Source organism: Mus musculus, chromosome 10 (genome assembly GCF_000001635.26).
Source record: "Mus musculus strain C57BL/6J chromosome 10, GRCm38.p6 C57BL/6J".
Lineage (NCBI taxonomy): Eukaryota > Metazoa > Chordata > Mammalia > Rodentia > Muridae > Mus > Mus musculus.
In genome coordinates this window covers 50,469,547-50,541,462 of record NC_000076.6, presented here as the reverse complement: position 1 = coordinate 50,541,462, position 71,916 = coordinate 50,469,547, and the positions used below count along the sequence as shown (strand labels likewise).

Sequence of the window (71,916 nt, the reverse complement as noted above, 5' to 3'; positions counted from 1 at the left end):
TTTTTTGTTGTTCCAGATGAATTTGCAGATTGCTCTTTCTAATTCTTTGAAGAATTGAGTTGGAATTTGGATGGGGATTGCATTGAATCTGTAGACTGCTTTTGGCAAGATAGCCATTTTTACAATGTTGATCCTGTCAATCCATGAGCATGGGAAATCTTTCCATCTTCTGAGATCTTCTTTAATTTCTTTCTTCAGAGACTTGAAGTTTTTATCATACAGATCTTTCACTTCCTTAGAGTCACGCCAAGGTATTTTATATTATTTGTGACTATTGAGGAGGGTGTTGTTTCCCTAATTTCTTTCTCGGCCTGTTTATTCTTTGTGTAGAGAAAGGCCATTGACTTGTTTGAGTTAATTTTATATCCAGCTACTTCACCGAAGCTGTTTATCAGGTTTAGGAGTTCTCTGGTGGAATTTTTAGGGTCACTTATATATACTATCATATCATCTGCAAAAAGTGATATTTTGACTTCATCATTTCCAATTTGTATTCCCTTGATCTCCTTTTGTTGTCTAATTGCTCTGGCTAGGACTTCAAGTACAATGTTGAATAGGTAGGGCAAGAGTGGACAGTCTTGTCTAGTCCCTGATTTTAGTGGGATTGCTTCCAGCTTCTCACCATTTACTTTGTTGGCTACTGGTTTGCTGTAGATTGCTTTTATCATGTTTAGGTATGGGCCTTGAATTCCTGATCTTTCCAAGACTTTTATCATGAATGGGTGTTGGATTTTGTCAAATGCTTTCGCTGCATCTAACGAAATGATCATGTGGTTTTTGTCTTTGAGTTTGTTTATATACTGGATTACGTTGATGGATTTCCGTATATTGAACCATCCCTGCATCCTGGGATGAAACCTACTTGGTCAGGATGGATGATTGTTTTGATGTGTTCTTGGATTGGGTTAGTGAGAACTTTATTGAGGATTTTTGCATCGATATTCATAAGGGAAATTGGTCTGAAGTTCTCTAACTTTCTTGGGCCTTTTTGTGGTTTAGGTATCAGAGTAATTGTGGCTTCATAGAATGAGTTGGGTAGAGTACCTTCTGTTTCGATTTTGTGGAATAGTTTGTGAAGAACCGGGATTAGATCTTCTTTGAAGGTCTGATAGAACTCTGCACTAAACCCATCTGGTCCTGGGGTTTTTTTGGTTGGGAGACTATTAATGACTGCTTCTATTACTTTAGGGGATATAGGACTGTTTAGATCATTAACCTGATCTTGATTTAACTTTGGTACCTGGTATCTGTCTAGAAACTTGTCCATTTCATCCAGGTTCTCCAGTTTTGTTGAGTATAGCCTTTTGTAGAAGGAACTGATGGTGTTTTGGATTTCTTCAGGATCTGTTGTTATGTCTCCCTTTTCATTTTTGGTTTTGTTAATTAGAATGCTTTCCCTGTGCCCTTTAGTGAGTCTGGCTAAGGGTTTATCTATCTTGTTGATTTTCTCAAAGAACCAGCTCCTCGTTTGGTTGTTTCTTTGAATAGTTCTTGTTTCCATTTGGTTGATTTTACCCCTGAGTTTGATTATTTCCTGTCGTCTACTCCTCTTGGGTGAATTGCTTCCTTTTGTTCTAGAGCTTTTAGGTGTGTTGTCAAGCTGCTAATTTGTGCTCTCTCTAGTTTCTTTTTGGAGGCACTCAGAGCTATGAGTTTTCCTCTTAGGAATGCTTTCATTGTGTCCCATAGGTTTGGGTATGTTGTGGCTTCATTTTCACTAAACTACAAAAAGTCCTTAATTTCTTTTATTCCTTCCTTGACCAAGGTATCATTGAGAAGAGTGTTGATCAGTTTCCACGTGAATGTTGGCTTTCTATTATTTATTTTGTTGTTGAAGATGAGCCTTAGTCCATGGTGATCTGATAGGATGCATGGGACAATTTCAATATTTTTGTATATGTTGAGGCTTGTTTTGTGTCCAATTATGTGGTCAATTTTGGAGAAGGTACCATGAGGTGCTGAGAAGAAGGTATATCCTTTTGTTTTAAGATAAAATGTTCTGTAGATATCTGTCAGATCCATTTGTTTCATAACTTCTGTTAGTTTCTCTGTTTCTCCCTATTTAGTTTCTGTTTCCATGATCTGTCCATTGGTGAAAGTGGTGTGTTGAAATCTCCCACTATTATTGTGTGAGGTGCAATGTGTGCTTTGAGCTTTACTAAAGTTTCTTTAATGAATGTGGCTGCCCTTGTATTTGGAGCATAGATATTCATAATTGATAGTTCATCTAGGAGGATTTTAACTTTGATGAGTATGAAGTGCCCCTCCTTGTCTTTTTTGATGACTTTGGGTTGGAAGTCGATTTTATTAGATATTAGAATGGCTACTCCACCTTGTTTCTTCATACCATTATCTTGGAAAATTGTTTTCCAGCCTTTCATTCTGAGGTAATGTCTATCTTTTTCTCTGAGATTAGTTTCCTGTAAGCAGCAAAATGTTGGGTCCTGTTTGTGTAGCCAGTCTGTTAGTCTATGTCTTTTTATTGGGGTGTTGAGACCATTGATATTCAGAGATATTAAGGAAAAGTAATTGTTGCTTCCTGTTATTTTTGTTGTTAAAGTTGGCATTTTGTTCTTGTGGCTGTCTTCTTTTAGGTTTGTTCAGGGATTACCTTCTTGCTTTTTCTAGGATGTGGTTTCCGTTCTTGTATTGGTTTTTTTCTCTTATTATCCTTTGAGGGGCTGGATTCGTGGAAAGATAATGTGTGAATTTGGTTTTGTCGTGGAATACTTTGGTTTCTCCATCTATGGTAATTGAGAGTTTGGCTGGGTATAGTAGCCTGGGCTGGAATTTGTGTTCTCTTAGTTTCTGTATAACATCTGTCCAGGCTCTTCTGGCTTTCATAGTCTCTGGTGAAAAATCTGGTGTAATTCTGATAGGCTTGCCTTTATATGTTACTTGACCTCTTTCCCTTAATGCTTTTAGTATTCTATCTTTATTTAGTGCATTTGATGTTCTGATTATTATGTGTCGGGAGGAATTTCTTTTCTGGTCCAGTCTATTTGGAGTTCTGTAGGCTTCTTGTATGTTCAAATGCCTATTTCTTTCTTTAGGTTTGGCAAGTTTTCTTCTATAATTTTGCTGAAGATATTTGCTGGTCCTTTGAGTTGAAAATCTTCATTCTCATCTACTCCTATTATCCGTACGTTTGGTCTTCTCATTGTGTCCTGGATTTCCTGGATGTTTTGAGTTAGGACCTTTTTGCATTTTCCATTTTCTTTGATTGTTGTGTTGATGTTCTCTATGGAATCTTCTGTACCTAAGATTCTCTCTTCCATCTCTTGTATTCTGTTGCTGATGCTCACATGTATGGTTCCAGATTTCTTTCCTAAGGTTTCTATCTCCAGCATTGCCTCACTTTGTGTTTTCTTTATTGTTTCTACTTCCTTTTTTAGGTCTTGGATGATTTTATTCAATTCCATCACATGTTTGGTTGTGTTTTCCTTCAATTCTTTAAGGGATTTTTGAGCTTCCTCTTTAATGTCTTCTACTTGTTTAGCAGTGTTCTCCTGTATTTCTTTAAGTGAGTTAGTAAGGTTCTTTTTGATGTCCTCTACCATCATTATGAGATATGTTTTTAAATCCTGGTCTAGCTTTTCGGTTGTGTTGGGGTGCCCTGGACTGGGTGAAGTGGGAGTGCTGGGTTCTGATGATGGTGAGTGGTCTTGGTTTCTGTTAGTAAGATTCTTACGTTTACTTTTCCCCATCTGGTAATTTCTGGAGTTAGGTGTTATAGTTGTCTCTGTTTAGAGATTGTTCCTCTGGTGATTCTGTTACCCTCTATCAGCAGACCTGGGAGACTAGCTCTCTCCTCTAAGTTTCAGTGGTCAGTGCACTCTCTGTAGGCAAGCTCTCCTCTTACAGGGAAGGTGCACAGGTATCTCCCGTTCGGACCTCCCTTCTGGCCGAAGATGAAGGCCCGAAACAGGACCTTTCCCAGAAGCTCTGTGGCTCTGCCTGTCCCAGAAGCTGTAAGCTTCTGTGTGCACACTCTCACCTGTGCAGACTACTTTTCGGCCCATAAATAACTCTCTTAAAGAAAAACAAGAACACAAGTAAACAAGTAGAAGCCCTTAAAGAGGAAATGCATAAATCCCTTAAAGAAATACAGGATAATTCAATAAAAAGGTGAATTAATTGAAAAGAACAGTCCAGGATCTAAAAATGGAAGTAGAATCATTAAAGAAAAATCAAAGGGAGACAGCCCTAGAGACAGAAATCCTAGGAAAGAGAACAGGAGTCACAGATGCAAGCATCACCAACAGAATACATGAAAGAGAAGAGAGTGTCAGGAGCAGAAGATATAATACAAGATATAGACACAACAGTCAAGGAAAATACAAAAAGCAAAAAGCTACTATCTCAACACATTCAAGAAATCTAGGACACAATGAAAAGTCCCAACCTGAGAATAATAGGTATTGAAGAGAACCTAAAGAGCAAAATGTCCATAAACATACAAGAAGCATACAGAACACCAAACAGATAGGAACAGAAAAGAAATTTCTCTTATATAACAATTAAAACACCAAATGCACAGAACAAAGAAAATATTGAAAGCAGTAAGGGAAAAAGGTCAAGTCTGAGCCAGGAGCTGATCCTGTGCCACAGTGCTCCATACCCAAATACTATCAAGAGGGTGCTGGTCTCCCAGGAGTGCTGACAAACTCGTGAGCACAGGTAAGACCACCACTTCTGCTCAAATTCCATGCCCAAGAGCCATCAGGACACAGGAACCAAGGAACAGCTAGGGACAAGATCCTTCTAGTTTCCATCTACACCCTGGAGCTGACCCTGTGCCACAGCACTCCATAGCCAAATTTCTCCTGGAGAGAACTAGTCTCCCAACAGTACTGATACACAGGCTTCTGTTGCATAAGCAACAGAAACCAAGGCTACTTGGAATCATCAGAAACCAGTTCTCCCACCACAATGAGCCCTGGATACTCCAACACAACAGAAAAACAAGACTGATTTAAAATCACATCTCATGATGATGATAGAGGACTTTAAGAAGGACATAAAAAAAAAAAACAACTCCTTTAAAGAAATACAGGTAAACAGCTAGAAGCCCTTAGAGAGGTAACTCAAAAATCCCTTAAAGAATTTCAAGAAAACACAACCAAACAGGTGAAGGAATTGACCAAAACCTTCCAGAATCTAAAAATGGAAATAGAAACAATAAAGAAATCAAAAACGGAGACAACCCTGAAGATAGAAAACCTAGAAAAGAGGTCAGGAATCATAGATGCAAACATGACCAGGAGAATCCAAGAGATAGAGAATCTCTGATGCAGAAGATACCATAGAAAACATTGACACAATAGTCAAAGAAAATGCAAAAAGCTCCAAACTCAAAATATCCAGGAAATTCAGGAAACAATGAGAAGTCCAAACCTAAGGATAATAGGTACAGAAGAGAGTGAATATTCCTAACTTAAAGGACCAGTAAATATCTTCAACAAAATTATAGAAGAAAACTTGCCTAACCTAAAGAAAGAGATGCCCATGAACATACAAGAAGCCTACAGAACTCCAAATAGACTCTACCAGAAAAGAAATTCCTCCTGTCACATAATAGTCAAAACCCCAAATGCACAAAACAAAGTATTAAAAGTAGTAAGGGAAAAAAGTCAAGTAACATATAAAGGCAGATGTAACAGAATTACACCAGACGTCTCACCAGAAACTATGAAAGCTAGAAGATCCTGGGCAGACATCATACAGACGATAATAGAACATGAATGCCAGTGTAGGCTGCTATCAGCAAAACTCTATCAATTACCATAGATAGATAAACCATGGTATTCCGTCACAAAAATAAATTTACACAATATCTTCCCACAAATCCAGCACTACAAGGGATAATCGATGGAAAATGCCAACACAAGAAGAGAAACTACACCCTAGAAAAAGCAAAAAAGTAACCTCAACAAACACAAAAGAAGGTAGCCACACAATCATACAAATAACAGGAAGCAACAAACACTATTCCTTAAAATCTCTCAATATCAATGGACTCAATTCCCCAATAAAAGGACATAGACTAACAGACTAGTTACATAAATAGGACCCAGCATTTTTGCTGCATACAGGAAATGCACCTTAATGTCAAAGGAAAACACTACCTAAGAGTAAAGGGCTGGAAATCAATTTTCCAAGCAAATGATCCTAAGAAACAAGTGGGAGTAGCCATTCTAATATCAAATAAAATCAACTTTCAACAAAAAATTATCAAAAAAGGATAAGGAAGGATACTTCATAGTCATCAAAAAAATCTACCAAGAACTCTCAATTCCAAACATCTATGCTCCAAATGCAAGGGCAACTTCATTCATAAAAGAAACTTTACTAAAGCTCAAAGCATACATTGAACCTCATACAAAAAAAGTGGGAGAATTCAATACCCCACTATCATTAATGGAAAGATCACAGAAGTACAAACTAAACAGAGACACATTGAAATTAACAGAAGTTATGGACAAATTCGATTTAACATATCTTTAGAACATTTCATCCTAAAACAAAAGAATATACCTTCTTCTCAGCACCTCATGGTAACTTCTCCAAAACTGACCACATAGTCACAAAACAGGCCTCAACAGATACAAGAATATTGAAATAATTCCATGCATCATAACAGATTACCATAGACTAAGGCTAGTCTTCAATAACAAAAACAACAGAAAGCCCACATACAAATGCAAGCCAAACAATGCCTTACTCAATGATAACTTGGTCAAGGAAGAAAGAAAGAAATTAAATACCTTTTAGAATTTAATGAAAATGAAGGCACAGCGTACCCAAAGTTATGGGACATAATGAAAGCAGTGCTATGAGGAAAACTCAGCTCTGAGTGCCTCCAAAATGAACCGGAAGAGAGCATACACTACCAGCTTAACATATCTGAAAGCTCTAGAACAAAAAGAAGCAAATAGACCCAAGAGGAGTAGAAGGCAGGAAATAATCAAACTCAGGGCTGAAATCAACCAAATAGAAACAAAAAGAACTACACAAAGAATAAACAATATGAGGAGCTGGTTCTTTGAGAAAATCAACAAGTTAGACAAATCCTTAGCCAGACTAGCCAGAGGGCACAGAGATGGTATTCAAATTAAGAAAATCAGGATGAAAATGGAGACATAACAACAGAAACTGAGGAAATTCAAAAAAAATAATCAGATCCTACTACAAAAGTCTATACTCAACACAACTAGAAAACCTGGATGAAATGGATGCTTTTCTTAGACAGATACCAAGTACAAAAGTTAAATCAGGATCAGATAAAACATCTAAACAGCCCCATAATCCCCAAGGAAATAGATGCATTGAAAGTCTCCCAAGACATCCCCAGGGCCAGGTGCGTTTAGTGTAGCATTTTTGTAAGACCTTCAAAGGAGACCTAATACCAATACTCCTCAAACTATTCCATAAAACAGAAACAGAAGAAACACTACCCAATTATTTCTATGAAGCTACAGTTACATTGATACCTAGACCACAAAAAGACCCAACAAAGAAAGAGAACTTCAGAACAATTTCCCTTATGAATATCAATACAAAAATACACAGTAAAATTCTCGTGCAGAGAACCTAAGAACACGTCAAAACTATTATCCAACATGATCAAGTAGACTTCATCCCAGGGATACAGGGATGGTTCAATATATGGAAATTCATCAGTGTGTACACAACTACATAAACTCAAAGAAAAAAAAATACATGATCATCTCATTAGATGCAGAAAAAGCCTTTGACAAATTCAACACCCATTCATGTTAAAGCTATTGGAGCTATCAGAAATTCAAGGTGCATACCTAAATATAATAAAAACAATATACAGTAAACCAATTGTCAAGATCAAAGTAAATGGGGAGAAACTCAAAGCTATCCTATTAAAATTAGGGACTAGAAAAGTCTGCCCATTTTTTCCCTACCTAGTCAATATATATTTTTGAAATTCTAGCCAAAGCAATTAGACATCAAAAGAGATCAAAGAGATACAAATTGGGAAAGAGGAAGTCATCACTATTTGAAGATGATATGATAGTATAATAAGTAACCTAAAAATTCTACTAGAAAGCTACAGCTCAAACAATTCAGAAAATTGGCTGGATATAAAATTAACTCAAACAAATCAGTAGCCTTCCTATACGCAAAGGACAAAAGTGTTGGGAAAGAAATTAGGGAAACAACACCCTTCTCAATAGTCACTAATAATATAAAATATTTTAGTGTGACACTAACCAAGCAAGTGAAAGGTATGTATGACAAGAACTTCAAATCTCTGAAGAAAGAAATCAAAGAAGACTTCAGAAGATGGAAAGAACTCCCATGCTCATGAATTGGCAGGATTAAAATAGTAAAAATGCCCATCACACTAAAATCAATCTACAGATTCCATGCAATCCCCATCATAATTCCAACTTAATTCATTGTAAACTTAAAAAGAGCAATTCTCAAATTCATTTACGATAACAAAAACCCCAGGATAGAGAAAACTATTCTCAACAATCAAAGAACTTCTGGGGGAATCACCATCCTTGACCTCAAGCTACACTATAGAGCAGTAGTGATAAAAACTGCATGGTATTGCTACAGATATAGGCAAGTAGACCAATGGAATAGAATTGAAGACTCTGAAATGTACCCACACAACTATAGTCACTTGATCTTTGACAAAGGAGGTAAAACCATCCAGTGGAAAAAAGACAGCATTTTCGACAAATGGTGCTGGCTCAACTGGCAGTCTGCATGTAGAAGAATGCAGATTGATCCATTGTGGGTCCTAGAAGGTCAGTCTGTGTTCTGGTTGAGTGAGGCTTACCCCAGAGACCCAGTAGAAATCTCTAAAAGGGATGGAACAGTGAGCCACATTCCCAGACACAGGCAATTGACACCACAAGTCCTCAACTCCATAATCCTGTGACTATCAATCACATAGACAATGGCTCAAGCTCCTGTCATCCTGGCTAGACTTCACCCACACAGTTAACCTGGCAATAGCCAGGTATGCTCCTCCCTACAGTTACCTGGCAATAGCAAGGTAGTCCAGCCCACTATAAAGGGTTTCTTCCCCCCCCCCCATCTCTTGTTCTCCTACTCTCATCTTTTGCTCTTCTTCTCCCCCTGCCTTCTCCCTCTTTCTCCACGTGGCCATGGCCAGGTTCTACTTCTCTACCCTTCTCCCTCTGCCTTTCTACAGTAAAGCTCTAAATCCATGGACCATCTCTGCTCATCAAGACCCACCATGTTAGAACAATGGAATAGGCCTTCCCCTAAAGAGCCATGTCTAATCTCCCCCAGGAAGGCCTCCCAGTGTTTCAATCCACCAGACCAGACCAAAGACTCTCACCCAAGTGGAAATTGCTCAGGGTCCTTTTTCCCCCTGCCCCCTTCTCCCTTTGGCCCTGGAGCTGATGGAGCTGCCCCCAGGACCCTCACTTTGTTCTCAGCTCTTCTTCAACATACAGCAGCATCTGGGATGTCCAATACTGAGATTCTGTCATTTCTGGGCTCCTTAAGGCCCAGAGATCCTGGACTGATCCCTCTTTACCCCCAGAGGACAGGGGTTCTGTGGCCAGATACCCACCCAGGCAGTGTGGAGAGTGTGTGGCAGTCCCCCACATCTGCCTGCTCAGAAGCCCAGAGTTCTGGCGGTATGAGGGTCATCTCTCCTACCTCTTTATTTCCCTACACTCAGTACTCCACAATCCATTCCTATGTCCTAGAACAAAGCTCAAATCTCAGTGGATCATGGACCTTCACATAAAACCAGATACACTGAATCTAACAGAAGAGAAGGTGGGGAAGAGCCTCGAATGCTTGGGCACAGGAGTAAGCTTCCTGAACAGAACAGCAATGGCTTATACTTTAAAGCAACAATCGACAAATGGGACATCATAAAATTGAAAAACTTCTGAAAGCAAGGGACACTATCAATAGGACAAAACGGCAACCCACAGATTGGGAAAAGATCTTTACCAATCCTACATCTGATAGAGGACTAATATCCAAAATATACAAAGAACTCAAGAAGGCAGTCTCCAGAGAACCAAATAATCCTATTAAAAAGTGGAGTACGGAGCTAAATAGAGAATTCTCAACCAAAGAATCTTGAATGGCTGAGAAACACTTAAAGAAATGTTCAACATCCTTAGTCATCAGAGAAATGCAAATCAAAACTATCCTGAGATTTCACCTCATACCAGTCAAAATGGCTAAGATCAAAAATACATGTGACAGCCGATGTTGGTGTGGATGTGGAGAAAGAGGAACACTCCTCCATTTTTCGTGGGACTTCAAGCTAGTAAAACCATTTTGGAAATCGGCCTGGCAGTTCCTGAGAAAGTTGGAAATAGTTCTACCTGAAGACCCAGCTATACTGTTCCTGGGCATATACTCCAAAGATGCTCCATCATATAACAAGGTGACATGCTCCACTATGTTCACAGCAGCCATATTTATAATAGCCAGAAGCTGGAAACAATCCAGATGTCCCTCAAGAAGAGTATTGGATACAGAAAATGTGCTGTATATATAATCAATGGAGTACTATGCAGTGATTAAAATGACTCCATGAAATTCACAGGTAAATGGATGGAACTAGAAAATATCATCCTGAGTATGGTAACCCAGACACATAAGAACACACATGGTACTCACTAATAAGTGGATACTAAACTAAAAGCTCACAGTACCTATGGTACAACCTACAGACTATATGGAGCATAGAAGGAAGGAAGACCAGGGATTGGATGCTTCAGTACTTCATTGAGAGGGGAGCAGGATGATTATGGGAGATGGAAGGAGAGGGGTACAAGGGAGGAAGAAAGGAGGAGGAGGTGGAAATAAGTGTGGCAGTATCAGAATATAGAGGAGATGGAAGAGAGGTATAGAGGGTCAGGAAATTGAATAAAGAGAGATAGCACGGGGGATAAGGAACTGGGGATAGCCACTGGTGGGTCTCAGACCCAAAGAAATGTGAGGCTCCCAGGACCCAGTGGGATTGTCTTTAGCTATATTGCTCAGAGAAGGGTGAGCTAGATCCTGTGGAGACCACCTTCAGTAGATAGGCATGGCCAGTGGTTGAGAGATAGGGCCACCCACCCATCTCAAAGTATTTTTAACCCAGAAATGTTTATGTACAAAGGAAGAACAGGGATTAAAAAAAAATGGAACAGAGACTGAAGGAAGGGCAAACCAGGGAACAGCCCTACCTGGGAATACATCATGTCTGCAGAAATCAAACCCAGCACAGTTGCCGTGATCAAGAGGCACTTGGGGACAAGAACCAAGTGTGGTAGTTCCTGGGGAGGTCCGTCCAGCAACTGACCAATGCAGATGTGAATGTTTGGAGTCAACCATCAGGATGAACTCAGGGAACCTGGTGGGGGAGCTGGCAGAAAGACTGGATGAGCAGAGAGGAATTGCAGCCCCATTGGAAAAACAACATAGACTGGCCTGACCACCTAGTTCTCCCAGAGATTAGATCACCAACCAAGCAATATACATGGAGGGATCTATGGCTCCAGATACATATGTAGCAGAAGATGGCCTTGTCCAACAGCAATGGGAAGGGAGGTCCTTGGTCCTGAGACGGGGGAGGGGTTGATGCCTCAGAGTAGGGGGATGGTGGAACAGTGGGGCAGAAGAGTGAGGGTGGGTGGGGGAGCATTCTCATATAGGCAAAAAGGAGAGGAAGGACAGATGTGGGATGAAGAGTGGTAGAGAGGTTAACTGGGAAGTGGGATATCATGGGATGGGGGGTTGGTGGAAGGGCTGGCTGGGAAGCAAAATATCATTTGAGATATAAATGAGTGGAATGATTAATAATAATAAAAGAAAAATTACAATATCAGTAAAAATACATTTTAAAAAGGAATCAGAAGTAGACATAAGTACATAAAAATGGAAAGAATCCATCTCTCTGCCCATTTGAAAGCCAGTTAGTGGATATTAAGTATGTTGTTCGCTTTGTAAACATTTTGTATTATTTAAATTAGCACACAGGATTTAGATATAATTGTAGCACTTTTGAACAAAGTGTGTTGTTATTGATCCTCCTTCCACCCCTTGCTACCTTTGATTTTCCCTCCTCCAGCCTTCGCTTTCTGTCTCTTTTCTTCATTTTCCATACCCTACATGTCCTTCACCCACCCTTCATCCTTCTTCATGACCTATTTTTCCTCCCTCATTTGATTTCCTATCTAGTTGTTTAGGTTTTACACTTCAGAGATTGGGATCCATATGTGAGAAAAGACATGGAGTTTTTGTCTTTCTGAGAATGGATTATTTCATTTAATATAATTTTCATGTCCATCCATTCCTTATAAATTTTATGACTTTATTTTTTCTTTGCTACTGAGTAAAACCCAATTTTGTGCATGAAGCACATTTTAATTAGCCATTCATCTGCTGGTGGATATTTAGGTCAGTTTCATGTCCTTATCAGCACCAGTTGGGTAACAATAAATGGAATGTACAAGTATCTCCCTGGTGGGGTGTACAGTTCTTAGGGAACATACCCAGGTGTGGTACCACTGGGTCCTATGTCAGGTCTACTTTTTATGTGGATACCTGTTTTGACTGCATGGATGTCTGAGAAGTATATGTGTACTGAAGCCTGAAAAAGGCATCAGATCCTGTCATGACAAATCTTATGTCAACTTATGTCCAGTTGCAGCAGAAGACTCCAACATTTTGGAGATGCCACTGCTATGAGATGACCACCAAGAACAACAGCAGCCATAGAGTAAAGTCAGCTGGAACCTAGAAGACAAGCTGTGTGTGTTTGTGCTGCAGAGGACAGAGCTGAAAGAGTGACTCAAGCTCCTTGGTGGAGCCCAGAATACCGTGAATGAATCCCAGATAATTAGACATTGAGTTATTTAGAATGCTGAAGTTTGGTTTTGCTTGGTTCAGATTATGGCTGTACCCTGTTTCTTTCCTCTTAAGGTAGGTATTTAATTTCATTTTGAGTTTTACAGATGCCCAGAGCTAAATGACTTTGAAGTTTTAAAAGAGTTTTAGGATTTTTTTTTTGTTTTGTTTTGTTTTGTTTTGTTTTGTTTTGTTTTTGAGAGATTAGATACTTTAAAGAACCTGGGAATTTACTGTGTTTAAATTTGTAAAAGACTGTGGGACTTTAAAGTTATTTATGTTTTTAATATGAGATCTTGGGAATTGATAAGAAAAGAAAGATTGTGGTTTAATAACAATGTGTTTGTGTGTCAAATTAACAAGGGGTCAGTGGTGCTGGCTAGTCTCATGTCAACTTGACACACAAAGTAGAGTTATTTCTTAACTGAGAAAAATGTCTCCATAAGATCCAGTTGGAGACAACCGGCCACCTTCCTCGTGAGAGCATAGGGGTCCGCCCTGCCCGAGAGGTTTCTGCCTCAGGCCCTGGCGGCAGGAGCCTCCTTGGCTCCGGGACTCCACGGAGGGCAGGCTGCATGGGTGAGGGTGTGGAATACAGAGGCCAGCCATTTCAGGGACAGGCGAGAGCCAGAGAGCTTCTGAGGCGGTGCCATCTTCGGCTCCAGACAACCGACCACCTTCCTGGCCAAAGCAACACAGCTCCTGGGAAAGATCCTGTTTTGGGCCTTCATCTTCAGCCAGGAGGAGGTCCAAACACCAGATAACTGTGCACCTTCCCTGAAAGAGGAGAGCTTGCCTGCAGAGACTTCTCTGACCACTGAAACTCAGAGGAGAGAGCTTGTCTCCCAAGTCTGCTGATAGAGGGTAACAAAATCAACAAAGGAACAATCTCTAAACAAAGACAACTATAACAACTAACTCCAGAGATTGCCAGATGGCAAAAGGTAAACGTAAGAATCCTACTAACAGAAACCAGGACCATCATCAGAACCCAGAACGCCCACTTCGCCCAGTCCAGGGCATCCTAACACACCTGAAAAGGTAGACCTGGATTTAAAAGCATATCTCATGATGATGGTAGAGGACATAAAGAAGGAATTTAATAACTCACTTAAAGAAATACAGGAGAACACTGCTAAAGAGTTACAAGTCCTTAAAGAAAAACAGGAAAACACAACCAAACAGGTAGAAGTCCTTATAGAAAAACAGGAAAACACATCCAAACAGATAATGGAAATGAACAAAACCATACTAGACACAGTGAAGAAAACCCAAAGTGAGGCAACGCTGGAGATAGAAACCCTAGGAAAGAAATCTGGAACGATAGATGCCAGCATCAGCAACAGAATACAAGAGATGGAAGAGAGAATCTCAGGTGCAGAAGATTCCATAGAGAACATCGGCACAACAATCAATGAAAATGGAAAATGCAAAAAGATCCTAACTCAAAACATCCAGGAAATCCAGGACACAATGAGAAGACCAAACCTACACATAATAGGAGTGGATGAGAATGAAGATTTTCAACTCAAAGGACCAGCAAACATCTTCAACAAAATTATTGAAGAAAACTTCCCAAAGCTAAAGAAAGAGATGCTCATGTACATACAAGAAGCCTACAGAACTCCAAATAGACTGGACCATAAAAGAAATTCCTCCCGACACATAATAATCAGAACATCAAATGCACTAAATAAAGATAGAATACTAAAAGCAGTAAGGGAAAAAGGTCAAGTAACATATAAAGGCAAGCCTATCAGAATTACACCAGATTTTTCACCAGAGACTATGAAAGCCAGAAGAGGCTGGGCAGATGTTATACAGAAACTAAGAGAACACAAATGCCAGCCCAGGCTACTGTACCCGACCAATTTCCCTTATGAATATCGATGCAAAAATCCTCAATAAAGTTCTTGCTAACCGAATCCAAGAACACATCAAAACAATCATTCATCCTGACCAAGTAGGTTTCATCCCAGGGATGCAGGGATGGTTCAATATACGGAAATCCATCAATGTAATCCAGTATATAAACAAACTCCAAGACAAAAACCACATGATCGTCTCGTTAAATGCAGAGAAAGCATTTGACAAAATCCAACATCCACTCATGATAAAAGTCTTGGAAAGATCAGGAATTCAAGGCCCATACCTAAACATGATAAAAGCAATCTACAGCAAACCAATAGCCAACATCAAAGTAAATGGTGAGAAGCTGGAAGCAATCCCACTAAAATCAGGGACTAGACAAGACTGTCCACTCTCGCCCTACCTATTCAACATTGTACTTGAAGTCCTAGCCAGAGCAATTAGACAACAAAAGGAGATCAAGGGAATAAAAATTGGAAAGGAAGAAGTCAAAATATCACTTTTTGCAGATGATATGATAGTATATATAAGTGACCCTAAAAATTCCACCAGAGAACTCCTAAGCCTGATAAACAGCTTCAATCAAGTAGCTGGATATAAAATTAACTCACACAAGTCAATGGCCTTTCTGTATACAAAGGATAAACAGGCTGAGAAAAAAATTAGGGAAACAACACCCTTCTCAATAGTCACAAATAATATAAAATACCTTGGCCTGACTCTAACTAAGGAAGTGAAAGATTTGTATGATACGAACTTCAAGTCTCTGAAGAAAGAAATTAAAGATCTCAGAAGATGGAAAGATCTCCCATGCTCATGGATTGGCAGGATCAACATTGTAAAAATGGCCATCTTGCCAAAAGCAATCTACAGATTCAATGCAATCCCCATCAAAATTCCAACTCAATTCTTCAATGAATTAGAAAAGGCAATCGGCAGATTCATCTGGAATAACAAAAAACCGAGGATAGCAAAAACTCTTCTCAAGGATAAAAGAACCTCTGGTGGAATCACCATGCCGGACATAAAACTGTACTACAGAGCAATTGTGATCAAAACTGCACGGTACTGGTATAGTGACAGACAAGTAGACCAATGGAACAGAATTGAAGACCCAGAGATGAACCCACACACCTATGGTCACTTGATCTTTGACAAGGGAGCTAAAACCATCCAGTGGAAAAAAGACAGCATTTTCAACAAATGGTGCTGGCACAACTGGCGGTTATCATGTAGAAGAATGTGAATTGATCCATTTCTATCTCCTTGTACTAAGGTCCAATCTAAGTGGATTAAGGAACTCCACATAAAACCAGAGACACTGAAACTTATAGAGGAGAAAGTAGGGAAAAGCCTTGAAGATATGGGTACAGGGGAAAAATTCCTGAATAGAACAGCAATGGCTTGTGCTGTAAGATCAAGAATTGATAAATGGGACCTCATAAAATTGCAAAGCTTCTGCAAAGCAAAAGACACCGTCAATAAGACAAAAAGGCCACCAACAGATTGGGAAAGGATCTTTACCTATCCCAAATCGGATAGTGGACTAATATCCAATATATATAAAGAACTCAAGAAGGTGGACTCCAGAAAACCAAATAACCCCATTAAAAAATGGGGCTCAGAGCTGAACAAAGAATTCTCACCTGAGGAATACCGAATGGCAGAGAAGCACCTGAAAAAATGTTCAACATCCTTAATCATCAGGGAAATGCAAATCAAAACAACACTGAGATTCCACTTCACTCCAGTCAGAATGGCTAAGATCAAAAACTCAGGTGACAGCAGATGCTGGCAAGGATGTGGAGAAAGGGGAACACTCCTCCATTGTTGGTGGGATTGCAAGCTTGTACAACCACTCTGGAAATCAGTCTGGCGGTTCCTCAGAAAATTGGACATAGTACTACCGGAGGATCCCGCAATACCTCTCCTGGGCATATATCCAGAAGATGTCCCAACCGGTAAGAAGAACACATTCTCCACTATGTTCATAGCAGCCTTGTTTATAATAGCCAGAAGCTGGAAAGAACTCAGATGCCCCTCAACAGAGGAATGGATACAGAAAATGTGGTACATTTACACAATGGAATACTACTCAGCTATTAAAAAATGAATTTATGAAATTCCTAGGTAAATGGATGGACCTGGAGGATATCATCCTGAGTGAAGTAACCCAATCACAAAGGAACTCGCACAATATGTACTCACTGATAAGTGGATATTAGCCCAGAACCTTAGGATACCCAAGATATATGATACAACTTGCCAAACGCATGAAATTCAAGAAGAACGAAGACCAAAGTGTGGACACTCTACCCTTTCTTAGAAATGGGAACAAAACACCCATAGAAGGAATTACAGAGACAAAATTTGGAGCTGTGACGAAAGGATGGACCATCTAGTGATTGCCTTATGCAGGGATCCATCCCATAATCAGCTTCCAAATGCTGACACCATTGCATACACTAGCAAGATTTTGCTGAAAGGACCCAGATATAGCTCTCTCTTGTGAGACTATGCCGGGGCCTAGCAAACACAGAAGTGGATGCTCACAGTCAGCTATTGGATGGGTCACATGGCCCCTTATGGAGGAGCTATAGAAATTACCCAAGGAGCTAAAGGGAACTGAACCCTATAGGTGGAACAACAATATGAACTAACCAGTACCTGGAAGCTCTTGTCTTTAACTGCATATGTATCAAAAGATGGCCTAGTCGGTCATCACTGCAAAGAGAGGCCCATTGGACTTGCAAACTTTATATGCCCCAGTACAGGGGAACACCAGTGCCAAAAAGGGGAATTGGGTGGTTAGGGGATTGGGGGGGTGGGTATGGGGGACCTTTGGGATAGCATTGAAAATGTAAACGAGGAAAATACCTAATAAAAATATATATTTTCAAGATATATGCAAAAAATCCAGTTGTACTGCATTTTCTTAATTAATCATTGATGGGGGAGGGCCCATACAAATTGTGGGTGGTGTCATCTTGGGCTGGTGGTTCCTGCCCTGTTTGAGTTTGTATTCTGACTTTGATGATGAACTTCCTCTAATATGGAAGTATAAGCCAAATAAAGCACCTTCTCCTCCAAAAAGAAAAGGAAGAAAAGAAAAGAAAAGAAAAGGGAAGGGAAGAGAAGAGAAAAAAGAAAAGAAAAGAAAAGAAAAGGAAAGGAAAAAGAGCAGAGCCATTGTGAGCAACGACTGACACTGTGCATATGATGTACTGTTTTGGGTTGCTTTTTTGTCCATCTAGTGCAGAGGGCTGTTTGATGGTTGTTGTGACTTGGATGTCTGTTTGACTTGGATGTTGATGAAAATTTTGGAGTTGGATACTAATAAAATTTTGGACTCAGATGCTGATGAAGTTTGGACTCAAATATGGTGAACCTGCTTGGATTTTGACAGATTTGTGTTGACATTGACTATTCCTATCAACAAAGATGAAGAGATGGCAAGTGTGGCAGGACCTAACGTCCATCTCCTTTCATGGAGAGGCTTTAACAGAACATTATACAATCTTAATGATCCTTGGCCAAGGAGCATTAAGGAAAGTAAAATTGGCTAGCCATCTCCTCACCTAGACAACAGTAACAGTAAAAATTATTCTATCAGGCAGAAAGAACACCCTCATCAAATCAGAAATTGAAATTATAAAAACTCTAGAACATCCTCATAGTAAACTTTTTCACATTATCAACACCACAAACAACATTTATATAATTCTGGAACATGTGGTGGGAGGAGACCCGTTCAGCAGAATTGTGGAGTTTGGCTACCTACCAGAGGAGGAGTCTCATAGGCTATTTAAACAGATGGTATATGACTTCCAGTATTGTCACCATGAAGGGATTGCCCACAAGGATTTAAAGCCTGAACATATTTTAGTGGATGGCAAAGACAATATAAAACTTAGTGATTTCAGATTGGGCACCAAGATGAGCCAGAAGCCAGCAACTTTCTGTGAGACCTTACTTTATTGCACACCAGAACTCTCAAAAGTTAAAGGGTAGGATGGATGTGCAATTGATGTTTGAAGCTTGGGGGGTTGTGCTTTACTTCATGTTGATAGAGTGCCCCCTTTCCAGGGAAATTACTATGAAGAACTAAAGCAGAAAATCTTGGCAGGAAAATACTCCATTAAATTCAAACTCTCACCAGAACTTTGGGATATGGTTGCTAAGTTGCTACCTGTAAAGCCTGGACAAAGGCCAATGGTACATGATATTGTGAGCATCTAATGGCTAAAGCATGACAATGAAGGCTCTCCCAGATCCTTTAGGAAGAACACAGACAGCCACCCAGACCCCACTGTAATGGTCATCATGGGTGTCATAGGACTTAAGGAACAAGAGACAAAACAAAGTTTATGGGAGTAAAAATTTGACCAGGTGATGTCTACATATTTTATGCTTAGACAACAGTAACCCTGAGGAGACAACTTAATAAAAAAAACTTAAGCCCAGGCAGTAGGATCAAACCTTGGACTATACAGGGCCAAGCATGATACAATAAATAGTTATTAGGAGGGGATCTAGGGTCTCTACCTTTCCTATATTCATTTTGCTCACTCTACATGAAAGTCCTAAGAACAGAAAAAAGACTATAATGATGTACAATTTTCCACCCACACAGAACTGCTTGAACAAGATGACAACTCTCATTCGTAGAGTCTGCTCCCAGCTTGTCCACAAGGCTCACTTCATGAACAGCACCTGGGGGGAGACAGAATGCAGTGACACCTCTGATGAAAGCTGTACCAGTGTCTTCAGAGGACTCATGACTGGAAATCTACTCCCTCCAGTCATGCATGGATGTGTCCAAAGCTGGCTTTAACAATTCAAACAGCAAGGTGTCCTGGCAGGATGTTTTATCTCATCATGCCTCTGTGGAGGAAGCCCAATGGAAGGGCACCAACATAACCAGTGAAAAGATAAAATTATCTCTTCCACAAACCTCACTCACCTCAGGAGAACCTCATGAAACAGCTCTGTGACCTGACTAGTGCTGGTTCAAAGGACAACATGACCCCAGGATAGTTCACCTCCATTTTCCAGCAAGGAGGGCCATCATGAGAGTCCTGCTATACAAGAAAGAGAATTCAGCCCATTCTCTTCAGGTATGTTCCAGGGACACCTTAGTGCCTGGTGTTAGCCTCCACCCAGGGGGAAGTAAAGGTATCTAACCTGAATGTTTCTTCTTCAGCAGACCTGATGCCAAGATTTTCTGCTTTAGTTCTTCATAGTCATTTCCCTGGAAAGGGGTGGGGGGGCACCCTATCTACATAAAGTAGAGTACAACTCCCAAGCTCCAGAGATCAATTGCATGTCTCTTTACCTTTAGAGAGTTTCCTTTAAAATGTGAATCTGGAAGACCCTGAAGAATGGTGTCATAAAAGGTCTGGGAACTTTATGTTGCTGTCTGCTAATCCAAAAGAGACCGTGCCTAGCGAGCAACAAAATTCTGGTTGTGAGTTAAAAAGGCTGTGGAGGCAGCTGTGGTGTGGGGAATTGCAGGCTGGTCTCCAGTCAAACTGAGGTCTGAACCCCGATGATCATAATCCACCTTTATGACACGGTAGGTGTTCCCTCATGCTCCTGGAACTCTGGCCCCTACCTAAGTTACCGCTCCCCACAGCCCCCACAAGGGAAGCATGGTCAGTAGTCACATAGACAATGGCCCAAGCTTCTGACCTTCAGGCTAAACTCCTCCCCAGTTACCTAGCAACAGTAAAGATCATAAAAAGGGCTGTTCAGACCCCACCTCACTCTCTTACTTCTCACCCTCTTATCTCTCTCTTACTCCTTTGTTCCCTTCCCTTATCTCTCACTTCTCTCACTCCTCTCTCCTCTTTCTTTTCTCTTTGTCTTCTTCTCTCCTCTTCTCCTCTTTTCTCTCTCTCTCTCTTCTACTTTCTTTCTCCCTGCATTTCTATAATAAAGCTCTTAAACTATAGAGAGTCTCTGCTCCATCAAGATCCACTGTGCACTGTGGTAAGTGTTGGGAACCTCTTCCCTAATCCCTCTCTCCCATACCCCTCGGGGCTACAGGGTGTGGCCCTGGGGCCCCCAGGTTGGGGGCTGCCCCTTCTCCACCCACCACCGAGTGGGCCAGAGGCTTCGATGCCCACCCAGGGCTGAGTGGAAAGCCTATGGCAGCTCTCCCACGTCCACCTGCTCAGAGCACAGGAACTCTGGCCTGACATGGGCTATTTCTCCCCCCTTCTTCCCCAGGGCTCCCTGGGTCCCCCTTTTTTGTTCCCAAGACTGTGGTAATATATGCACTTGTAGGAACTGTGATCCCTGGATGGTAATACCAGAGAGTGGAGAGAAGCTTGCTGAGGATGCAGACAGGAGTAGGAGAGAGTCAGGTAGGTTCATAATGGCTGATCGTGCCACAATTATACCAGCTAAGTGTAACTCATGGAAATCAGAAATCCTGTAAATAGGGTACCAAGGTTTAAGGGTCATCGTCAGGAAAACAGGCCTCAGAAGACTTTCTATGGATGGGATGCTGCTATTATTACAGCTTTGTATCCCCAAGCAGCAGGGCTGAGAAAGTCTGGTGCCTTAGCTGCCTGTATGACTCTGTGTTATGGTTACCAAAGGACTCTGTGTTATGGAACCACAATAACTGACAAAGCCTGAGGCCAGCTTCATTTTCATGGTGCATAGGGCAGGAGATGCCCCTCAAGCCCTAACACACTAGATGGAAGAGGTACACATAGGTCTCATTGATGGAAAAGGCTCCTGCTGATTGACAAAGAAGTAGTAGCACCAGAGCTAGAAGTAGCACCATCACCCAGATGGACTGGGAACAACAAGAGAAGAAGAATGCGTTCTGATCCCAGGAGCATCCTGCAACCCACCCTGACCCTAAGTTGTGGGAGAACACCATGTGAGGCATCTTGGAGAACTTCCTCACTGGGGGAAGTTCCTCTTGCTTCTGGCAAGAGTCAAGTGATCAGGGTAAGGTACTTCTCAAGACTTCTCCATCCACCACCTCTACTACTTGGTGCATGGAGCAGGGATAGTCAGTGGTGCTATTGCCTTTGTAGTCACCTAGGTATGGACACCATTTCTCCAGTAAGAAGTCTCAAAAAAGAATGCTATCTGTAAGAGCCAGACATATAATATCTATAGAACACTGGCAGTCCTGTGTGTGGGGTGCTTTTTATACCTGGTCTCCTCTAAAGCAGCGATATCAGTCAGTACCTACAGAAGTGAACCATGAAGATGGCCCATTGGAAAAAAAAGTCTGAGATATTGAAAGCTGAGTGATTTCTGATTTTAGGCATTGTGTGTCCAAGTGAAGATCAGCCATCAGAGAGCTAGGCTTCAGATTTGCCAAGCAGAAGACACCAAGAGTGTCACATGCAGAAACCTAGACAAAAATATATAGCATAAATAACTTTAAATATAGAGATTATTTTCTTATTACAGTAAACTTTTTTGTGTTTGAAAGTAAATGGTAGACAGGAATGCACCTATTAAAATATATGCACTGTAAACAACTCATAAGAGAAAATTTAACCCACAACACCCAGAGGAAACTCCACTCCTAGGTTCTCTAACATCAGGTTCACAGGTTCACAGGTTCACAGGTTCACAGGTTCACAGGTTAACAGGTTCACAGGTTCACAGGTTCACAGGATCACAGGATCACAGGATACCAAGAGCTTGGTCACACATGGATCTCAGTGTGCCAGAGTCAGCTTGACTCCCAGGAGCTCTGACACACGTAGGATTTCAGGATCACAGGATCCCAGAATCACAGGATCCTAGAGAAAGCTGAACTCTGAGAAGTTCTGACACAGCCAGGATCACAAGAAGGACAGGTTCCAGTCAGATATAGGATATCAAGGGCAGGTAGCACTAGAGATAATCAGATGGCAGGAGGCAAGCTTAATAACATAATCAACAGAAACCAAGGTTACTTGGCACCATCAGAATCCAATTCTTCCACCTTAGCAAGTCCTGGATACACTATCACTACCCAACAAAACTCTATCAATTACCATAGATGGAGAAACAAAGATATTCCATGACAAAAACAAATTTACACAGTATCTTTCCATAAATCCAACCCTACAAAGGATAATGGATGGAAAACACCAGCATAATGAGGGAAACTACACCCTAGAAAAAGCAAAAAAATAATCTTTGAACAAACCAAAAAGAAGATAGCCACATAAATAGAATTCTACCTCTAACAACAAAATTAACTGGAAGTAACAATCATATTTCCTTAATATCTCTTAATATGAATGGATTCAACTCCACAAAATAGACATAGACTAACAGACTGGATACATAAACAGGACCCAGCATTTTGCTGCAAACAGGAAAAGCAATTCAGTGACAAAGGCAGACACTACCTCAGAGTAAAAGGTTGGAAAACAATTTTCCAAGCAAATGGTCCTAATAACCAAGCTGGAGTAGCCATTCTAATATTGAATAAAATCAACTCTCAACCAAAAGTTATCAAAAAATAAAAAGATAAAGAAAGACACTTTATACTGGTCAAAAGAAAAAATCTACCAAGATGAACTCATGACATGTATGCTCCAAATACAAGGGCACCCACATTCATAAAAGAAACTTTACAAAAGTTCAAAGCATACATCACACCCCTTACAATAATCATGGGAGACCTCAACATCATACTTTCGGCAATGGACAGATCATGGAATCAGAAACTAAACAGAGACACAGTGAAATTTACAAAAGTTCTGAACCATCTGGATCTAACAGACGTTTATAGAATATTTCATCCTAACCCAAAGGAATATACCTTCTTCTCAGCACTTCACAGTACATTCTCCAAAACTGACCATATAATTTGTCACAAAACAGGCCTCAAAAGACACAAGAAGATTGAAATAATTCCATGCACCCTATCAGATCACCAGACTAAGGCTAGTCTTAAATACCAACAAAAATGTCTAAAAGCCAGCATAAAAACACAAATGAGTCAACACACCATCAGAGCAAGTTATCTTACTACAGCAAGCCCGGAATGTTGCAATACAACTGAAGCACAAGAAAAATGACCTTTATAATCCAACCTTATAAAGATGATAGATGCCTTTGAAGAGGAAATTAAATCCTAAAAGAAATACAGGAAAATTCAAACAAGTAGAGGCCTGTAAATAGGAAACTAATAAATCTCTTTAAGAAATACAGGGAGATCTTTCCAGTCCCGCCAGCACCTGGGTAGCTTGGGCGTAGAGTCTGCTGACACCTACAAGCTACCCACAAGACCTGCCATGGGATCTTAAGACCTCTGGTGAGTGGAACACAGCTGCTGCTCCAATCCAATCGCACAGGACCTGAGACTGCATTAATTAGGGAAGCAGAAAACCCCGCCTGATCAGGGGCACAAGTCCCTTCCAGTAACGACAGCACCGGGGTAGCTAGGGCGCAGAGTCGGCTGACACCCATAAGATATACACAGGACCCTCCACGGGATCTTAAGACCTCTGTGAGTGGATCACAACTTCTGCCAGGAGGCAGGTTCGAACATCAGATATCTGGGTACCTACCCTGCAAGAGGAGAGCCTACCTGCAGAGAGTACTCTGAACACTGAGACTCAGGAGAGATCTAGTCTCCTAGGTCTGCTGATAGAGGCTAACATACACACCCGAGGAACAAGATCTAACCAGAGACAACTACAACAACTAACTCCAGAGATTACCAGATGGCGAAAGGCAAATGTAAGAATCTTACTAACAGAAACCAAGACCACTCACCATCATCAGAACGCAGCACTCCCACCCCACCCAGTCCTGGGCACCACAACACACCCGAAAAACTAGACCCGGATTTAAAAGCATATCTCATAATGGTAGAGGACATCAAGAAGGACTTTAATAACTCACTTAAAGAAATACAGGAGAACACTGCTAAACAGGTAGAAGACCTTAAAGAGGAAGCACAAAAATCCCTTAAAATATTGCAAGAAAACTCGACCAAACAGGTGATGGAATTGAATAAAACCATCCAAGACCTAAAAAGGGAAGTAGACACAATAAAGAAAACACAAAGTGAGGCAACGCTGGAGATAGAAACCATATGAAAGAAATCTGGAACCATAGATGCAAGCATCAGCAACAGAATACAAGAGATGGAAGAGAGAATCTCAGGTGCAGAAGATTCCATAGAGAACATCGGCACAACAATCAAAGAAAATGGAAAATGCAAAAAGATCCTAACTCAAAACATCCAGGAAATCCAGGACACAATGAGAAGACCAAACCTACGGATAATAGGAGTAGATAAGAATGAAGATTTTCAACGTAAAGGGCCAGCAAATATCTTCAACAAAATTATAGAAGAAAACTTCCCCAACCTAAAGAATGACATGCCCCTGAACATACAAGAAGCCTACAGAACTCCAAATAGACTGGACCAGAAAAGAAATTCCTCCCAACACATGATAATCAGAACAACAAATACACTAAATAAAGATAGAATATTAAAAGCAGTAAGGGAAAAAGGTCAAGTAACATATAAAGGCAGGCCTATCAGAATTACACCAGACTTTTCACCAGAGACTATGAAAGCCAGAAGATCCTGGACAGATGTTATACAGACCCTAAAAAAACACAAATGCCAGCACAGGCTACTATACCCAGCCAAACTCTCAATTACCATAGATGGAGAAACCAAAGTATTCCATGACAAAACCAAATTCACACATTACCTTTCCACGAATCCAGCCCTTCAAAGGATAATAACAGAAAAAAACCAATACAAGGATGGAAACCACGTCCTAGAAAAAGCAAGAAAGTAATCCCTCAACAATCCAAAAAGAAGACAGCCGCAAAAACAGAATGTCAACTCTAAAAACAAAAATAACAGGAAGCAACAATTACTTTGCCTTAATATCTCTTAATATCAATGGACCCAATTCCCCAATAAAAAGACATAGACTAACAGACTGGCTACACAAACAGTACCCAACATTCTGCTGCTTACAGGAAACCCATGTCAGGGAAAAAGACAGACACTACCTCAGAGTGAAAGGCTGGAAAACAAATTTCCAAGCAAATGGTCTGAAGAAACAAGCTGGAGTAGCCATTCTAATATCGAACAAAATTGAATTCCAACCCAACGTTATCAAAAAAGACAAGGAGGGACACTTCATACTCATCAAAGATAAAATCCTCCAAGAGGAACTCTCAATTCTGAATATCTATGCTCCAAATCCAAGGACAGCCACATTCTTTAAAGAAACTTTAGTAAAGCTGAAAGCACATATTGCACCTCACACAGTAATAGTGGGAGACTTCAACACACCACTTTCATCAAGGGACAGATCGTGGAAACAGAAACTAAACAGGGACACAGTGAAACTAACAGAAGTGATGAAACAAATGGACTTAACAGATATCTACAGAACATTTTATCTTAAAACAAAAAGATATACCTTCTTCTCAACACCTCATGGTACCTTCTCCAAAATTGGTCATATAATTGGTCACAAAACAGGCCTCAACAGATACAAAAATATTGAAATTGTCCCATGCATCCTATCAGAGCACCATGAACTAAGGCTAATCTTCAATAACAACATAAGTAATGGAAAGCCAACATTCACATGGAAAATTGACAACACTCTCCTCAATGATACCTTGGTCAAGGAAGGAATAAAGAAAGAAATTAAAGACTTTTTAGAGTTTAATGAAAATGAAGCCACAACATACCCAATCTTATGGGACACTATGAAAACATTTCTAAGAAGGAAACTGATAGCTCTGAGTGCCTCCAAAAAGAAACTAGAGAGAGCACACATTAGCAGCTTGACAACACACCTAAAAGCTCTAGCACAAAAGGAAGCAAATTCACCCAAGAGGAGTAGACGGCAGGAAAAAATCAAACTCAGGGGCGAAATCAACCAAGTGGAACAAGAAGAACTATCCAAAGAACCAACCAAATGAGGACCTGGTTCTTTGAGAAAATCAACAAGATAGATAAACCCTTAGCCAGACTCACTAGAGGGCACAGGGACAAAATCCTAATTAACAAAATCAGAAATGAAAAGGGAGACATAACAACAGATCCTGAAGAAATCCAAAACACCATCAGATCCTTTTACAAAAGGCTATACTCAACAAAACGGGAAAACCTGGATGAAATGGACAAATTTTTAGACAGATACCATGTACCAAAGTTAAACCAGGATCAAGTTAACAATCTAAACAGTCCCATATGCCCTAAAGAAATAGAGGTAGTCATTAATGGTCTCCCACCCCAAAAAAGCCCAGGAACAGACAGGTTTAGTGCAGAGTTCTATCAGACCTTCAAAGAAGATCTAATTTCAGTTCTGCACAAACTATTCCACAAAATCGAAACAGAAGGTACCCTACCCAACTCATTCTATGAAGCCACAATTACTCTGATACCTAAACCACAAAAAGATCCAACACAGAGAACTTCAGATGAATTTCCCTTAGGAATATCGATGCAAAAATACTCAATAAAATTCTTGCTATCCGAATCAAAAAACACATTAAAACAATCATCCATCCTGACCAAGTAGGTTTCATCCCAGGGATGCAGGGATGGTTTAATATACGGAAATCCATCAATGTAATCCATTATATAAAGAAACTCAAAGACAAAAAACACATGATCATCTCGTTAGATGCAAAGAAAGCATTTGACAAAATCCAACACCCATTCATGATAAAAGTCTTGGAAAGATCAGGAATTCAAGGCCCATACCTAAACATGATAAAAGCTATCTACAGCAAACCAATAGCCAACATCAAAGTAAATGGCTAGAAGCTGGAAGCAATCCCACTAAAATCAGGGACAAGACAAGGCTGCCCACTCTCTTCCTACCTATTCAACATTGTACTTGAAGTCCTAGCCAGAGCAATTCGACAACAAAAGGAGATCAAGGGGATACAAATTGGAAAAGAAGAAGTCAAAATATCACTTTTTGCAGATGATATGATAGTATATATAAGTGACCCTAAAAATTCCACCAGAGAACTCCTAAACCTGATAAACAGCTTCGGTGAAGTAGCTGGATATAAAATTAACTCAAGTAAATGGCCTTTCTCTACACAAAGAATAAACAGGCTGAGAAAGAAATTAGGGAAACAACACCCTTCTCAATTGTCACAAATAATATAAAATACCTTGGCCTGACTCTAACTAATGAAGTGAAAGATCTGTATGATAAGAACGTCAAGTCTCTGAAGAAAGAAATTAAAGAAGATCACAGAAGATGGAAAGATCTCCCATGCTCATGGATTGGCAGGATCAACATTGTAAAAATGGCTATCTTGCCAAAAGCAATCTACAGATTCAATGCAATCCCCATCCAAATTCCAACTCAATTCTTCAATGAATTAGAAAGGGAAATCTGCAAATTCATCTGGAATAACAAAAAACCTAGGATAGCAAAAACTCTTCTCAAGGATAAAAGAACCACTGGTGGAACCACCATGCCTGACCTAAAGCTTTACTACAGAGCAATTGTGATAAAAACGGCAAGGTACTGGTATAACGACAGAAAAGTAGACCAATGGAATAGAATTGAAGACCCAGAAATGAACCCACACACCTATGGTCACTTGATCTTTGACAAGGGAGCTAAAACCATCCAGTGGAAAAAAGACAGCATTTTCAACAAATGGTGCTGGCACAACTGGTGGCTATCATGTAGAAGAATTGGAATTGATCCATTCCTAACTCCTTGTACTAAGGTCAAATCTAAGTGGATCAAGGAGCTCCACATAAAACCAGAGACACTGAAACTTATAGAGGAGAAAGTGGGGAAAAGCCTCGAAGATATTGGCACAGGGGAAAAAATTCCTGAATAGAACAGCATTGGCTTATGCTATAATATCAAGAATTGACAAATGGGACCTCATGAAACTTCAAAGCTTCTGTAAGGCAAAAGAAACCGTCAATAAGACAAAAAGGCCACCAACAGATTGGGAAAGGATATTTACCCATCCTAAATCAGATAGAGGACTAATATCCAATATATATAAAGAACTCAAGAAGGTGGACTCCAGAAAACCAAATAACCCCATTAAAAAATGGGGCTCACAGCTAAACAAAGAATTCTCACCTGAGGAATACGGAATGGCTGAGAAACACCTGAAAAGTGTTCAGCATCCTTAATCATCAGGGAAATGCAAATTAAAACAACACTGAGATTCCATCTCACACCAGTCAGAATGGCTAAGATCAAAAATTCAGGTGACAGCAGATGCTGGCAAGGATGTGGCAAAAGAGGAACACTCCTCCATTGTTGGTGGGATTGTAAGCTTGTAAAACCACTCTGGAAATCAGTCTGGCGGTTTCTCAGAAAATTGGACATGGTACTACCGGAGGATCCCGCAATACCTCTCCTGGGCATATATCCAGAAGATGTTCCAACCAGTAAGAAAGAAACAAGCTCCACTATGTTCATAGCAGCATTATTTATAATAGCCAGAAGCTGGAAAGAACCCAGATGCTCCTCAACAGAGGAATGGATACAAAAAATATGGTACATTTACACAATGGAGTACTACTCAGGTATTAAAAAAAATGAATTTATGAAATTCCTAGGCAAATGGTTGGACCTGGAGGGCATCATCCTGAGTGAGGTAACCCAATTACAAAAGAACTCAAATGATATGTACTCACTGATAAGTGGATATTAGCCTAGAAACTTAGAATTCCCAAGATATAAGTTACAATTTGCAAAACACATAAAACTCAAGAAGAATGAAGACCAAAGTGTGGACACTTTGCCCCTTCTTAGAATTGGGAACAAAACACCCATGGAAGAAGTTACAGAGACAAAGTTTGGAGCTGAGACAAAAGGATGGACCATCTAGAGACTGCCATACCCAGGGTTCCATCCCATAATCAGCCTCCAAATGCTGACACCATTGCTTACCCTAGCACGATTTTGCTGATAGGACCCTGATATAGCTGTCTCTAGTGAGACTATGCTGGGGCCTAGCAAACACAGAAGTGGATGCTCACAGTCAGATATTAGATGGATCACAGGTCCCCAATCGAGGAGCTAAAGAAAATACAGGAGCTAAAGTGATCTGCAACCCTATAGGTGGAACAACATTATGAACTAACCAGTACCCCTGAGCTCTTAACTGTAGCTGCATATGTATCAATAGATGGCCTAGTCGGCCATCACTGGAAAGAGAGGCCCATTGGACTTGCAAACTTTATATGCCCCAGTACAGGGGAACACCAGGGACAAAAAGTTGGAGTGGGTGTGTAGGGGAGTGTGGGGGATGGTATAGGGAACTTTTGGGATAGCATTGGAAATGTAAATGAGGAAAATACCTAATTAAAAAATCTAACCTATAAAAAAAAAGAAAGAAATACAGGGAAGTACAATTAATGAGCTGAAGAAAATGAGTAAAACTATTCAAGACCTGAAAATGAAAATAGAAGCAATATAGAAAACAGAGTCTGAGGGAATCCTGGAGTTGGAAAGCATCACAGAGAGCAAAACAGATGCAAGCATCACAACAGAATAGAAGAGACAGTAGAGAGAATTCTTGTTGTAGAACTTACAATAGAAAAATTGATACATCAGCAAAGAAAATGTTAAATCTAAAAAATCCTGACACAAAACATCCAGGAAATCTGGGACACCATGGAAAAAAAGCAGCCCCCCCCCCCAACCCAACCTAAGAATAATAGAAATTAAAGAATGTGAAGACTCCCAGCTCCAATATGCTCAACAAAATCATAGACGAAAATTTCCCCAACCTCAAGAGATGACTATAAAAATGAATGAAACTTACAAAATGCCTGCAGGCTTATAGTTTTTAAAACCCTACTTTAATAAATGTTCTTAAATGCTTTCAACTTTCCTTTACAACACAGCGATCAACAGTAGGGGAGGAAGGTAGTTAATAGAATAAGGGGGTCTTTGACTTGTTTAGAAGTATTTCTTTGGGGAGATTTCAATCTTCATTGTCAGCAATCCAGTTCACTCAAATTAGCAGCAACAACTCAATCCAGAAGAAATGTTGAGGCTTCACTGATCAGCACAAGTCTGAGAAATCAGCAAGAAGCAGCCAAAACACCTCCAGAAGTTCTTTGGTGCACTTCTCTCTATGAAATCATGACAAGCAAATATCAGAATCAGTGAAGCATCAACAAAGACCAGCAAGACAAACCAATGCCAGAGTGTCATCCCATCAATTGGGCTATACTTATACTCTTTCCAAACATCACATGTCCTCTCAAGAGTGCACTCCAGCAAAACATCACATGCCCTTTCACCAGATAACATCCAGGAAAACACCATATGTATGTTCTCAGCAAAATATCCTTTCACATGTCTGGTTCAACAAAACCATCTTCCCACATGTCTGCTTCAGCAAAACATTCTCTCATAAGTCAGTTTTCAGAATGACATCACAGGACACAACTGAGTCTCCAAGGAAACCAGAAATTCCCACTTCAAAAACTGACTAGACTGGACTAGAAAAGAAAATATTCCTGCCACATAATAATCAAAACACTAAATCTATAGAACAAAGAAAGAATATTAAAAGCTGCAAAGGAAAAAGGCCAATTAACAAAGGCAGACCTATCAGAATTACAGCCAACCTCAAAACAGAGACTCTGTAAGGTAGAAGGGCCTGGGCAGATGTCTTACAGCTTCTAAGAGACCACAAATGTCCAACTTAAACTACTATAGCCAGCAAAACTCTCAATTACTATACATGGGGAAAACAAGATATTGCAAGACAAAACCAAATTTAAAAAACATCAGCTAACCAAATAGAGCCTTCCAGAAAATACTAGGTGGAAAACTCCAACCAAGGAGACTAACTACATACAAGAAATCATAGGATATAAATAGCAAAAACCAAATAAAGGAAGCATACACAAGCACACGCACACACAAGCACATGCACACACAAGCACACACACACACACACTAACACCACCAACATAAAAATAACAGTAATTAACTCTCATTGGTTATTAATATCTCTCAACATCAATGGACTCAATTTCCCAATAAAAGACACAGCTAAGAGAATGGATGCAAAAATAGGATCCTGCTGCATACAAGAAACATACCTCAGCAACAAAGATAGCCATTATCTTATAGTAAAAGACTGGAAAAAAGTTTGCCAGCAAATGGAACCAATAAGCAAGCTTGAGTAGCCATTCTAATATCTAATAAAATGGACTTTCAAGCAAAGTTAGTGAAAATAGATGGAGAAGAATACTTAATAATCATCAAAGGAAAAATTCACCAAGATGACCTCTTAATTCTAAACATATATGTCCCATATTCAAGGGCATCCAAATTCATAAAAGAAATGTTATTAACACTTAACCCTCACACCAAACCACACACATAAATAGTGGGAGACTTCAACACCCCAGTTTTACCAATAGACATGTCAAGACAGACACTAAACAAACAAACAAACAAAAACACTAACAAGGGTAATGAATTAAATGGACCGAACATAACATTGCACCCAAACATAAAAGAATACACCTCTTCTCAGCACCTCAAAGAACTGTCCCATAATTGATCATACAGTCTGTGTACTGGCTAGTTTTGTGTCAACTTGACACAGGTTGAGTTATCACAGAGAAAGGAGCTTCAGTTGAGGGAATGCCTCCATGAGAGGCATTTTCTGTAAGGCATTTTCTCAATTAGTGATCAAGGGGGAAAGGCCCCTTGTGGGTGGGACCATCTCTGGGCTGGTAGTCTTGGTTCTGTAAGAGAGAAGGCTGAGCAAGCCAGAGGAGGCAAGCCAGTAAGGAACATCCCTCCACGGCCTCTGCATCAGCTCCTGCTTCCTGACCTGCTTGAGTTCCAGTCCTGACTTCCTTGGTGAAGAACAGCAGTATGGAAGTGTGAGCCGAATAAACCCTTTCCTCCCCAACCTGCTTCTTGGTCATGATGTTTGTGCAGGAATAGAAACCCTGACTAAGACAGTCAATTATCTACTTGTATCTCAACAGATACAAGTAATTAGAAATAATCCCTTGTATCTTATCAGACCACTATGAATTAAAGCTGAACTTCAAAAACAAAAAACAATAAAGCCTACAAACTCGTGGAAACTGAACAACTCTCTACTAAATGATCACTGGGTCAGAGAAGAAATAAAGAAATTAAACCATTTTAGAATCCAATGAAAACAAGGACAGAGCAGACCCAAACTTATGGGGCACAAACTTAGAGGAAAGTTCATAGCACTCAGTGCCTTCATAAAGAAATTAGAAATTAGAAAATTATATTAGCAATTTGAAAGTATACCTGAAAGCTCTAGAAATTTTCAAAAAGAAAGCAAACACACCCAAGAGGAAGAAATGGCAGGAAATAAACACAGCACTGAAATCAATAAATTAGAAAGAGAACCAACAACAAAACTGAGACCTAGTTATTTGGGAAAATTAACAAGATAGACAAACCCTTAGCTAAATTAAAAGGCAGAGTGACAGTATCCAAATTAACAAAATCAGAAATGAAAAGGGAGACATAACAGACACTTAGGAAATTTAAATAATCATTACGTCTTACTTCAAAAGCCTATACTCCACAACACTAGAAAATCTAAACAAAATGGATGCTTCCTAGACAGACACCACTTACAAAAGTTAAATCAAGATTAGGTAAATTAGCCGGGCGTGGTGACACATGCCTTTAATCCCAGCACTCGGGAGTTCAAGGCCAGCTTTGTCTACAGAGTGAGTTCCAGGACAGCCGGGGCTACACAGAGAAACCCTGTCTCGGAAAACAAAACAAAACAGAAAAAGATTAGGTAAATTATCTAAAGGGTCCAATAGTGCTGAAGGAAATAGTTATTAAAAGTCTCCCAAACAAACAAACAAATAATCAAGCCTAGGACCAGATGTATTTAGGGCAGAATTCTATCAGACTTCCAAAGGAGTCTCTTTAAACAGAGAGCTAATATCAATACTCCTCAAATTATTCCACAAAATATGAACAGAAGGAACACTGACAAACTCATTCTAAAGTCACAGTTATCCTCATACCTAAACCATAGAAACACTCAACGTAGAAAATTTCAGACCAATTTCCCTTAAGAAGATTGATGTAAAAGTACTCAATAAAGTACTTACAAAATCGAATCCAAGAGCAAATCAAAAGCATCACCTACCATGATCAAGTAGGCTTCATTCCAGGGATGCAGGAATGGTTCAACATACACAAAGCCATCAATGTAATCCACCATATAAACAAACTGAAAGAAAAAAAAATCCCTTGATCATCTAATCAGATGTTGAAAAAGCCACTGACAACCAACTCCCCTTCACGTTAAAATCTTTGAAAGAGCAGGGATACAAAGAGTATACCTAAACATAATAAAAGCAGTATACTGCAAATCAATTGCCCACATCAAGTTAAATGGTGAAAAACGTAAAACAATTCCACTAACATCAGGGAAAAGACAAAGCTGCCAACTCTATCCAACATAGTACTTGATGTTCTAATTAGAGCAATAAGACAACAAAGGAGATCAAGGTAATACAATTGGAAAAGAAGTCAAAATATTTCTCTTTGCAGATATGAGAGTATAAGTTACTCCAAAAAATTTACCAGAGAAGTCCTGCAGCTGATAAACTTCTTCAGGATTGTTCCTGGATGCAAAATCAACTAAAAAAAGTAACCCTCCTTCGTGACAAAAATGACAAGTCAGTGAAGAAAGAAATTAAATATATTTGTACATGGAAAGATCTCCCATGCTCATGACAGGATTAACATAGTAAAAAGATACATCTTACCAAAAGCAATCTACAGATTCAATAGAATTCTTATCAAAATTCTAACACAATTCTTTACAGTCCTTGAAAGAGCAATTCTCAACTTCATATGAAAAAAAAAAAAACAAACAGACCCAGGATATTTTACACAATAAAACAACTTCTCAAGATATCACCATCCCTAATTTCAAACCAAATGGTATTGGTATAGAAACAGACAGGTTAATCAATGGTATCAAATAGAAGACCCAAAAATGCACCCACACACCTATGGACACCTGTTATTTGATAAACATGCCAAAGCCACATGATAGAAAAAAGAAAGCATCTTCAACAAATGGTGCTTGACTGAGTGGATATCTGCCTATAGAAGACTGCAAATAGACCCATATTCATCACCCTGCACAAAACTTAAGTAAAAGTGGATCAAAGACCTCAACATAAAACTTGATAAGGCAACTTTAATGGAAGAGAAAGTGGAGAATAGCCTTGAACACATTCGTACAGGAGACAAACTCCTGAACAGAACACCAATAGCTCAGGCAATAAGATCAAAGGACTCATAAGTCAAAGGACTCCATCAATAAGACAAAACAGCAGCCTACCAAATGGGAAAAGGTCTTTACCATAGATCTTTACTAACCCTACATCTGACAGAGTAATATCTAAGATATATAAAGAACTCAGGAAATTAGACATCAATAACCCAAATAATCCAATTAAAATGGGGTACAGGACAAGAGAGATGGCTCAGTAGTTAAGAACACTGACTGCTCTTCCAAAGGTCCTGAGTTCAATTCCCAACAACCACATAATGGCTCACAGCCCTCTATAATGGATCCAATGACTCCTTATGTCTGGTATGTCTGAAGACAGCAATAGCGTACTCACATTAAACAAACAAACAAATCTTAAAAGGGGAGTACAGAACAATACAGAGAATTCTCAACAGAGGAATCTCTAATGGCCAAGAAGTACTTAAATATTCAATACCTGTAGTCATCAGTGAAACACAAATCAAAATAGATCTTAGATTCCATCTTACACCTGTCAGAATGGCTAAGAAAAAAAAAACCCTCAAGTGACAGCACATGCTGGCAAAGATGGCAAGGAAACACCCCTTCATTGTTGTTGGGAATGCAAACTGGTACAACCACTTTAGAAATCAATTTGGAAATTTCTCAGAAAATTGGAAATAAATCTACCCCAAGACCCAGCTATACCACTCCTGGGCATATACTGAAAACATGTCCCACCATGCCACAGAGATACTTGTTTACATATGTTCATAGCAACTTTATTCATAATAGCCAGAAACTGGAAACAGCCTTGATGTCACTCATCTGATGAATGGATAAAGAAAATGTGGTCCATCTGCACAATGAAATACTGTTCACCTATTAAAAACAAGGACATCATGATTTGCAGGCAAATCAATGAAAGTAGAAAATATCCTGAGTGAGGTATCCCAAATCCACAACGACATGCATAGTATGTACTCACTTAATAGTGGACATTAGCCATAAAGTATAAGGAAATCATATCACAATTCATAGACCCAAAGAAACTAAATAATGAGAGCCCAAGGGAGGACCTGTGAATCTCAGAAGGGGAAACAAAGTAGTCATAGGTAGATGGAAGGAGAGAACTGGGAGGGAGATGGGGTGAGTAAGGGAACAGAGATGGGGATCAGGTATGGGGAGAAGGGATGTGGTAGAGGAAATGACAATCAATGGGGGGCATTTCTTGGAGTAACTGTACACTAGGGATAGGGGAAGTTCTGTGGGGGTTACCATAGCTGAGACTCCTACTTGTGGGAGATATGGAAACTGACTCTTATAGTCAAGTGGGACTTGGAGTGGAGGAAGGGGGACATCAGCCCACCCATAAGACCTTCAACTCAAAATTTGTACTGTCCACGAATGAGCAGGAATAAAGATGTAGCAGGGAATCACAGAATGGGTAGCCAGTAACTGGCCCAACCTGAAACAAATCCCATGTAAGACAGCCAATCCTTGACACTATTAATGGTATTGTACTGTGCTTGCAGATAGCCTAGCATAACTACTGAGAGGGCTCGTCTAGTAGCATGTAGAAACAGATGCAGAGACCCACAGCCCAACATCATTCAGTGAACAGGGAGTCTTGTGGAGAAGTGGGGGTATAGAGTTGCTTAAGCTGGAGGTGTCAATGACACCACAAGAAGACCTACAAAGTCAGCTAACCTGGGTCCATGGGGCTCACAGAATCTGAACCTAACCAAATCTAACCAAAGAAACTAACCAAAGAGCATACAGGGACTGAACCTAGGCCCTCTACACATTTATAGCAGATGTGCAGCTTGGACTTCACGTGGATCCCTTAATAATTGGAAAGGAGGCTGTCTCTGTCTCAGTTACCTGTCACTGGATCTCTTTCTCCTAACTGGTTACTTAGTGGAAGAGGACCTGCTTAGGTCTGCAGTGACTAGATGTTCAAGGTAGGATTGTACCCATGGGGAGCTTTCCTTTCGCTGAGGAGAAGACGGGGAGTAATGGAGGGGAGTTGAAAAACCTACAACATGAGGACTCCCCCACGTTCTGACCCAGGAGAGGTGACACCCCAAATCACTCACAAGAAACGGTCTTAATGCAAACTGCAAGAGGTTTATTCGGGAAAGACCAGTGCACGGGGGATGACTCATATCCCACGCAGGGGTAGAGGAGTCGACCATGAGCTCAAGGGGTAAGGGGTTTATAAAGGCCAAAGCTGCAAACACCTGGCATTGGGCTATAGCATTTGGCAAGCTAGCAAGTTTGCATAATGGGTTTAAGGAACCGTTAGAGTATTCTGTACAAACATTTCCTGAACAATGGGGCAAGTTCTACTCCCTGCCATTAGTGAGGTCTATTTTGGACACAGGTCTAGGAACTTAAATAAATTTTCACTCTCTCTCAGGATCTTTCATAGGGATTTTTAAGGGTGGGACTAGAAGGAGAGGAAGAATGGGGGGGTATGATCAGGATGTAAAATGAATAAACAATAAATAAATATATAAAATAAAAATATTTTGTACATATTGTTACAAGAATTATGGAAAGTATAGCATGTAATTTCATTTTTTATTAAATATTTTCATTTACATTGCAAATTCTATCCACGCAATTTCATTTTTAGAAGATAAAATATTCAGGGAGCTTGATTTAGGAGAAAATTGATTCATGAATAAGGATAATACAACATTCTTTTGACAAGCAAAAACTTGGAGCAAGAAAGAGAAGTTTAAAGAGTGATGAATAGAGTATGAACTTGGGACTCCAACAGTGGATTTGAGTCTTCATTCTGCTTTTTATATAGTAACATGATTTTTATATTTTTTCTGAGTCTCATTTTGTAAAATCAAGTAAATAACGTCTATTTTTTAGGATTGTTTGGGGGGGAGTTAAATACTATATGTTGGTTACTGGTGCATCACAAAATTGTTTTATATGCTATTCAGAATCCACGTATATTCAACATCAGTACCCCAATGTAGTTATCCTTCTGATAGGGATATACATGTTCTTCGACTAGATGAACTGACTCTAGGATGTAATTGTACACACTCTTTTCATTGCTATTGACAGCTTTTTCCCTCTCATAATTTTTAGCATGTTCATTGGCTGCTCAAATACAAAGAAGTAGCCTAATGAACATGGCTGTAGGAGGGGGAAGGAGAAACAGAGCTAGTCAGATGTGAATTGTATCTATTGTAATAAACATGTTTAAACAACAACAACAACAACAACAACAACAAAATTTAGCATGTATTCCATCTGATGATGTGACTGTTATGGTGCCAATTATCTGTCCACCAGTTTTTGTGTTGTTGGTAACTTGTCATCTCTCTCTGATAACATATGTAAATCATAGGTGTTATGTGGAATGAGAACAACTTGCTACGTCAATGATTCAGCAACGTGAAAATAGGCCAGTTGCTCATAAAAGTACAACTTTTATTGTGCTGGAGGAGTTTCTTGAGCCTGTGGGAAAACATAATGAACAAAGTTTTCAGTATTTACTTCCTCACCTACCTTAAAATAGGTCTTCTCTATTAGACTTCTCCTCTACTAGACTCCATTACTCTTGCTTAATTTTCTTCTTAGAAACTGACTCTTTTTTGACAGAATTTTGTTTATGTGTGTTTCATCCCTTGAAATGTTCATGAAATTTGTCCCACAGCCAACTATGGTGTGGTTTCTTTGTGTGTGTGTGTGTGTGTGTGTGGTATTCAACACAATATTTTTGAGCATATTAGTTTACAAATGCTAAGAAAACAAAGTCCACAGAATTAACAATAGTAGTATTAACCAACAGATTGCCTTTTAGATTATTAAGGAAGTAGGAAGTGTCACATCAAGTTGTTGACGAAGTTGATTTTTCCTGAGGCCTTTTCCCTTGCCTTACAGTTATCTTTCTGTGTCTGCACACACCTCCTTTCTTTGCATCACATTCCTCTGTGAGGCTCAAACTAACAGCCACAGATGTGCTTAATTAAAACCTAAAGGCAATGATTTCAAATACAAGGGCATTCTGGGAGTTAGGACTACATTTTGAGAGGGTTATGACTCAGTCTATAATACGTAAAAGAGAACTTGATTGGCTTAGTTTAGTCCTAGGCCATAGAAATAAAAATGCCGAGGTAAAAGAAAATTAAAGGAGAGAAGAACGAAGATATTAAAAATCCTAATAGCTAACATGTGTTCCTTTAGGAGAGTCTGAAAGGCAGATTTTTTTCCCCTATAACAAAATCATTCTTTGCTATCAGCAAGTACATGTGCTATGCTCTAAAAATTTTTCATTTACTTTTGAGAATTTCATACATGTATACAATGTATGATCCTATCTAACCCCACTTCCTCCCTCCCACTCTTCTTCAGTGCCCTTCAATGTACCTCCTCACAACTTCATGTTTTTGTTTTGTTTCGCTTATAATGACCCACTAGCTTCAGTTAGAGCTGCTCATAAGGGCATGAGTATGAGGTCCTTCACTAGAGCACTGGGAACCCACCAGTGGTCACAATCTCCAAAAGAATGATTTTCCTTCTTCCAACAACTGCCAGCTCCAAAGAAGCTTCTCAATAAGGGGAGGGGACTGGAAATGCTCTAACCCATCTATATTGGGATTGTGTGCATACTTCAGATAGGCACAGATGAAGACTTTCTGAGCAAGACATCTATGTATTTTGATAAAATAGGTTTGTGCAGGTCATAGTTGCTGTGAGATCACGATGGTAATAGCCATGCCATATCCAGAAGACAGCATTTCACAACATACCTACCCAAGATCTTCTTTTACAGTCTTTACAACTCATTTTCCAAGATGTTGCATAAGCCTTGAGGGTGGTGCAGTGGAGGAAATATAGATGTGCTGTGTAGGGCTGAACTCTGCCTTTCTTTCTCTCATCACTGTGAGCAGTTGTATGTTTCTCCATGGACTTCAGTCACCTGCAAAAAGAAGCTTCCCTAACTAAGTCTCTAGATATAAACATTTAGAAGGTGATCTGATGCCACACCACCTCCAGTAGGATCTGTGTGACAAGTTCTACAGACTGAGGCGATTGACCTCAAAAGGGGGAGGTCTCCTGGAACCAGTTTTGGAACTCTTCACCAGAGAAAAAAATTATTGAGCCATAGTTCTCATGACAATCTATCTGTTTTGTTTTCTCTTATTCTTTTTCTTATTTACATGTTCCTGGTAGCCTAGGCCAATATCTTAAGCAAGAATAATGGGTAAGAAACCATCCCTAGAGATGGGGTCACTATCATGACCTTATCCCCGGGGAAACCAACACTTTACTTTCTAAATCATTTACAAAACTATTATGATAGATAAAAATTTTCCCAACAATAAAATTTCATATGGCTACACGTCTGTCATCGGATGTGGGTTTTGGTATATGGGAAAGAAAGCCTTAAGTAGGAAGAATTAAAATAGTTTAAATTTACATATTGAAGATTTATAAAAAATCAGGCACTAGATGTTAAATAATAATTGACCATGGGGCTAGAGAGTTAGTTTAGCGGTTAAGAACACTGACCATTAAAGATTTCTTAACCTGCTCCTGGAAATATGCCACTAGCCTTGGTCAACAACCCCCACTGAATTCATCCTTTTAGAATTGTTATATTTTGATGACTTATATTAATAATGATGTTACCTGTTCTGTTTGTGATACATAGTTTCAGAGTTGTAATGCTTGGATGATTTTTGTGCTATACTGTGCCAAATGATTTTTGTTGGTATTTGTGATTGTTTCACTGGATATAGTTTCTAAGAGATGTAATGTTTGGCTTTTTAATATATAAAACCCCGTGCTTGAGAGCTGCAAAATATACTCAGATTCAAACTGCCTCTGTTTTTCTTTCTGTCTGTCACCGCTGAGTCCTCACCCACCTAGCTTTGAGGACCCTCATTCCAGGGACCCCCATACCTGACTGGGGTGGTTCATGGTAATTTGACACTGTGGTCATGTAGCAAATAATAATAGGCTCTCTTATACCCTGAAACTGCCACAGGGGAAAGTTAGCTGCACATTTCAGATAGACACAGGTCTATCTGAGCAAGACTCTGGTAGGCCAAGGAAAAAGGACAACACCAACAAATCGGATCTCAAAAATGGAAAGCCTCTGTACAGCAAGGAATTGTGACATGAATGAAAAAATAGCTCATGGAAAGCCTTTGCTAGCCATTCACCTGGCAGATGATTAGGGCCTACACTATAGGAGCAACAATAACAAACTCTAAATATTAAAACAAGTAGCCCACGTAAAATGGATAATGGAACTGAGAAGAAACTTCACAAAAGAAGTGTAAGTGACTAGGAAACTTAAAAATGAATGACCTATGTTCTCACCCGATTGTAATAGCATAGGCTTACTTATGTTAGCATCCCTACAAACGAATGTTGAATGATAATTGCATCAAAGTCACTAGATGACAAAAATTGTTTAGCTTCATTATATTGTATGGAAACAATGTCACCAGAGTCATTAACCAAAATGTCATCATTTGGAAAATTGTATCTGTTGCCATTTATATGTCTTTTGTTGACAAATGGAAAGTTAGGATTTGTGTTAATCTGCTTTCCATTATAATAACAAATACCCCAGGCAATCAGCTAGAAAGAGAGGAAAGGTTCTTTCTGACTCACGGTTTTGGAAGTTGTAGTGTGACTGTGTACTGCCTTGGGCATGTTGTAAAGCAATGTATGACAGCAGAGGCAAGTAGGAAAACCAGCCGTCACCTTAGCCTGGCTGTGAAACAAAGGAAGATAAGACTAGTGTCTCCGAATTCATCCCAAAGTTATGAGTCAATGGCTAATAAGTTCTCTCATCCTTAAGGTTCCACCTAACTGCTCAAAGTGGCAAATATAACGCACCAAGCCTTTGACACATGTCCTTTGAGGGACAGTTATACAAATGACAGGCTAATCTTTGATTTTCTATTGAGCTGTTTTACTTTCTTAAATCGTTTGAATACCAATCACCAGATGCATGGATTGTACATCCCATTCTTTAGAATGTATTTTCTCTCTGTTAATTGTTTCTTTACTTGTGCAGAAGCTTTCTACTCTGATTTAATCTTGAACATACTTTGTATGATCTATAGTAGTAATTTTCCTTTTGTAAGAAATATTTGGAACTTTATTTAGTCCATAATTTTGAAGGTTAAAAGTACATATATAGTCACATCGGTTTAGTCTTTTAGACTTAAAAAGAAAAAAAATGAACTTATTTTGAAAAATTGTTGTCTATTATGTGTGTGTCTGCATGTGAGCATATGCACTTAGATCCTCTAGAATGGTAGTTACAGGTGTGAGCCACTTGCTATGAATGTTAAGAATTAAATTTGGGTCTTCTGGAAGAGTAGTAAGTTCTATTTACCACTGAGTCATCTCTCTAGCCCCAGCTTTAAACTTCAAAAAGTATTTATTTACTTTTACTTTCAGATCTTTTGCCTGCATGTATGTCTGTGTGCCATGTTCATGCAGTATCCCTGAAGGCCAGAAGAGGGGCAATCAGAGCCTCTAGAACTGGAGGTATAGACAGAAATAAGCTGTCATGTATGTGCTGGGAATGAAACATGAGATCTCTGCAAGAGGAGTAAGTGTTTTTAATGTTTATGCTACCTTTATAGACCCTGGTACAGCCATGTGTGAAGGCCTGTTACACATGGAATCATGGGGGATATTCAATTTAAGTCTTAATCCATTTCAGTTATTTATTTATCATCATTATTATTTGGTTTGCAAAGATCGAAGTACATTCTTCTTCATGTGGTTATACAACTTTCTTTTCTCCTTTTTTATCCCTCCCTCCCTCCCTCCCTCCCTCCCTCCCTCCCTCCCTCCCTCCCTCCCTTCCTTCCTTTGTTCCTTCATTCCTTGTATTGTTGAGACAGAGTCTCACGTATACTGTTGGGGTCTCTGCAAACACAATGGTCAACAGACTAATGATCTGCAAGAAGACAATTTGGTTCAATAGGACTCAGTAGCTGAAGTTGGCTCAAACTTAGTCTGACCCTGAGTAGTTTATTTTCGGTATATTTAAGCATAGCACAATTTGGTGAAATTTTCCTTAGTGGTAAATGACTCAATCCTTTGTGCACAGCAGAGCTTAAGACTTTACTATGTTGAATTTCTTTCTAAAGTACATGTAATGATTTCTATAAACAGAGGTTCTTCAGATTAACTGAGAAAAAGAAGCTCAAGATAAGGGTCTGGGGAATATTCTAGTAATTGAGAAAAAGAAGCTCTTGATAAAGGACTGAGGGAGGATCCAATGTGATCTCAGCCACAAATATAACTCAAAGGTCCTCAGGCTATTAACCATGCCCACTCCCAGCCTTCTAGGCAGAAAATAGGCAATATATATCTCTTTCTTAGAACAGACACTCCTGTGGGTTTAAAATTCCTCATTTCCCTGGTGCTTATCAGTGAGCATGAGGAACTTTGTGCTTATTAGAGCATATACTGCTTCCAACTTGATACATAGCCAAGGGTGGCATTGAACTATTGAATCCAAGTACTTTTCAATCCAAGTACTTGGATTACAGTGATGTTCGCCACATATTTCTAGGGCATCTAGTTGATTCAAAACAATTCTTTGAAGAGATTAATCTTTTGACAAAAGTGCTAAAACTATACAATTGTCAAAAATCAATTGATCACAAGTGTGTAAATTTGTTTCTAAGCTCTATTCTATTGATCTATGTGTCTACATTTATATTAGCATCTTACTATTTTGATTACTGAAACTTTGTAGACTATCCCAAAGTTACGAGGTTAGAGGTCTCTACTTCCATTCCTTTTGCTGATGATTATGGCTTTCATTCCAAATTTGCTAGTCCTGAATCATCAGCGATCACCATAGAAATCTCTCAGCACCAAAGGCAAAACCTCAGGAATTTGGAAACCCCTGTGTACCAACTAGTACTCAACAGTTTGCTGATAACACTTTCAGTAAATAAATCACCAAATGTCCTTGTTTCAGCAGTAGCCCCAATTCTTTCTCTTCATTCTTCATCTCAACTTCTACTTGTCCTTTAATTTAAATATGTACCTAATATATAATATGTGCCTGAAAGATAGGTTCCTCAGCAGTTGTCACTAACATCAGTTCCTGTTGTCAAGTACAAAGGTTCAAGTGCTTTCTTAATTTTTTACAGGTGATCTGTGGGATTCCAGCTCTATAAGTAGTCTTCACAGTTGTGCATTGAAATGTTTGCTGTCTAGAAAAAGTACCCAAGGAGTTAAAGGGATCTGCAACCCTATAGGTGGAACAACATTATGAACTAACCAGTACCCCGGAGCTCTTGACTCTAGCTGCATATGTATCAAAGGATGGCCTAGGCGGCCATCACTGGAAAGAGAGGCTCATTGGACTTGCAAACTTTATATGCCCCAGTACAGGGGAATGCCAGGGCCAAAAAGTTAGAGTGGGTGGGTAGGGGAGTGGGGGGGATGGTATGGGGACTTTTGGGATAGCATTGGAAATGAGGAAAATACCTAATAAAAATATTTAAAAAAAAAAGAAATGTTTGCTGTCAGCTCTGAGTTCTTTGCCTCACTGAAAATGTGAACCCTGGCTGCCAAGGTCCATACCCTACAGTGGCTATTCTGTGTTGCTATTACATTGAAGATGAATAAGTCCTAGTTTTGGCTATTGTTTCAATTTGGTAAAAACAAAACAAAACAAAACAACCAAACAACAAACAAAAACCAAACAACAAACACAGAAATCTTAGAATTTAACATCTTCACTATTTTTATGTGTTTATTTCAATTCTTTTAACTACCTGGATCTTGCATATGCAATAGGCATCTAGGACATTATTTTGTTTGCCAAACTGAAACCTAGTCCCCATTGACCACGGAGTGACTTCCCATGCCTTCCTCCACTTAACCCCAGCAATCATTTCTATTTTTTAATTTGACTCATGGTTGAACGATTTATGTGGTAGTTTTATTTTTGTTATTAGGTATTTTAACTTTACACATTGTCCTCAAACTTCATTCTTTTTCATTATTTTAAAGATTTATTTATTTTTATATGAGTAGACTGTAGCTGTGTTCAGATACACCAGTAGAGGGCCTCGGATCCCATTAGAGATGATTGTAAGCCACCATTTGGTTGCTGGGAATTGAACTCAGGACCTCTGGAAGAGCAGTCAGTGCTCTTAACCACTGAGCCATCTCTCTAGCCCCAAATGTCATCATTTTTTAACATAGTTTTTTTTTTAATTTATATCTGCATGTGCCAAATTCAGTGTGTGGTATGTTGTGTGTGTGTGTTTAAATTTGTGTACTTAAGGCAGAAACCATAGTGCTAAGTTGGCTGTCTATGGGAAAGTAAATTGGGAGTAGAAGGTGTACTTTGCATCCTAAATTCTTCTATACCTTTTTGAATATGTGTTTCTGTATATGACAAAAATAAATGACTTTTTAACTGAAAAAGAAATGCTAGATATTTAAGAAAGAAACTTTATCTTTAGACTATCTGCCCTATTGGAGTTCTATATCCATTCCCTTAAAATATCTTCTTTTCAGGTTATTCCTTTGTCTGATAATGACAAAAGCCTTATTAGCATTTAAAAAAATGAATGCTAGATTTATCTGCTCAATTAGGCTAGGGAATTCATGGACATTTGTTCTTGCTGTCTAACCCGAATCGTAATTTAAATTTTCTGTCTGAATTGTACTGGACTGTTACCATGGAAACAGTCACAGAAGGTTTTATTTTTTTTAAATCACATTTAGTAGATATTTATGAAGTACAGACCACACCAGTCTGAAGAACAGGTAAGTGACTCACCTGTCAGCTGAATGGCCCCACTTCCTAGACTACATTTCCAAAGACACATTCTACTTCCTGCTTACCTCACTGCCTGCCATGCAGCTGGGACCCTGTCTCCACTTACAGTAGATTCTGCTCAGGTTCAGGCCACACTAGTCAGGAGAGCAGAGACCACCTGCTGCAGCAAAAGCCTCTTAATCGCGTTCTCACGCCCGGCCAGGAAGAACACAGCAAACCAGAATCTTCTGCGGCAAAACTTTATTGCTTACATCTTCAGGAGCAAGAGTGTAAGAAGCAAGAGAGAGAGAAAACGAAACCCCGTCCCTATTAAGGAGAATTATCCTTCGCCTAGGACGTGTCACTCCCTGATTGGCTGCAGCCCATCGGCCGAGTTGACGTCACGGGGAAGGCAGAGCACATGGAGTGGAGAACCACCCTCGGCACATGCGCAGATTATTTGTTTACCACTTAGAACACAGCTGTCAGCGCCATCTTGTAACGGCGAATGTGGGCGCGGCTCCCAACATCTCCCCCTTTCCTTTTAATAAGAGCAAATAGGCCACCCATATTAATGAGAGTGGAGATAGAGGTCAAATCCCCAGTGTGTAGGTAAAGGAGCCATGTACAGGATTAGCTCTTAGGCTCACAGGCTTTTACCCAGAGCAACCCTGACCTGCTCCCGTGTCGTTTTGCCTGGGGGAAGGACACTTGAACACTCAACCTTCTTGAAAGATGACATGTCTCCCTAGAATAGGCTCATATATGCCGCAGAGCCTTTCTACTGCAGTGCTTAGCCGTGCAACTCTCTCGGGCTGCTGAAGCACACTCACTCTATCCCGTGCAATGAGACTAGCCTCATGGGATATAAGAGCTGAGTGGCCAGCGACCTATTGCCTAAGCATAGATATATCAGGGGAAGCTCCATGTTCTAGTCCTGCAAGCGCCTGGGCAATAACCACCTTGTCTCTCCTAGTTTGGGCCTTAAGCTTACAGACCAATCAAAGAAGCAACACTAATCCACAGCAAAGTGTATCTCCAAATAATATTAATCCCACCCATTTTTTAAAGAAAGAAAATGCTGAGGAGATCCAATTGGGTAATCCTTTGGTCAGGGGCAGGTCCAAGCGCGTGGAGTTGACCTGAAGTCTCAATTCCCGAAGGATCTGTTCAAATTCAGCCATCCAATTCTGTAACATATACTGAAAAAGACTTTTTGACAAATTAGCTGCCCTAGTAAATTTAACATACTGAATGGAAATAACACACAATCCCGGAAACTTTTGTTCACATCCCAGCTGAGTTATTTGTCATAATACATCTAGTTGTATCTGGACAAGATCTATGAGTTGATTAACCAGCATGAGACCTCTCTGTATCTTGACATTAGCTGAGGCCTGTTCATCTATGACTGTAGTCACTGAGGCTGACAAAGTGTTAATGGTGTCAGTCGTCTGGACCTGTCCAGACAGAGCCAAGGCTGTCTGAATTAAGGCCAAACCCAGTTCCCAGTTAGTGGTAAAAAAGCAGGAGAATACTTGAGCATTATACATCACCGTCATTGGGAGTGGAAATGTCGACATTATCCCCCAACGCTGCTCTCTCTTTATTATTGACGCCCTGGACATCACCAAGACGAGGGACATCAGTATTCCCTTGGTCAGTCTGGATTTTTCGGGTGAGTCTTTCTGGTATCCAAAATGGGTTGTCTTCATTCTGTGGGAAAACACAGATAGCTCCCCTGGATCTTATCAAAATAGGATCCGGGCCATACCATTTATTATCAAGGACATTTTTCCATTTAACCATCTCATTGGGCCTATCTGGCTCTGAACAATGACGTTCAGCCGCAGTATGGCCATGAGCATCAATATTTAAAAAATTGAGTGTAAAGAGTGCCATAGACACAGACACTCTTGGTGCTCGGGGTAAAATCTCTTCAAAAGTTCCCCTCTTCTGTTTTATAAGATAGGCTTTGAGGGTGCGATGCGCACGCTCAACAATACCCTGTCCTTGAGGGTTGTATGGAAGTCCAGTCAGGTGGGTCACATCCATCTGACGGCAGAACTGCTGGAATTTTTGAGATGTATAAGCTGGTCCATTATCAGTCTTAAGGAGTTTGGGTTTCCCCCAAGCACTCCATGCCTCAAGACAATGTTGAATCACATGTGAGGCTTTTTTTCCGGTTAACGGAGAAGCAAACATGATGCCAGAACATGTGTCAATGGACACATGGAGATATTGAAGTTTTCCAAAGGAAGAAACATGTGTAACATCCATTTGCCAGACCTGTAGAGGTCGAATACCGCGTGGGTTAATTCCCACATGAGGAACTGGCAAGAACTCACAGCAGCTTTGACATTGAGTAACAATGTCACGGGCTTCTTTTCTTGTCAAGGAGAAACGACTGCGTAATGTTTCAGCCGTCACATGAAAATTGTTATGAAAATTTCTTGCAGCCTCTACCGGGGATGATAGGGCAGCAGCCACCACTTTAGTGGCCTTATCTGCCAAATCATTTCCCAGAGCCATGGGGCCAGGTAGGCCTGAATGGGCTCTAACATGAGTAATATAAACAGGAAATCTTCTAGATAACAAAACTAATTGTATTTGCTGAAAAATATTGGCAACTCTACTGGAAGGCTTAATCACTCCAGCCACTTCTAAAAGATTTACTGCATTAACCACATAACAGGAATCTGACACAATATTAAGGGGTTCTAAAAAGGTTTTTAAAACTTCTAAAACCACTAAACATTCTACCACTTGAGGTGAATTTTCATTATATTGTTTGGATACCACTTTACCATTAGCCACATAGGCACCTATGCCAGTTTTTGATCCATCAGTATATACCACAATCCCATTTTTAAGTGGGTTTCTTCTAAACATGTAAATATTGATTTCTCTCAAAGGAGGAAATATGCGTGACATCCATTTGTCAGACCTGTAATGGCCTGACGCCACGAGGGTTTACCCCTACGTTAGTAGATAAAATTTGACAACAATCTAAAGGCATTATTAAGTAATCAGAATCATTTCTAGTAGAACCAATCCCTCTTGCAGCTCTAGGAATACCAGAGGAAGAAAAAACAGCCATGTAGGCTTGGCAAAATTATTAGTTGAGCTATTTTGTCCCCTTGTGATATAGAAAAGACAACTTGAGGACAAGAACAGAGAACCTGAAGTTCCCCTTTACAATCCTGATCTACAACTCCAGGGTGGACAATAAGACCTTGTAGGCTGCAAGAGCCTGCCTCTGTCATTATTGTCCAGTGGCTTCACCTGCTCGGGAGAGCGCCTTCCAGGCCCTAATAGCCTTTTCATCTGATTCAGAACTATTAAAAACTGGCTCCTTGAGCTCACCTAGTGATGAGTAGAGGCTCCTTCTCCTAGAAGCCTCCGCTGATTGATCTTTTTTCTTTTCTTTTTCCTTCTCCTTCCTTCTAATCTCTCCCCAGGTATTCTTACCTGACCTAAACTTTTCCTCAGGTTCAAGACCCGTGGAAAGGCCTGTATGCTTATTTTGTGTACCATATTTTCTCTTTGCTCCTACTCTCTCTCCCCGCTTTACTTCTGATAGCTTGTCCTGAATTTCCTCTAGAATTTTCAGCCCTATCTTAATCACTTGATAACATGTGAAAAGGAACAAAAGGGCTTCTAACACTAGAGAAAATTCAAGGCCAAACATACCTTATAAAGCTATTTTCCACTTTACTTCTGATAGACTGTCTTGAATTTCCTTAGAAAGTTCAAGGCCAGGCTTACCTCGTAAAGCTATACTTACGGGTTACCGCCGTTCCCCAGCTGAAAAGTTCTGAATTCATGTAGTTGAATCCTTCTTAACAGTCTGCTTTACGGGAACCTTTATTACCGCGACCCGCAGTTCTGGTTCTGGAATGAGGGATCTTCCTTGTGCCGGTGAAACTCCCGTCCCGAGTTTCCTCCCGGGTTTTTTCTTCCCGGATTTTTTCTCGTCCCGGAATTTCTCGTCCCGGGTTTCGGCACCAATTCTTAATCGCGTTCTCACGCCCGGCCAGGAAGAACACAGCAAACCAGAATCTTCTGCGGCAAAACTTTATTGCTTACATCTTCAGGAGCAAGAGTGTAAGAAGCAAGAGAGAGAGAAAACGAAACCCCGTCCCTATTAAGGAGAATTATCCTTCGCCTAGGACGTGTCACTCCCTGATTGGCTGCAGCCCATCGGCCGAGTTGACGTCACGGGGAAGGCAGAGCACATGGAGTGGAGAACCACCCTCGGCACATGCGCAGATTATTTGTTTACCACTTAGAACACAGCTGTCAGCGCCATCTTGTAACGGCGAATGTGGGCGCGGCTCCCAACAAAAGCCAAACTAGATATTAAAAGTCCAGCCCCCCCCACCCCCCAAGCTAGCCAGAGACTCCCTACTGGATCAGAGGTCACTTCAGCCACAAGATTTCCAGGTCAAAAACAGAAAACCAAAGAGGAAACAGAAACCAAGAGACAAACCATTCATCCAACAAAGACAAACCCAGACATCAGTACCTAGACCTATAATCATCCCAAGACCCAAGGCGATACTGGATCAGCAAAGCCCAGCTATCCTACTACAGCAAGACCTGGATGTTTTAGTGCAGCTGAAGCGCAGTAAAATTCCCTAAAAAAAAACAAAAACAAAAAACAAAAAACAAAAAAAACCCTACTTTATGAAAATGATAGAAGTCTTTATAGAAATCAATAAATCGCTTAAAGAAATCAAGAAAAATGCAAACAAAAAAAATCTAGGTAAGCAAACAGGAACTATGGACACAAGCATCACCAACTGAATATAAGAGATGGAACAAAGAATCTCAGGCATTGAAGCCATAATAGAAGAAATAGATTCATTGGTCAAATAAAATGTTAAATCAAAAAAATTCTTAACACAAAACATTTGTGTCCAGGAAATTTAATATACTATGAAAAGACTAACCCAAAGAATTATAGGACTAGAAGACAGACAGAAATCCCAGCTCACCCCACCCAAATGTATTTTTAAAAAATCATAAAAATTTCCTATGCTAAAGAAGAACATGCCTAAAAAATTCCAAGAATCTTGCAGACCACCAAATATGTTGGGCAAGAAAAGAAAGTCCATGCCACATACTAATCAAAACACTATACAGAACAAAGACAAAATATTAAAAGCTACAAGGGAAAAAGACCAAGTAACATATAAAGGTAGACATATTAGAATTATACCTGACTTTTTAACATAGATTCTAAAAGCCAGAAGGGTCTGAACAGATGTTTTGAATATGCTAAGAAACCATGATGCCATCCTAGACTACCATACCCAGCAAAACTTTCAGTTACCATAAATGGAGAAAACAAGATATTTCATGAGAAAGTCAAATGTAAATATCTATGCACAAATTCAGCCCTACAGAACGTACTAGATGGAAAAAGTCTAAACCAAGTAGGTTAATTACACCCATGAAAAAATAGAAAAAAAAACAAAAAACAAAAAACATAAAACCTCACACCAGCAAAACCCAACGAAGGGATGAACACACACACACACACACACCATACATACACACACACCATACATACACACACTGCTACTACCAACACCACCAACAAAATCACAGGAATTAATAATCATTGATAACCAATATTCCTAAATATTGACTTAATTCCCTAATAGAAAGACACAGACTAACAGAATGGATTTTACAACAAAATCCATCCTTCTGCTGCATACAAATATAAAAGTAACTTTTATTTGTCATAGAAAATGATGAGAGCCTTATGTAAGCTATGTGAATATGTAGCTTGTGATAAGCCCAGAGCATGTCTTTATTTTTTTTCTAACTATACCTAGACCCAGACCTGTTAGCTTCAAGCCTCTGTACAATCTAATTTTCTGCAAACTGGGACCTTGAAAGCTTTAGCTTCTAGTTCCATCTAGTAACCTAGGTCTTCAATGTTTCAGCCTCTGAGACATACTACTAATAAGCTCACCCTTTCTAGTTCTTTCTGAATTCTGGCTAGCTGGGTCAACTCGGCTATTCTGGTTTAAATTCCTCTCCAAACTGATTCATTCTGGCTTCTTCCAGTTTCTCACTGAATTGCTCTGCTTGGCTGCAAACTAACTCTGATAATTTGTTCTAATCCTCTGGCTCCTTCTTATTCTCTGACTTCAGTTGCCTCTGCTGATCTTCACTGATCTGCATGAACTCACAAATGAACTGAAATCTACTGTACTGCACTCACTATAGTGACTCCCAACTGAGTCGCTGAACTCAATTGAACTCTCTGTACTGTGTTTAAATAGCTTCTCTTTTGTTTTGTTCTCATGAGAGTTTGGTATAACCTATCTCTTACTCATTCTGTCAAATCTTTGAATACCTCTCAACTAGACATCACTTTCCAAATGGATGCTTCCTTCTACAAACTAATTTTACTTTAAAGGCATATCTATGTTACAGTCAGAGGGATTAAAAGTATGTGCTGTGTCTGCCTTCCAGCCAGATCAAACACACCTAGGTCTTCAGCTGTGATTCATTGCCAGAGCAGCCATGTTGTTGGATTAAAATTCCTCTACATTCAAGAAACACACAACAATATCAAAGATAGATATTACCTGAGAGTAAAGGGTTAGAAGAAAGATTTCTAAGCAAATAGTCTCAAGAAGGAAGCTGGCATATCGAATTCTAATATCTAACAAGATAGACTTCTAACCAAAATTAATAAGTAGAAATGGAGAAGGACATTTTATACTCATCAAAAAAAATCTACCAAGATGATATTTCTTTTTTGGGGGTGGGGTGGGGTTTCAAGACAGGGTTTCTCTGTGTATCCCTGGCTGTCCTGGAACTCACTTTGTAGACCAGGCTGGCCTCGAACTCAGAAATCTACCTGCCTCTACTTCCCAAGTGCTGGGATTAAAGGCGTGTGCCACCACGCCTGGCTTCCAAGATGATATTTCAATTCTTAACATCTATGCCCCAAACAAAGTAGTAGCTACACTTGTAAAAGAAACATTACTAAATTTTAAGTTACACATTGATATTCACATGATAATGCTGGGAAACTTTAGTACCCCACTGTCACTAATGAAATGGTAATCCAGACAAAAAGTAAACAGAAAAACAATGGACCTAACATATCTACAGAACATATTCAAACACAAAAAATATTTTTTTTCTTCAAACCTCATGGAACATTCTCAAAAGCTGACCACATAGTCACAAAACAAAGCTCCATAGATAAAAGAAGATAGAAATAATCTCCCATATTCTATTAGACCACTGTGGGTTAAAGCTGGAATTCAACAACAGAAACAAGAGAAAGCCTATATATGCATGGACAATGAACAACTCACTACTCAATGTCTGCTGGGTCAAAGCAGAAATGAAGAAAGAAATTAAAGACTTCCTGGAATTCAATGGAAATGAAGGTACAACACACCCAAATGTATGGAACACAATGAAAACGGTGCTAAGAGGAAAGTTCAAAGAACTAGGGAAAGGTCTTGAACAAAAAGAAGTAAATTACCCAAGAGAAGTAGATGTCAGGATAATCAAACTGAGTGCTGAAATCAATAAAGTAGAAACAAAGAAAAAAACAAACAAACAAAAAAAAATCAATGAAACAAAGAGTTCCTTCTTTTAGAAAATCAACAAAATTGACAAAACATAATCCAAACTAAGTAAAAAAAAACACAGAAAGACTATAAAAATTAAAAGGGATATATAATTACAGACACCCAAGAAATAAAACACAATCATTAGCTCATACTTCAAAAACCTATACTCCAGAAAATTAAAAAATCCAAAAGAAATGGACATTTTTTTCAATAGGTACCACTTACCAAAGTTATATCAAGATCAGGTAAATGATTTAAATAGACCTATAACCCTTAAGAAACAACCCTTAAAAGTGCTCCAAACAAACAAGCAAACAGAAGGTCGTGGCCAAATGGTTTTAGTGCAGAATTATACCAGCCTTTCAAAGAAGAGCGAATACCAATACTTCTCAAATTATTCCAAAAATAGAAACAGAAAGACGATTGCCAAATTCATTTTATGAGGCCATAGTCACTCTGATACCCCAAAACACAAAGATTCATTAAAGAAAGAGAATTACAGACAAATTTCCCTAGTGAGCATTGATGCAAACATTCTCAATAAAATACTCACAAACTGAATCCAAGAACAGATCAAAAAGATCATCCACCATAATCAACTAGGCTTCATCCCAGAGATGTGGGGATGCTTCAACATATAAAAAATCTGTCAGTGTAATCCACTTTGTAAACACAATGAGAGTCAAAAAAATATCACATGATCATCTCATTAGATGTGGAGAAAGACTTTGACAAAATCCATCACTCCTTCATGATAAAAGTTTTGAAGAGATCAGGGGTAGAAGGGACCTACATAAACACAATAAAGGCAGTATCCAGCAAGCTGATAGCCAATATCTGTAGAGGAATTTTAATTTAGCTGATAGCCACCATCCAGTTAAGTGGAGTGAAACTCAAGGCAATTTTACTAAAGTCAGTACCTAGGGAAGGCTGTCCTATCTCACTGTATATATTCAATATGGTACTTGAAGTTCTTGCTAGGGCATTAAGATAACTAAAGGAGATAAAGGTGATACAAATCAGAAAGGAGGAAATCAAAGTATCACTCTTTGCAGATTATTTGACAGTATAAATAAGCAGCCTCCAAATTTCTATCATAGTATTCCTACAGCTCATAAACACCTTTAGTAAAGTGCCTGGTACAAGATTATCTCAAAACAATCAGTAGCTCTTCAATATACAAATGATAAATGAGCAGAGAAAGAACTCAGAGAAAAAACACCCTTAGTAATAGCTCCAATAAAATAAAATTTCTTGGTGTAACTCTAACCAAGCAAGTGAAAGACTTCTATGACAAGAAATACACGTCTTTGAAGAAAGAAATTGAGGAAGATATCAGAAGATGGAAAGGTTTCCTGTAGATTTATATTTTTCAAAACCTACTTTAATAAGGTTTCTTAAATGCTTTAACCTCCCTTCTAGCTCACCCACCAGAGGTAGTAGAAAAATGTTAATAGGAAAAGGACTTTGTAGACCTGTTTAGAAATAGTTCTTTGGAGCTATTCCAATATTTGTTGTCAGAAGTCTAGTCTATTAGCAAAACAGCAACATGGATCAACAGCAGCAGTCCAGTCTACTAGGTAGTCACTACTCCTTAAATCACCAATGGCAATTCAATGCAGAAGAAACTGTGAGGCTCAGCCAATTGGCCCAAGTCTGAGGAATTGGCAAGAAGCTGCTAGAATATCATGGGAAGTTATTTGGTGGATTTTTTCTCTACAAACTTAGGACAGTCTTATATCAGAGAAGAAAGAAAGTTGAACCAATGCCAGAGTGTCTTCAGTAAAGACCAGCGTCAGTGAAGCCCAACAAAGACCAACAAGGGGAATCAATTCCAGAGTGCCATCTCCCGTTTGTTGGGCTATACTTGTACTCTTTCCAAACATCACCTGTCCTCTCAAGCATCCACTCCAGCAAAACATACGTTCCCTTTTACCACATAGCTTCCAGAAAAACACGATGTATCTGTTTTCAGCAATACATCCTCTCATAAGACAGTTTCCAGCAAAACATCACACAACACAACTAGGTATCCAATGAAACTAGAAATTTCCACTTTAGTTTTCCATGTTCATGGATTAACAGTAAAAATGGCCATCTTGCCAATCTACAGATTTAATGCAACCCCCATCAAAATTCCAACACATTCTTTATAGACTTATATGGAAAAATTTAACTCAACTTCATGTGGAAAAATATCCAGGATAGCTAAAACAATTCAGTGCAATAAAAGACCTTTCGGAGTTAGTAGCATCCCTGATCTTAAGCTCTGCTACAGAGTAATAGAAATAAAAACTGCATGGTATTGGCATAAAAACAGACACATTGATCAATGGAATCTAATTAAGACCCAAACATAAATTCACATACCTATAGACACCTGATTCTTTATTAAGAAGTCAGAAATATACAATGGAAAAGTGAAAACATCTTTAATAAATGGTGCTGCTCTAACTATATATCTGCATATAGAAGAATTCAAATAGATCCATATTAATCACTCTGCACAAAACTCAAGTCTAAATGGATCAAAGACCTCACTATAAAACAAGATACACTAAATTAGATAAAAGGGAAAATGGGGGAATAATCTTGAACAATTTTCAGAACAGAACATCAATAGTGCAGGCATTAAAATCAACAATTAATAAATGGGACCTAATGAACTGATAAGCTTCTGTTAGGCAAAGAACACTGTAAATAGGACAAAAAAGGAAAAAGATTTTCATGAACTCCACATCTGACAGAGGTTTAATATCCACAATATATGAAGAACTCATGAAAGTAGACATCAACAAATAATCCAATAAGAAAATGAGTAGCAGAGCTAAATAAAAGATTAGAGCAATCTAAAATGTCTGAGAAATTCTTACAGAAATGTTCAATGTCCTTAGCCATCAGGGAAATGCAAATCAAATGACTCTGAGATTATATTTTACAACTTTCAGAATGGCTAAGATTAAAAACAGAATGAAAATAAATGAGAGGCCCACAGCCAGACATTAGGTGAGTTTAGGGAATCGGGCAGAAGAGGGGGGCAGAGGAGAGGGGACGGTTTGTAGAAGCCAGAGGCATGAAAGAGAATCTTTAAAATGAACTAACCTGGGACCATAGTGTCTGACAGAGACTGAACAGCCAACCAGAGGTCATTCCTAGGACTGACCTTGGCCCTCTGCACATGTAGAAGTTTTGTAGCTTGATCTTCATTTTGTACTGTATGGAAATGCTTCCATGAGATCCAGCTATAAGGTATTTTCACCATTAGTGATCAAGGATGGGAGGGCCCATTGTGGATGGTGTCATCCATGGGCTGATAGTCCTGGGTTCTATAAGAAAGCAAGCTGAGCAAGCCAGTAAGTAACATCCCACCATTGCTTCTGCACAAGTTCCTGCTTCCTGACCTGCTTGAGTTCATCTTGACTTTCTTTGGTGATGAAAAGCAATGTGGAAATTTAAGCTGAATAAAACCATTCCTCCCCAACTTGCCTCTTGGACATGATGTTTGTGCAGGAATAGAAATCCTAAGACAGGTACTCTTAACAGTAGGAGTGGGGCCTGTGTGACACTGTTGCCTGTCTTAGGGTCCATTTTCCCCTACTGGGCTGCCTTACAGCAACTTCATATGCCAAGGCTGGTTGATATCCTTGGGAGGCCTGTCCTTTTCTGAAGAGAAAGAGAGGAAGAGTGGTTTTGAAAGACCCACAATGTGAGGACTCCCCCACGTTCTGACCCAGGAGAGGCAGCACCCCAAATCACTCACGAGAAACGGTCTTGATGCAAATTGCATGAGGACTTTTATTTTAAGAGCACTCTCGTGTCCACAGTCATACACCACACAGGGGTAGAGGACTATGGAGCACCGAGTAACTGGGTAAGGGGGTATTTAAAGGAAGAAACCACAACTCAAGGGGGTGAGGAGGGCGTTGTTGGAAAATACTAAAAATACCAGTTAAGAGTCAAGAGGGAGTGGAAGTCACAAGAGTCACAAGGAATACCTGGTAATTGTGTGGGTTATTTCTCAAGACAGTTTCTATGAGCCTCTAACAATAGCACATTTGCATAGCGGGTTCCTGCAATGGTCAGGGTAGGTGGGTCAGGGTGACTTTCTTTGAATGAACACTCCCTGAACCCAGGAAGCAGGTGGGTGGATGAATGCCGCTATCTGTTTTATGATTAGCATGCCTTGGAGCATTGAGTCACAAAGGTCACATTCTCAAGCCTGGGCCTAAAGGCCTAGTTTTTATGTTTTTATATTACACTTTTTTCAGTTTTAGGGGAGGGAACTAGAGGGAAGTTCAGGGAGAAGATAAAGAAAAATTGCCCTGTTTGAGTCCCTGCACTGAAGTTCTTCAATGATGGACTCAGAGCCAGTTAAACCCCTTCCTCAACAAATTTTGTCAGAGCAACTGTAACCCTGTTTTCAGACTGTAGCCTGTTGAGGATAGCTCTGGGGCTAGTTGTAATTTGATGCTAATTCCATTCTCCTGTAAGGGCCTGTGAACAAGGAATGAGTCAGCACTTAGGTGATTTCCTTTAAACCTTCTTCCCACCTTAATTTGTAAAATAAAGGCTAGAGCTGGAGATTGGGCAGATGAAGGGAAGGTGGAGCTGAAAGTTGAAAGAGAGATGAAGGAGTGTGAGAGAGAGAAGATGATGGAGGGGGAGGTAGAAGGAATGTGGAACAGAAGCATGTGGCCTGGAGAAACCACCAGTTATAAGGGGTCTCATAGATGGGGAAGATGTCAGTGTAGTTGTAGATCTGCCCAATCTTGTATTCATATTAATTGTATTAATTTTACAATTAATTAGTTGTATTGACTATCTTGTATTCATATTAATTGAGTTGTTTTTTCATTGCTGGGGCATATTTGGGATGGGGATTTATTGTAACTGTAGCCCTCCAACACCACAGGGTTTCTATTGCTTTGACAAAACACTTGCTGACTCAGCCTCCTAAATTCTGGTATTAGAGGTGTGTGCTAACACATTCTGCTTAGCATTCATGTTATATTTAAAATCATATCTTCATTTTGCTTCTTCAACAAAATGTTAACAAATGGACAAGTTTTCTTTGAGAATAGATGACTATCTGCATAAATCTCCAGGTAATCTTTTCTGGGGTTAATATTGACTCTACTGCCCTGTTTACTTCTTTTTCATTTAGGACTAGTAGATAATTTTCTCAAAAGTTCCATTGCATTTTTATTGGAAAGTGTTTTTCTCTGTATATTATTGATATTTTTGGTCTGTGGACACTTGATCTTGGAGGACAATATATATTTTTTTAATTTCCTTGCTGACCTTTCTTGCATATTACACTCTGAATTAGAGAAGACCCTGTTACATTGCTGCTGAAGAACTGTTGAGCCTTCATTTGATTTTTTGATATGCCTTTGTGTTTTGTTTAATTTAGAAAGGAAGTTGGTAGAGTTGGTTGGGATTCCCTTAAATCCAAACTTTCTGTGTATATGGATCTTTTTAAATTACGACTCACTAGAATTAGTCTGAAGAAAGTTCAGCTCCTACTCTTGAAAGAGATTTAAAGATTTCTTTTTCTTTATTAAACTTGTTTTAATGGGTCTCAAAATTGTTTGACAGATTTTTGGTGAAGTTGTTTCCATTATCAAGTACTGGTTTTGGGAACTAATAACTTAAAACTACCACACACACACACACACACACACACACACACACACATACACACACACACACGGTTCACAAAATATTCTTTCCTTCTGAATGTTTTACCCTACGTTTTTTATTATCATTATTACACTTCAATGGCCAATTGCGGCAAGCAGTTCTGAGACCTTCTTCCACCACTGAGTAAGCTTGCAGTTGCAGGTGTTAGGGATGATAGTCACTTAGCCTTCTGAGTTTTCTGGGAAGACTTGGTGACTGTCATCTACAGAGTTTTGTACTTGTTTTTGGTGACACGTACTGCAAATGTCTGACTCATGTCACATACAGAAAAGAAAAATCAGTTAGTGAAGAATAGTCTTATGATATACATAGGCAACCATATTAGCAGTGACTGCATCATCACATTTCAAGATTTTTGGGCCGTCTTCCAGCTTCTTGACAGAGGGTGATCTATCTTTTCTCTAATGCTAGCAAATTGGCAAGCTATGTGAGCCATGTGACAATGCAGTATAGGGACATAGTCAGCACTAATTTGTCCTGGATGATTCAGGATAATCACCCAAGCAATGAAGGTATTGGTGGGTTATTTTTGCTGACACAAGCAACATTGCCACATCTAATGTCTTTGACAGACATTTTTTTTTTTAAGACATGTTCTTACCACTGAAGCCCACATTTTTCCCAAGACAAGCTTCTCTTAAAGCCTCATGGTGCATTTCATTATATGTTTCTTCTGTTGTGACATTGCTTAGAAGAAAGTAATACTGTGCCAGGTTGAGAATACCAGTCTTGTCCACAGGGATAGCACAAATACCACTAATTTTATAGATGTTGTGGAGTCAATTGCAAAGTTTTATCATTTGGGTGAATTGGTAGTAGAATACAACCCAAAGCTTCCAGAAATGTGGTCATTCTGGCAGTAGAATCTTTGGGGACAACTTTCCATCTCTCAAACCAAGGCATATAAGCATTTGGCTCTAGTATGCTGTCACTATCACAGCCAGAAATTGGCACAAATGCTATTATAGTAAATTTTATTAATGTAGATGCTAAGAGGTCCTTAATAATTTCCTCTTATCTTTTTGGCTTATAGAATGGTTCCATGGGATCCATTTTGTTGACACCAACAATTGTTTCACACCTAAGGTGCAAGCCTGGAGTTCAGGCTTCTGCCCATTCTTGGAGTTGTCAGCTTCAAATTCACTAACATCAGCAGCAATTGGACAGCAATTTGGAGATGCCTTTTCCCACCTCAGCAGACTTCTTATCAAACTTTTCAATGGTTTGTTTGTTGATCCCATCATATTTGCAGATCAGATGGAAAGTCCTGGTGGATTTCCCTAAAAACAGTGTTTAATGGGGGCAATATTGATATGAACATTTTCCTTCCTCATTTTTGCTTTGAATTTGTGGTGGTTTTCACAACATTTTGTGTTCTAGTGGCAAACCCATTGTGGAAAAGAGGCTTAGGGATCCATCCCATAATCAGCCTCCAAACACTGACACCATTGCATACACTAGCAAGAATTGCTAAAAGGACCCTGATATAGCTGTCTCTTGTGAGACTATGCCAGGGCCTAGCAAACACAGAAGTGGATGCTCATAGTCAGCTATTGGATGGATCACAGGGCCCCCAATGGAGGAGCTAGAGAAAGTACCCAAGGAGCTAAAGGGTTCTGGAACCCTATAGGTGGTACAACATTATGAACTAACCAGTACCCCGGAGCTCTTGACTCTAGCTGCATATGTATCAAAAGATGGCCTAGTCGGCCATCACTGGAAAGAGAGGCCCATTGGACATGCAAACTTTATATGCCCCAGTACAGGGGAATGCCAGGCCCAAAAAGTGGGAGTGGGTGGGTAGGGGAGTGGGGGGGAGGGTATGGGGGACTTTTGGGATAGCATTGGAAATGTAAATGAGGAAAATACCTAATAAAAATATGAAAAAAAAGAAAAAATACATTGGTATTGCTTTAGATTTTATTATCACTTGTTTTTTATTTATTAATCATTTTATTTGTTTATGTTTCAAATGTTTTCCCCCTTCTGTGTCTCCTCTCCACGATCCCTTCTTCCCATCCTCCTCCCCTTTGCTTTTAAGAGGGTGCTTGCCCACCTACTCCTGCCTGACCCCTCTAGCATCCCCCTTCTCTGGGGCATCAAGGCTCCATAGGACCAAGTGGCTTCCTTCCCACTAATGCCAGATAAGTCAGTCCTCTGCTACATATGTAGCTGGAGCCATGGACCGGCCCATGTATACTCTTTGGTTGGTGGTTTAATCTGAGCTCTGAGAGGTCCAGTCGTTGATATTGTTGTTCTTCCTATGGGGATATGATCCTCTTTGGCTCCTTCAGCCTTTCCCCTAACTCTTCCATTGGAGTTCCAGGGCTCAGTCCAATGTTTGAGTACGAGTATCTGCATCTGTCTTATTCAGGTGCTGGCTGAGCCTCTTAGAGGAGAGCCATACCAGGCTCTTGTCTGCAAGCACATCTTGGCATTATCATCAGTGTTGGTATTTGGTTTCTGTAGATAGAATTGATCACAAGGTGGGACTATTTCTGAATGGCCTTTTCTTCAGTGTTTGCTCCATTTTTGTCCCTGCATTTTCTTTAGACAGGAACAATTGTGGTTTAAAAATTTTGAGATCGGTGTGTAGCCCCATCCCTCTACTGGGGGCTGTGTTTATCTACTGGAGGAGGTCTCTTCAGGTTCTATTTCTCTGTTGTTGGATATTCAGCTAATGTCTTCCCCATTGGATCCTGGAGGACTCTTGCATTCCTGGTGTCTTGGATTCTATAGTGGTTCACCAAGTCCCCATCCCCCACCCCCACACACTGATATTTATGTCTATTCATTCTCATGGCCCTCTGGACTTCCCTCCTGTTTCTTCCCATACCCGGTACTGTCTCTGTTCTCCCCTTTTTCCTTCCTGTTCCATCTCCTACCCAGTTCCCTCCCTTCCTCTGTCTCCCATGATTATTTTTTTCCCACTTCAAAGTGTGCTTGAAGCATACACAGTTTCACCTTTCTTCTTGTTAAGCTGAATATGGTCTGTGAATTGTATTGCAGGTAATTGGGCTAATGTTCACTTATCAGTGAGTACAAATGATGTATGTCATTTGCATCTGGATTACCTCATTCAGGATGATATTTTCTAGTTCCATTTATTTGCCTGCAAAGCACATGATGTCCTCATTTTATGTGTAGTATCCATTATTCCATTGAGAGACATCTGGGTTGTTCCCAGCTTCTGACTATTATAAGTAAGGCTGCTATGAACATAAAGGAACACATGTCTTTGTTGTATGCTGGAAATCTTTTGGGTATATGCCCAGTAGTGGTGTAGCTGGGACTTCAGGTAGAACTATTTTCAATTTTCTGAAGAAACTCCAGATTGATTTCCAAAGTGATTTTACCAGTTTGCAATCCTACCAGCAAAGGAGAAGTGTTCCTCTTTCTCCACATCCTTGCCTGCATCTGCTGTCACCTGCGTTTTTAATCCTAGCCATTGTGATTGGTGTAAGGTAGAATCTCAGAGTTGTTTTGATTTGCATTTCTGATGACTAAAGATGTTAAACATTTCTTTAGGTGCTTCTCATCCATTCGAGATTCCTCAATTGAGAATTCTTTTCTTAGCTCTGTGCCCTATTTTTAATAGGGCTATTTGGTTCTCTGGAGTCTAACTTCTTGAGTTCTTTGTATATTTTAGATATTAGCATGAATGGGTGTTGGATCTTGTCAAATGCTTTTTCTGCATCTAACGAGATGATCATGTGGTTGGAAGGAGTTACAGAGACAAAGTTTGGAGCTGTGATGAAAGGATGGACCATCTAGAGACTGCCATATCCAGGGGTCCATCCCATAATCAGCTTCCAAACGCTGACACCATTGCATACACTAGCAAGATTTTGCTGAAAGGACCCAGATATAGCTGTCTCTTGTGAGACTATGCCGGGGCCTAACAAGCACAGAAGTGGATGCTCATAGTCAGCTATTGGATGGATCACAGGGCTCCCAGTGGAGGAGCTAGAGAAAGTACCCAAGGACCTAAAGGGTTCTGCAACCCTATAGGTGGAACAACATTATGAACTAACCAGTACCCCGGAGCTCTTGACTCTATCTGCATATGTATCAAAAGATGGCCTAGTCGGCTATCATTGGAAAGAGAGGCCCATTGAACATGCAAACTTTATATGCCCCAGTACAGGGGAACGCCAGGGCCAAAAAGGGGGAGTGGGTGGGTAGGGGATTGGGGGGGAGGTATGGGGGACTTTTGGGATAGCATTGGAAATGTAATTGAGGAAAATATGTAATAAAAAATATTAAAAAAAAGAAAGTTTAAACTCCAGAAAAAAAAAAAAAGATATTAGCCCTCTATCTGATGTAGGGTTGAAAAAGATCTTTTCCCAATCTGTAGGTTGCCATTTTGTCCTATTGGTAGTGTCTTTTGGCTTATAGAAGCTTTTCAGTTTCATGAGGTTCCATGTGTCAATTGTTGATCTTAAAGCCTGAGCCATTGGTATAGATTCAGGAAATTTTCCCCTGTGCCAATGTGTTCAAGCCTCTTTCCCACTTTATCTTCTATTAGATTCAGTGTATCTGTTTGTATGTGGAAGTCCTAGGTCCACTTGGACTTGAGCTTTGTACAAGAAGACAAAAATGGGTTACTTTACATTCTTCTACATGTAGACCACCAGTTAGACCAGCACCATTTGTTGAAAATACTGTCTCCCCCACCCACACACACACTGTATGGTTTTGGCTTCTTTGTCAAAGATCAAGTGACCATAGGTGTATATGTTTATTTCTGGGTTTTCAATTCTATTTCAAAGATATACCTATCTGTCTCTGTACAGATACAAATACCATGCGTTTTGTTTTGTTTTGTTTTTTTGTTTTGTTTTGTTTTTTTTCTTTTAATTACTATTGCTCTGTAGTACATCTTGAGGTCAGGGATGGTGATTTTCCCCAGAAGATCTTTTATTGTTGAGCATTGTTGTTGCTATCCTGTTTTTTTTTTTTTTTTTTTGTTATTCCAGATGAAGGAGAGAATTTATCTTTCTATCTCTGTGAAGAAATGAGTTGGGATGTTGATGGACATTGCATTAAATCTGTAGATTGCTTTTGGTAAGATGCCCATTTTTACTAGGTTAATCCTACTGATCCATGAGCATGAGAGATCTTTCCACTTTCTTTCTTCAGGGACTTGAAGTTCTTGTTATACAGATCTTTCACTTGTTTGGTTAGAGTTATGCTAAGATATTTTGTATTATTTGCGACTATTGTGAAGGGTTTTGTTCCATAATTTCATTCTCAACCCATTTATTCTTTGTGTAGAGGAAGACTACTGATTTGTTTGAGGTAATTTTATATCCAGCCACTTTGCTGAAGTTGTTTATCAGGTATGGGAGTTCTCCAGAAGAATTTTTGGGGTTGCTTATATATACTATCATATCATCTGCAAATAGTGATACCTTGACTTCTTCCTTTCCACTTTGTATCCCTTTGACTTCCTTTTTTGTTTAAATGCTCTAGCTAGAACTTTGAATATGATATTGAATATATAGGAAGAGAGTGGGCAGCTTTGTTTGTTCCTGATTTTAGTGGGATTGCTTCAAGTTTCTTTTCATTTAATTTGATGTTTACAGTTGGTTTGCTGTATATTGCTTTATTATGATTAGACATGTGCCTTGAGTTTCTGATCTTTCCAAGACTTTTAACATGAAGGGTGAGAGAACTGAACAAATCCACCCAGGATCTAAAAATGAAAATGGAAACAATAATGTAATCACAAAGGTAGAAAACCCTGGAAATAGAAGACCTAGGAAAGAGATTAGGAGTCATAGGTACAAGCATCACCATATAGAATACAAGAGATAGAAGAGAAAATCACAGGTGCAGAAGATACCATAGAAAACCTTGACACAACAGTCAAAGAAAATGCAAAATGAAAAAAGCTCCTAATCCAAAACATCCAGGAAATCCAGGACAAAATGAGAAGAAAAAGTAAAAGGTATAGAAGAGAGTGAAGATTCCCAACTTAAAGGGCCAGTAAATATCTTCAAAAAATATTATAGAAGAAAACTTCCATAACCTAAAGAAAGAAATGCCCATAAACATACAGGAAGCCTACAGAACTCCAAATAGACTGGACTAGAAAAGAAATTCCTCCTATCACATAATAGTCAAAACAGCAAATACACAGAACAATGAAAATACTCAAAGCAGTAAGAGAAAAAATGTCAAGTAACATATAAAGGCAGACCTATAAGAATTTTACACCTGACTTCTCCCTGGAGACTATGAAAGCCAGAAGATCCTGGGCAGTTGTCAAACAGACCCCAAGAGAACACAAATGCAAGCCCAGGCTACTATGCCTAGCAAAATTCTCAATTACCATAGGTGAAGAAACCAAGATATTCTATGACAAAACCAAATTTACACAATATCTTTCCATAAATCCAGTCCTACAAGGATAGTAGATAGAAAACTCCATCACAAGCAGGGAAACTACACCCTAGAAAAAGCAAGAAAGTAATCTTCTTTCAACAAACCCAAAAGAAGATAGCCACACAATCATAAAAATAACATAAAAATAACAGGAAGCAACAATCACTATTCCTTAATATCTCTTAATATCAATGGACTCAATTCCACGATAAAACAAGCAAGCAAGCAAGCAAGCAAACAAACAAACATAGCCTAACAGACTGGATATATGAACAGGACCCAGCATTTTGCTGCATACAAGAAACACACCTCAGTGTCAAAGACAAACACTCCCTCAGAGTAAAATGCTGGAAAACAACTTTCTAAGCAAATGGTCCCAAGAAACAAGCTAGAGTAGCCATTCTAATAACAAATCAAATCAATTTTCAACCAAAAGTTATGAACAAGGATAAGGAAAAATCAAAGGAAAACTCTACCAAGAAGAACTCTCAATTCTGAACATCTATGCTCCAAATGCAACCACCATCATAAAGGGAACCGTACTATGCTGCAGACCCTCTGGGTCCCTGTGTCTGCGTGGAACGGGTCTCTCAAGCAGGTGGGCAAAGCATAGGATTAAATTGACAAACAGACGCACATAGGAGAGGTTGTGTAGAATCTGAATGTAATCTGGTCAAGCGTTAGACTATTTTATATTACAGCGAATTATCAGGAACTACAAATCACAATAAGACAAGGTACACTGAAATATACCAGATACAACAGAAAGGAATTTGCAGGAACTAGATAAATGTTTACAATAGAGATTACCAGCCCTGCCTAGGATCAGCCTAATGCCAGGCAAGAATTTCACACTTTAGTGTTAATAGCACCAGGGGGTTTTAACTCTTGACAGGCCTCAAGAATAATGTAGTGTCATGGACCCCCTAAATTCCTAGGCCTTGTAAAATCTTATCTTGTCTGGAGAATTCCCCATATATCAGGATAGTATATCAACTTGCTCTTGGCATGGAATGTAACCTGTACTAAAGATTTTTATCTCAGTGAGATTCCCAGGATCTTTCTGCAGATCAACTGAGCTAATGGCCGTTTTATTGTAATGCTTAATTAGTTACTGAATAGGTTAAACTCCTTGCTGTACTCTGGGATCTTGGAACACTGGGAGAGGCTTTAGCTATGTCAGAATTCAATCTTAAAAGGCACTTATAATAGGGTAATCCTTAATAGAGATCACGTGGATCCATACACTAGACTAACACGGGAGTGGAAAATTAATGTATGGGTTAAAGAGATTAAAGAGAGTGCCAGACTCTAGGAGGGAGCTTCCGTGAAACTCTTTTCCTCATGAGATAGTTTTCAAGCTTTTGCCTGTCAAGCCCACTCCACCAGAGTATGTGGCAGTACTAGAGCTCAAAGCACACATTACACCTTACACAATAACAGTGGGAGATTTCAACATCCCACTCTCAGCAATGGACAGATCATGAAAACACAAACTAAACAGAGACACAGTGAAACTAACAGAAGTTATGGACCAAATGGTTTTAACAGATAGCTATAGAACATTTCATCATAAAACAAAAGAATATTCCTTCTTCTCAGCACCTCATAGTACCTTCTCCAAAACTGACCATATAATGCGTCATAAAAAAATACAAAAAGATTGAAATAATCCCATGCTTTGGTGGTGCATACCTTTAATCCTAGCACTTGGGAGGCAGAGGCAGGAAGATTTCTGAGTTTGAGGCCAGCCTGGTCTACAAAGTGAGTTCCAAGACACCGAGGGCTATACTGAGAAACCCTGTCTTGAAAAACCAAAAAAAAAAAAAAAACCAAAAAAAAAAAAAAATCCCATGCATTCTAACAGATCACCATGGACTAAGGCTGATCTTCAATAGCGACGAAAATAACAGAAAGCCCTCATATACATGGAAGCTAAACAATGCCCTCCTCAGTGATAACTCAATCAAGAAAAAAATAAAGGAAAAAAATTAAAGACTAGAATTAATGAAAATGCAAGTACAACATACCCCAAATTATGGAACACAATGAAAGCAGTACTAAGAGGCAAAACCATAGGTCTGAGTTCCTCCAAAATGAAACTGGAGAGAGCATATACTAGCAGCTTAACAGCACATGTGAAAGCTCTAGAACAAAAAGAAGCAAATATACCCAAGAGGTGTAAATGGCAGGGAATTATTAAACTCAGGGCTGAAATCAGCCAAGTAAAAACCAAAAGAAATACAAGAAGAATTAACAAAACCAGGAGTTGGTTCTTTGAACCAAAATCAACAAAATAGATAGAGCCTTAGCCAGACTAACCAGAGGGCACAGAGACAGTATTCAAATTAACAAAATCAGAAATGAAAAGGGAGATATAACAGCAGAAAATGAGAAAATTAAAAAAATCTTCAGATCCTACTACAAAGGGATATACTCAACAAAACTGGAAAACCTGGATGAAATGGACAAATTCCTAGACAGATAGCAGGTGCCAAAATTAAATCAGGATCAGAACAATGATTTAAACAGTCCCATAACCCCTAAAGAAGTAGAGGCAGTCCTTAAACGTCTCCCAAACAACAAAAGCCCAGGTCCAGATGGGTTTAGTGCAGAATTCTACCAGATCTTCAAAGAAAACCTAATACTAATACTCTTCAAACTATTCCACAAAATAGAAACAGAACACTACCCAGTTCATTCTACGAAGGCACATACATTGAGTATGGAACAGTTTCTGTCTAATCAGGAAGTTGTCATAATTTTCTTTCATAGAGAACTTCACAAGAGAAATTTTTTCTACTTCTCTCGTGTTTAATATTCCAAATAGGTTTTAAAAACTGGTTAAGTGCATATTACTTTTCACTTCAGAAGATATCATGTATATTTAAGAGACATTTAACTATTATAAATTATTTTGGTGAGTTAAAAAAGGTCAATACTGAGTTGTATATTTTAAAATAAACTGTATTAGTTTAATAAAACAATAAAATAAAATATATTTTAAAAAAGGAGAAGTCTGGTGTAATTCTCATAAGTCTGCCTTTATATCTTCTCCTTATAGCTTTTCATATACTTTCTTTGTTCTGTGTATTTAGCGTTTTGATTATGTTATGGGAGGAATTTCTTTTCTGGTCCAATCTATTTGTTGTTCTGTAGGCTTCTTGTACATTTATGACCACCTCTTTCTTTATGTTGTGGAAGTTTTCTTTATGATTTTGTTGAAGATGTTTCCTAGCCCTTTGCATTGGGAATCTTCACTCTCTTCTATTTCTATTCTTCTTCTTTTTTTTGTAATTTTTTATTAGGTGTTTTCCTCATTTATATTTCCAATGCTATCCCAAAAGTCCCCCATACCCTAACCCCCAACTCCCCTACCCACCCACTTCCACTTCTTGGCCCTGGCGTTCCCCTGTACTGAGGCATATAAAGTTTGCATGACCAATGGGCCTCTCTTTCCACTGATGGCCGCGTAGGCCATCTTCTGATACATATGCAGCTAGAGACACGAATTCCGGGGGATACTGGTTAGGTTTGTTTTTTTCATTGTGTCCCAAATTTCCTGGATGGTTTTGGTCAGGAGCTTTTCTTTGTATTTTCTTTTTCCCTTTTTTCTTCTCTTTTCTTTTTTTTTCTTTTCTTTTCTTTTCCTTTCTTGTTATATATAAGTATACTGTAGCTGTCTTCAGACACACTAGGGCAGGGCGACAGATTACAGAAGTGGGATTTGAACTCAGGACCTTCTGAAGAGCAGTCAGTGCTCTTAACCGCTGAGCTATCTCTCCAATCCCACTTTGTATTTTCTTTGACTGTTGTTTAAATATCTTTATGGTGTCTTCTACACCTGAGATTCTCTCTTCTATCTCTTGTATTCTGTTGTTGATGCTTGCAACTGTAACTCTTGATCTCTTTCCTTTGTTTTACATCTCCAGATTTGTCTCTCTTTGTAATTTTTTTAATTGTTTCTCTTTCCATTTTTAGATCCTGGACAGTTTTGCTCAATTCCTTCACCTGTGTGATTGTGTTTTCTTTTATTTCTTTAAGAGATTTGTGTTTCCTCTTTAAGGGCTTCTACCTGTTTAACTGTGTCCTCCTATATTTCTTTAAGTGAGTTTTTATGTCCCCTTTAAGGTCCTCTATCATCTTCATGAGATAGGATATGTATGTTGATGTACCCAGGGATTTCTGTGGTGGGAGAACTAGGTTCTGATGGTACCAAGTGGCATTGGTTTCACTTGCTTATAATCTTGTGCTTGCCTCTCACCCTCTGGTAATCTCAGGTGTTAACTTGTTTAACTGTCTCTAACTGTATCCTGTTCCTCCTATGAACCTGGTTATGATGGACCTCTTGGGAGTCAAACTGTCTCTGGTTATTATTACCACTTTTTAAATTAAATATGTTCTTTATTTACATTCCAAATGTTATGCCTTTCCTGGTTTCCCCTCAAAACAAAACAAAACAAAACAAAACAAAAAACTCCTGCCCCCTTCCCCCTCCCCTTGCTCACCAACCCACCCACTCCCACTTACTGGTTCTGGCAAAGAACCTTCACAGGACCAAGGGCCTCTCTTCCCATTGGTGACCAACAAGGCCATTCTCTGCTACATATGCAGCTGGAGCCATGGGTCCCTCCATATGTACTCTTTGGTTGGTGGTTTAGTCCCTGGGAGTTGTGTGTGGGGGTACTGGTTGATTCATATTGTTGTTCCTGCTATGAGGCTGCAAACCCCTTCAGTTCCTTGGGTTCTTTTTCTAGTTTCTCCATTGGGAACCCTGTGCACAGTCCAATGGTTTAGCTGAGAGCATCTGCCTCTGTATTTGTCAGGAACCAGCAAAGCCTCTCATGGGACAGCTATATCAGGCTCCTGTCAGCAAGCACTTATTGGCATTCACAATAGTATCTGGGTTTGGTAACTGTAAATGGGATGAATCCCCAGGTGGGGCAGTCTCTGGATGGCCTTTCCTTCAATCTCTGCTCCATACTTTGTCTCTGTATCTCCTCCCATGGGTATTTTGTTCTCCCTTCTAAGAAGGACTGAAGTATCCACCCTTTGGTCTTCCTTCTTCTTGAGCTTCATGTGGTCTGTGAATTGTATTTTGGGTATTTTGAGCTTCTGTGCAAAGGAACACTCCTCCATTGCTGGTGGAATTGCAAACTGGTACAACCACCCTCAAAATCAGTTTGGTGGTTCCTCAGAAAATTGGACATAGTACTACCTGAAGACCCAGCAATACCACTCCTGGGCATATATCCAGAAGATTCTCTAACATGTAATAAGGACACATGCTCCACTATGTTCATATCATCCTTATTTATAATAGCCAGAAGCTGGAAAGAACCCAGATGTCCCTCAACAGAGGAATGGATACAGAAAATGTAGTACATTTACATAATGGAGTACTACCTAACGATTAAAAACAATCAATTTATGAAATTCTTAGGCAAATGAATGGACCTAAAAATATCATCCTGAGTGAGGTAACCCAATCACAAAAGAACACATGTGGTATGCACTCACTGATAAATGGATATTAGCCCAGAAGCTCAGAATACCCAAGATATTAATGATGTTTTTGTAATGCTATTTTATTAAATTTACCAAATAAAATATGAATGTTTTGGTTACATTTTTCCAATTTTTATTTTATCAATGGAGAAGTCCTGCTTTGCTTCCATTTTAAAATATTATATATTAGTGTTTAAACAGCATGAACACTTGTAAACATGAATCAATTGATCTAGCTTCAGTGTATTTTGTTGTGTAAAAATAAGACTGCAAACTAGAAATAATTTCAGTGTATACTGCAGTATATCCCTATTCATGAGGTTAAAAATCTGGCAGGGAACTGCTTGTTTATTAAATAAGAGTCAACTAACCATGATGGCCAATCATGGTTATCAATTTAAATGGATCTGGAATTTGGAATCAATCAAGAAGCATGTCCTTATGTGGATTTGTACGGGCATTTCCTTGAAGTATTAATTGATGGTAAAGATGCTTTTACAACATAGGAAGTACTTTACAGGCACCAGGCCAGAAATAAGAATGACAAAGAACAAAACCTTTTAATTTTTGCCTACCTACCTTCAGTGCCAGTTTGTGTGTGCATCTACCTTACTGGTGCTTCTGCTGCCATCCTTTGCTGATTTTGGAACCTACATTTCCCAGCCTCCCATATAAAATAAAAACCTATGGCTCTAAGAATTCTCAGCCTTATCTCTAGACTGGGACTGCTGAGGCAGCAAATATTTTGGTCTGAGCAGCTACAAGGATTTTTTTCCTCTTCAGTTTGGATACCCAACCCAAATTGTGTAAATCAGTCTAACAAACCCTTTGTAACATACATCCATTTTATACTTACATTTATATACAGGGCCTTGTTTTGTTTCA

At 39.4% G+C, this 71,916-nt stretch overlaps 1 long non-coding RNA gene and 2 pseudogenes across 2 annotated transcripts; 2 read left to right on the top strand and 1 right to left on the bottom strand.

Annotated features, from left to right (window-relative positions):
- The first annotated feature begins 18,192 nt into the window (after positions 1-18,192).
- Positions 18,193-19,176, top strand: Gm46199 (annotated as a pseudogene).
- A 184-nt stretch (positions 19,177-19,360) lies between these two features.
- On the top strand, positions 19,361-44,298 carry LOC115487390. Of its 2 annotated transcripts, XR_003948868.1 has the most exons (5): positions 19,361-19,868; positions 20,093-20,326; positions 21,040-21,119; positions 42,472-42,625; positions 44,190-44,298. It is a non-coding gene; the product is annotated as an uncharacterized LOC115487390 (long non-coding RNA). The 2 variants fall into 2 exon arrangements; XR_003948869.1 differs by lacking the exons at positions 19,361-19,868; positions 20,093-20,326 and adding an exon at positions 20,708-20,742.
- On the bottom strand, positions 59,294-60,467 carry Gm6991 (predicted gene 6991; annotated as a pseudogene).